The 72089-nt window shown below is 42.0% G+C and overlaps 1 long non-coding RNA gene across 1 annotated transcript; it reads right to left on the minus strand.

Annotated features, from left to right (window-relative positions):
• Positions 1-11679: 11679 nt before the first annotated feature.
• Positions 11680-40259, minus strand: LOC140699126 (uncharacterized). The gene is made up of 4 exons (XR_012077131.1): positions 40036-40259; positions 37368-37482; positions 32296-32426; positions 11680-11774 (listed from the first exon to the last, which is right to left on the minus strand). It is a non-coding gene; the product is annotated as an uncharacterized lncRNA (long non-coding RNA).
• Between the last annotated feature and the right edge of the window lie 31830 nt (positions 40260-72089).

Raw genomic sequence — 72089 nt, forward strand, 5'->3', positions numbered from 1 at the left:
GGAAAATGTAGAAAACATATAAAGTAAGAAAATTACAGCCATACATTATCTAAACACCAAAAGACAATGCTATGTCATTTTGGGCATTTAACTATTTTTCTTAATATTTTATCATAAAATTTCCCTAGGAAAGTTGCTTAACCCTGGAATTGTACTAGCCTTTTGTCCAGTACAGAATAACATTCCCAGAAATGACCCCAACATCCAAATGGTATGTGAGGCTGGGAAGGCCACAGGGCACTCAGCTTATCCTCTGAGTCCTACAAAGAATGCTGTTAATTCACTGATGTTACGCATTCGATGCCTGTGAGTCAGTCACTCACTCAGCTGGCTCGGACTGAGACCTACGTTATACCAGGTGCCGATCCAAGTGCTGGGGAGACCCCAGAGGGAGCCTGGATCACGGCATCACTGTCCTTCTTTATTTGCTCCCAGAATCCTACTCAAGAACCCTACATGGGATTGGGGGGATGGAGGCAGGTGAGATAGAGTGAAATTCATTTCACTATGTTCCTTTAGACATATTTAAATAGCATGAAAATTGTCGCTAATTTTGATAAGTTTTCTTTTCCCTTCCTATGTATTTTTGAGGATGGGTATAGTTTTGGTGCAGCAACAGTAATTGATAGATCTTTGGTATGTTAGGATTTTATATGAAAAATTAAGAAGGAAACTGCACTTATACAAAGAGAAGAGGCAGTGAGGAAAAAACAAGCCACCCTCGAACTTGGCTACAATTCAGAATTCCTGGTTTTCAAAAAAGGGAAACATAATTCAAAATATATTCTCTAAATATTTTAGCCCATAGTAGAAATACATGGAGGCAAAGTTCAGCTCACTGGAACCTAGAACAATGTGCTTACTTAAGCGAAGGTATAAACAGACCACAGATACTATAATGCATCCTTTATTTTAAACTAGTTCATGTGAGCAAGTTTCATTTCACATAAACTGCTAAGTAGCTGTTTTGGAAATATATCCTTCTTGATTGGTAAAAATAGCTCACGGATTACCAGATTCAACAAAATTTAATATTAAATAATTTACTTATTTCCTTCAGGAAATTCTTTTGAGTAATCTGAGTTAAGTATTTCCTCTATCTGATCTAGTACTTTTCACAGAGAAAAGTAGTATTATTTGCACATGACCTACTTTTACTCCTCTGGAAATATCTGACTGTGAGCTCAGGTTACGGGTTGTCTACTGCACAGTAGGGAAAAAAAAGTTTCATTTCACAGCGAAGATCAGAATCTTTTTTTTGAGGGGCGTGGTGAGCTGGGGGACAAGGGAAATGCCTTTGTTTCGAGACAGACCCCAGTAATCCATACTGAAGCTGAAAGATGGAGCCCATGTGAAGAAACTTGGAAGGACACACTGACACCCAAAGATGTTCACTCGGCAAAAACAGAAAGAAAGAAACAAAGAAAAAATAATTTAACTGCCCTATAAAGAGAATGGACAGAAACTTGGTAATAAGGGAGAGAGAAGGAAGGTTAGGGAAGGGAGGAGAAACAATGAAAAGAAACTTGGATGTGGTGGGCAGAATACCAGGTTTCTGGAGCCTACAATGAAGGATGATAAGAAAAAAAGTAAAGTTTAAAAAAAGTTACAAAGTTTAAAATAGTTTAAAAATTAAAAAACCAAGTTAAAAAAATTAATTTTTTTATAGTGGCATGGAAGATTTTAAAATGATGGAGGTTTTTTATTTCAAAATTCAAGTTGTTTGAGTTTCTCCCCCATGCTACAAACAACAATAAGACCTGCTTGTGTAAGTGGTTTTGGGGGACACCACAGAGAGGGGCGAGCTCTGCAGTTAGGTTGGCCAGGAGCAGAATGCTGGTGTGGAAGGCAAGACAGAAGAGAGATCAACAGTTTCATGAAAACAGAAACTCAAAGCCAGAAATTATCTTAAAAAAGTTAGTGTGGTAGGCAGAAAAATGTTCCCCGCCATTATGTCTATGTCCTTATCCCCAGAACATAGGAAGAGGTCAGATTCCCTGGCAAAGGGGCCTATGGTTGCAGATGTGGTTAAGGTTGCTAACCAGTCAACTCTAAGAGAGACCAGCTGGATTATAGATGTGGGCCCAGTGTAATCACCAGGGTCGTTAAAGGAGGAAGAAGGAGGCAGAAGAGGGGAGAGAGGACAGGAGATCTGACCACAGGATCAGAGTCAGAGGCACACAACCATGCTGACCTTGAGATAGAGAAAAGAGGTCACAGGCCAAGAGACGCAGGTGGCCTCTGGAAGACAGAAAAGTCAAAGATACAGGTTCCCCTGAGGCCTTCAGAAACAGCCGTGCCAACACTTTGACTTCAGCAGGCTTCTGTGTTCAAGAACCCTACAAGGTTAAATTTGTGTTGTTTAGTGGAGACTTTTTCTTTTTTCTTCCTACTACCATGATGTTTGGGGATACTAGTTACAACAGCAACAGAAAGCGAATACAGTAAGCTTCTTGAAATGTTCAGAAATTGCAGATAACACTGGACAGTCCACTTTGATGTGGGATTGTGCTTATGTGAAAATCAAAAGGACAGTGTGACCTTTGCTAACATCTGCTTTTCTCATTTTTAGGAAGAGAACAGTAAGTCAAAACCTCTGTTGTTATTATTTTAGACAAGTGTCTCTTAAAACATTATGTAACCCTGTGCCTTCGGACCCTAAGAGAGTCTCTGTTCTTAGAAGAACCTGGATTCAGAGAGATAGGGTCTTACATCTGAGTCCCACAGTGGTCTCTTATTGGCAATGAGAGCTTGGGCAAATCAGTTACCCTCTTTAAGCCACAGGATCTTCATTTACAAAAGGAAGATAAGAATAAGGATTCTTTGGGTGATTAAATTGTACACACACACACACGCACACATACATATTTGTACAACATTTAATACAGTGACTAGCACATACTAGGCACTCAACAAATTCCTGTTATGGATTTTTAAATGCATATATAAAAGGAGGAGAAATTTGCAGGAAGTTGTAGGAAAACTTAGTTCATGGCCCCAAAAAGGGCCATCTCTCAATGGGCTCTGATCAGTCAGTCCCCAGTGATGTGCTAATAAGCAGAGACTATAGCACTTGAGGATTTATGTTAAACATAAAAAGGAAGGTATTTAAACATAATTATTAAACAGCAGATACGTTTATAATGTTGGCTGGATCATCTTATCTGGAGAGCTTTAATAAGCAGAGAGTCTCCCCTGTTCTAGAGATGGGCACGCAGGAAAATGACGTGGGTGGGTGAGCCATTCTCACCCCAAGATCACATGACTGAGTACTCACGGAAGTAACACTTCTTTTATGTTATTCCAGATGGACTGTCCTCCCATGATTATTGTCAGCTGTGTCATCAGTTCAAGGAGACAGCCACTTGGGTCACACTGGAATATTAGAAAGAAAATCTCATCTAAATTTTAGATAGCTCTAACATGAAATAAAGTCATTATTTTATGCCTAAAAAAAATCTAAGGAACAGAGAGTAAAGACACTCCTCATTGGGCAACTAAGAGAAAACCTGAAACAGGTTAGACTGTCAGAACACAAAGCTGTATTCACACCTCTTCATTTCTGTATTGTTACAGGCAATACACCAGATCTCACGGATAAGTCACAAATCTGCCCTTAAAGAATGTGATGTAGAAACACGAGGAGTAGTAGTTGACAAAATGGAACAAGAACACCTTCATGGCTGGGTTGTTCTCATAGTCAGTCTGGTCCTTCGGAGCTCTGCAGCTAGAATAAAGAAAAGGTAAGTCTGTAAAACTGTGAACGGCTTTGAGACCCTAATCAAAGCCACGGACACATGAGTTAACACAATAAATATGTATATAAATATATATATTTATATACACACACAATTATATATTATATATTATATATATATTTATATACACACACAATTCACACTGTTTTCATATCAGCTGTTTTGAATTTCTTAACATATCCACTATGTTAAGTCCAACTGTACACATTGTTGTAAGAGTTTCTCCCACTAAGAACGCAATATCCCACAAGGCAAAAAAAAAAATCACCCGTTCCTTAAAATTTATAAGCACAACAGTATCCAATGGGCAAGAACTGTCCTCTGTCAGGTGTTATTTGAAAGAAAGCTACTTCTAAACATCCTGCTAAATAATATTCTCTTGTCTCCCTGAACGGCAGTAAGGTAGGACTATTGAAGAAGACAAACAAAACACGGGGCAACTTGCTAGAAGCATTTGGGGAACATAAAACGGGTCATCCTCCTAGTTCAGAATTTGAATTGGTCTTAGTATTTTCAGAATATGACCACTGAGCAGACCACTGGGAGAATCACCCAGCCACATGCAATGTGTGGGAAGCACTTAACTTAGGCTGCTAAGCTGCTGGGTGGGATACAAGCCAGAGAGAAGAAACATTTATTATAGAAGCCACAGCTGATGAGAATGGAGCTACACTAACAGGAAAAGCATGGGGGGAAGACACATAACAGTGTAATTACTTATCCTCTCCGTAACGCACAAGCAAATCTGCCACTGGAGCCACGACCCTCTTCCACTTATTTGCAATACAGAGACTATTTACTTTCAACAGTAGGGTACATTATCTAATGTAATTGAAATTATTATTAAGCACTGACATATTTACCCAGAGCTTGGACATTCTAAAGCTTCCTTTGTCCCTTTTACTAATGCAAAAATGGAGCTAATTCACTTCTCATATAGGCTAGAGAAAATAGGTTTGCACTTGAAGTTAACTAAAGACTATAATGTACTGCAATTGAAGTGCCTAAAAGATAGTCTCTCTTTTGACCTGGTTCTAAAACTGGTGTAGAAATTATCTCAGCTGCTGGAGGAGCTTACCAGAGTCAGTCATCATGATTGCCACTTTCTCATATATGGCGTTCAGGGTCACCATGATGATAAAACTGATGAGGGAAGCAGTGATGGGCATGGCCCACCTGCACAGTCAGGTACTTTTGGATTGGGTCTGTTCCATTCAGGTTCTTGGGAAGTTTTGCAGAAAATGCAATGAACACTGAAAGTCCGTAGACAATTATCCAAATAACTGAAGCAACGGTCAACAGGACCTGACAACCCAAAAACCCAGCAGCATGAGACTCACAAATGATCGTATTTTTACACAGAAAACTTGCCCCCAACCCAGCTTAAACAGAAAACATGCATGTGTTGTAAACTTCACATAAACGTGAGAAGTGATATAAATCGCACGTAAATGCCATAAGAGACGTGAATATCAGGCATGTTAAATTTTAGTGGAGGAGGGATGGAAGATGTCAAAAAGAATGAGTGCATCCACTAATGTAACACGCTGGCAGCAGGAGCAGCTGTGTGCAGGGCATAGGGAATATATGGGAACTCCACTTTCTGTGAATTTTTCTGTAAACCTAAAACTGCACTAAAGAAGGAAGCCTGTTAAGTATATTTTAATGGGTGAAAATGGGGTAACTGGTGGCATGTTCTTTTGGAGGGAAGTCTGTGATAGCAGAACCAATGAAAGTATCCCTTCTACATCTGTAGAATTACTTAGGTTATGAACTAGTTGTAACCCATGAAGGGGATATGCTTCCTTTCAAGGGAGAACCTATCACTGATTCAGGGGTCAGCAGGTGCTAGCTGTCGTCTTCATTCTGAATAGAACCAGTGAAGCTGTGGACATGCCCTGAGGGAAAGAGTGGAAGTGACAGCAGGTCTCTGCTGATGAAAGCTTCATATGCTTTTCATACTCCTTGAGATCTTAAAATGGCAGGTATTCCTACTCCCTGCATTTGCACAAGTTTCATGTCCCTGATCCACTGTAGTTCTGACTGTGTGGACCCAAGGGCAGCGGGGGTGTCTGAAGCCTAATTTGCACGTGGCTAATAGGGTTTCAGTTCCTCACTAGGCAGGTTTTTTTCTGGCCACTGAAGAATGCACATTAAAGATCCCATTTTTAAACAGTTTTCCTTCCATCTACGTTCTTGGTCATAGTCCAGAAGCATGTACTCAGTGTCCCTGGCTGCTCCTGCTGGCTGCCCCAGAGAGAAAGCTACAAAGAATGTGAATTTCAGGACTAAGTGAACCACATCATGTTATTTACAGTAACAGCGGGCGGCTGGCTTGCACCTGCAGGGGAGAGCAGTGGGAGTGTTTAAAAGCCCCTCCTGGAGCCACACTCCTGCATCTGGATCCCAGCTCCGATGCTAGCTGTCCGGCCTTGTGCAAACTTCTTAACCTCTAGGGGCTTCAATCTCCTCACCCATATAATGGGGGGATAAGAATAGCAATTTATAGGACTATTGTGATGAGTCAATTATTTACTAATTGTGAAAACAATTGGAACATTAACCGCAGGCATGTGAAAAACTCTACCTAAGTATAAGCTATGAATACGGTGACCAAAGTCTTAAAAAGGTGTTTTTCTTAGTTTTTAAGCCATCAGTTTGTAGAGAAAGCATTTTATTTTCTCCTCTACTCTCTTTCATCGTCCTTTTCTTCACAGTTAAGTCTTCATGCTTGTGAAAGGAATAACTTTTTGGTGTGTGTGTGATTAAATGTGAAAATTAGTTAAGGCTGAGAAAAATGTATTATAGAAGGTATATTAAGCCTTCCTCTCTTGTACAGCACATATAGGTCATTTAAATAGTAAGCATTTTTTAAAAGCTTGCATAATAATTTTTTAATTATGTATTAAGTAAACATAATATTTAAGAATGCTTAAATGCTTACTATTGCTTCAGCACACATCTATTTTTAAAAATCCTCACAATCACCCTGTGGGGAAGGTAATATTATATCTCTTTTACAGATGTGGAAATAGAGCCACGTGGAGATGTTGCAATTTGCCCCAAATGAAGCAGCTATTAAGTGAAAGTACTGAAATACTCAAACAGCCCAAAGACACACTAACTGTATATCACTGTCTCCTACATGGTCTGTAAAATCAATTCTAATTCATTTCAGAACTTTTACAAACTTGACACATTTCCATTTTTCTTCCAAGCACTTAATGGGTTCACTATTTCTTAAGAAACAGGAAAGCTTTCCATTCCCCTTCGTCAAGTTTCTTCTTACTTATCATCTTTTCTGATCATAAATTTAACATTTGCTCATTAAAGAAAATTTGAAAGTGCTCAGTAGTGGACAGAACTGCTGTCCTGGATCTGTCCCCAGTCTTAGAAGAGGACCCAGAACTGGCTTTAGGATAAATAACCTCCCTTTTGTTTTTAGTCCTGTGATTTAACCTCGATTGACCCACTCTTTCTGAAGCACCAGAAGTAGATCTCAGTTGGTTTAAGACAAATAATACCCCTCATTCTATTGGCCTCGCACATGATTGGAGAATTGACAAATAACTCAGGAAGAGCCACTATTATGTGAGGAGATACATGCTGATGCCCATGTGAATCATAAGCTTCCTCTATCAAGAGAGGAAGCTGCCAAAAGAGACCTGTCTTGGTTTGGATGGATGATCTGGGATGCTGCGTGCCTAGAAGCATCATGCTGAGACATCTTTGGACACAGAATGAAGACAGGACAAAAGCAGCCCTTGACATCATCTGGGCTAGGGTATCTCTCCTTGACTGAAGCCAGACCTCAGACCTGAGGTTTTCATTTACAGGAACCAATAAATCCCATGGATCCTCATTTTTTGGTTGTCGTTTAAACACATTGGAGATTGATTTTGTCACCTACAATCAAAAGACTCCAACTCTGAAAATGAATAAAAAATAATATAAGAATAATGCTTCGACCTATAGACATAATTCCTTCAGAACGGTGCATTGTTTGTATATTACAAATCATTTTATATATTAATTTAATTCTCCAATCTATCATAAGCATAACACTTTGACATGTCATAAAATATTTTCATGGACACACTTTTTCATGACTGCATACTATTCTACTTTGTGAAGAGTTGGAAGAATATTTTGGCTGAGATTTTATATATATATATATACACATATAAAAGTATGTCTGTGACTTGCAACCATACTGACTTTTCCCTGCCATTTTGAAATAATTCCTGATTAAAAGTTTTTCAAAGCTGAATTAGTGGATTAAAACATATGAATATTTTTGACTCGATATCAACTGCCAGACTGCTTTCTAAGAAGGCTTGAGAAGTACACCAGAAATTAACACAGCATTGTAAATCAACCATACTTCACAAAAATTATCCAGTAACCTAGGCATGGGATTGGTGATCACTGGCATTTCATCCCCATAAACAGAGCTGTGTCACTTGAGAGGTGGAAAACTATTTCATTTTGATGTGCACTGAGTGAATTACCATTGAAGTGTGCCATCAATTTTTTCTTTTGTGAATGTGTGTTCATCTTCTCTGCCTTCTACGCTTCTGAGATATTTTGATATTACCTTTGAAGTGTTCTGAACTTTCTATGTATTGAAGGAATTAGCCCCTTGTTGGATTTGTAAACAAATAACATTCTCTGGTGTTTTGTTTAAAATTAGGATGCTCTGATGCATGGAAATCTTTGTATACTTTCCTCTGAAACTTACTGTTCATCTAGAGGTTGTATACTCATCCATATTTATTTCTAGTTTTTTTTCTAATTGTGTTACTTTTTAAATGTTTCTGGAATTTATCACAATATATGGTTCACTGTATGATTTCAATCTTTTCTTTTCCCCCCAAGTAGCTAACAAGTGTTCCATTCACTGAATAACCTTTATTTATCTCCCTGATTTGTAATGCCTTCCATCTCTTATATTAAATTATTATTGATATCAGAGCCCATATCTGGACTTCCTGCCCTATTTTCTAATCTGGCTATTCTTGAACTAGTAAAACTCTCATTATCTTATTAATTATTATATTACTAATATGATTTTATTCACAATAAACCCAAATCAATTTTATAACTTCTGATATTTTGGAGATATGGTCTTTTAATCTAGAATCGTGTGATTAAAGCACCTTTTATATCTTTCAGTAGTTTTTACTTTTATTTTTTGATAGTTCCTACTATCCTTTTGTTAGGCTATTCTTAGACATTTTACCTTGGTTGTTACACTTGGAAAATTTTAGAAATCTTAATGCCTCCATCTGGTCTCTTAATCAGACCCTGGAGAATCCTAAACCACTGATCTGATTTGAACAAATGAGGTGAAAAGAATTGGGAAAGCACTGTGAGCAGAAGAGACTGTGGAACCTCCAGAGCGGTGCCCTGCGTTGGCTCAGATGTTCTCTGGAAAAAGTTTTCTCTATGAGACTACATAGTTCCCAGCTTGACTTTCAGTTTTCTCAGCATTTCACATTAGATTTTAAAAGTCTGTGGCAGGTTCTTACCCAGCAAAAGAGCACTTGCACAAAGGGTTATATGTATACACTATCCCCAGGTGGTAAAGGGAACACGCTCTTCTTCCTAATTAAAAAACAAGTTTAGTCAATCAAGGGATTACAACAATGAAATGATATTTCTCCTAACTGGTCACTAAATCCTAAAAATAATATAAAAAAAAATTTTAAGACATAGCCTCCTTGTTTGTGAATGCATGGGTTTTTTCCTGTTTTTTGTTCCTTTTCTTTCCTGTTAATGATGTCAAACACACAACAAAATATGTACAGTGTTCGTTTAAATACTAGTTTTTGAAAATGCACATGTGAACAGTAAACTGTTTCCCTGCCATGGTCTGAGCACCTGACGAGGCCAAGATTTAAAGCTCTATTCCTTAGCTTGCCTTTGATTTCAGAAGTGAAGGTAGTGACAGCTTAGAGTCTGTGCAGGACAGAAAGTATCACAGGTGTCTGCAGCTAACTGGTGTCCACTGTGTGTTTCTTGGTTGAGCTTTATGTGTTAATTAGCTACAAATATGAAGTTGAAGAGTTTCCATTTTAGAGTTTATATTTAGAATTTTTTAAGAGATGAAATCAGTAAGAATCAAGATTTAACTGGATTATAAAACCAGATATAGTATAATAATAGCTGTAACTAAGTACATGGCCCTTCCTCTGTGCCAGGAAGCCTTCCAAGTAGATTCTATACATTACTTCGACCCGTCCTTACCACTGTCATGAAGAAGCAACACTCTTATTCATATTTTATAGGAAACTATGGCACAGAGAAGTTAAGTTGTCCAAGATCACGCAGGAAGCAAGCTGCTGTGTTCAAATATGAATTTAGGCAACTTCATTCCCAAGATCTCACTACCACAACGCTGGCCTCTCTAAACAATGGAGCATGCTTTCACAAGTAAAGTAAAATACTTCAAATAAGAAACTAAAAAAAAAATAATAAGGCAATTTTTTAAATAAGGAAGAACGATAAAGTTAAATGAGTCTTCATCTTCAATTTTTCAACAAGCATGTTCCAATGAAAATTTAAACTTATTAGCTTGCAAATTTAAATTTAAACTTGGCAGTTTAAATGACCAAAAAACTTTTCTTCAGTATTTTTTGTATGCTGTCAATATGATAAGTTTTTGTTTTTCAGGACTCAAAAGCATTATGAACATCTAATTTTGTCTAAGATTCAGCTTTCATCTCTGAATGTACAGTCTTTCACCAACATATGCTTTTACACCCATCTTCAGTTGTAAACAATGGGAACTATTCATAATGGGGATTATTAGAAGCTTATTACATTGTAAAAGACAAATGTCACTTTCTATTGGTAGCTGAACCTCATTTTTTTCCATTTATAAAAAGAGGAGTTTGACTTGCTCCCTCCATATCTTTTCAGTGCCAACATTCTGTAGATCTGTGATTCAATTTATTAAATCTATATTTGGAGACATTTTCAGATACTCCTAGTAAAAGCATTTTTTCCCCAAGAGTTATTCATGCTCACAACCTACTCTCCTGCTGCTGCTGACTGCAAGCACCATCAGCTCTAAATTATCTCAGCTGATGGAAAGAAGCAATAATACAAATGACTCAAAAATCATCTTTTCATAGCTCTGGAATGTTGATACAAAGATATACAGTTTTACTTTTTTAATTTTGCAGCAGGAGTGGCAGCAATAAATTTACATTTCCAATTATGTAAAATGACTAGGTCAAACACTGCTCAAACACTGATGGCACCTCAACATATGTTTCCCTGCTTCCTCTACCCTTTCTCTGACTTTAGGATGAGAGCCATGCTTCTTTGTGCACATCCCAATAGGAAGGGGGAGCAGTGACCGGGACTTAGTTCAAGACAAAGGGGCACCTAGTCTACGATGAAAAGGAGGCCTCAATAATGAAGGCGCATGTAAAAAAATGGGAGTCAACTATAAAAACCAATTTGTCTTTCCTTCTACATCTATGTCATTGCAGCTAATTTATATTTTGCATTTTTTATTGGTGTTATGAAAGGATACAAATCAATGCCTCTTTTCATATACAGTTTTACCAGTCTTTTTCTTTTCCCCCTTTTTACAGTTAATATGAAGGAAGGACCTCATTTCTCTTCTGTGTCCACCATTCCAGGCAGTGCTTCTTCAACTTGGCTGCACATTAGAATAACCAGAGGAGCTTTAAAAACTTCCCTATGCCAGAATGCACCGGAGGCCACTAAGTACCATCAGAGTTTGCAGTGATGGAATCCAGGCACCAACATTTTTTAAGGTCCCCTGGTGATTCCAACATGCAGCCAAGGCTGACAAGTCCAGAAGTAAACAGACTCAAGTGCATCTAAACAGCGCCCGCTTTTCCTGGGTAATCTCATCTATATCCACATGGGGACACCGCGCCTCCTATTCTGGCCGGACTTGTTCTTCCTGCTCAACCGTGTCCCATTTGTACTCAAGTTCTGCCTGGCGCCGCTTCCAGAACTCCAAAAGTAAGGTGACTAACAGAGAGACAGAACAGCAGAATGTGGATCTTCAGTGATGACTGATGCTTCAGAAATCTGTACTTAATATTTATTACACTTAACACTTTGGTAAATGGTTAATAAAATCACATTTTATTTATAGGCGATACTAAAGAAAAAAATGAGTTAATACCTTTTTTAAGAAAAAAGAATATGTAGATAATTTATTGAACTTTTGGAAACAGACTAGCTCTCTAGCTCAAGGGAAAGGTATTAACGTGATGGTCAGAGGCAGGTGACTGTGTCTGACGCTAAAGTACCTGCTACCAGCACATTATGCCCTCTAAAAACACAAATATCGGGGGGAAGGGTGGGTATAACTCAGTGATAGAGCACGTGCTAAGCATGTACAAGGTCCTGGGTTCAAGCCCCATTACCTCCATTAAAAAAAGTAAAAAAAAGCACAAGTAACTGTCACAATTTAAAAGCACTGCACGGTGCACCCTCCAAGCCTTCTCCTCACATCCCTCTGTCTCTTCTGTCCAAAGGACCTGAGGGTGGGGAAGGGGATGAGAATGCTTTAGTAGCCCTTGCATTTCTATTTTCCACCACCCCAGTCACACAAACTTAAAATAATATTCTTAAGTATGGAAAACTGCCATTTTTCTCAATCATCGGTAAAGTAATTTTTAGAAATCGTCATTGTGTTTTAAGACTCGTAAGTTTAAATAGTAGACAAAAACAACATGAAATGTTAATTGAAAATGTGGCTTCAGGGTAAATCCCCTAAGCCCTTCTTCCCAACAGACTGTTACCCCTAGGCTCCAACTCTAGAGAAATTGCAGAATAACCACTGTGCCCTCCACCGTTATACCTGAGTCTCTACAATGCTCTGAGAATAAAGAGGAAAAAGACACAGTCCCTGCTTCCGGGAGCTCCTAGGTGCACAGGACTCATCATGAAGTGATGGCTGAGAAGGCGTGTAAAGAGGGCTTGGATAACAGTCAGCAGAGGGTGCTCGGGGCAGAGAGCCAGAACTGTAGCCAAGGCTCTCCCAGAGGAGGGAACCACAGTTGTGAGATCTGAGATGCCCTAGAAGTGATCAGGTGAACGTATAATGTTAAGGCCATTTCTCCCTGGGGAGTTGTGCATGCAAAGGAGGGAGGCCAAACAAAGCCAGGTCCCTTCCAGGAACTGCAAATAGTCTACAAGCGAGCACAGGGTGTGGGAGGCAGATGAGGCAACCAGGTGGAGAGATCACAGGTGCACATCACAAAGGACTCTGTGTGCCTCCAAGGTAGAGGAGACATGCAAAGTGATCTAGAAAGAGACAAGATAGTGTCAGGGAGGACTACTGGCAGGTTCATGTGAAGTCCTGCTGAGGCCCTGCCAGGAGGAGAGAGAAGAAAACATTTCAGCAGGTGGACGGATTGGCCACAGGTGTGATGGAAGGGCAGGAAGAGGTCAAAGATGCCGGCCAGCTTTCTGGCTTTGGCAGTGTCTAAATAATAGTGCCATTCTGTGAAATAAGAAGGGCAAGAACCTCCTAGAGGAAAACATAGGCAAAACATTATCTGACATACATTGCAAAAATTTTCTCCTAGAAGAAATAAAAGCAAGAATAAACAAATGGGACCTAATGAAACTTACAAGCTTCTGCAGAGCAAAGGAAACCAGAAATAAAACAAGAAGAAAACCTATGGAATGGGAGAAAATTTTTGCAAGAGAAACCGACAAAGGCTTGATCTCCAAAATTTATAGGCAGCTCATATGACTCAATAAGAGGAAAATAAACAACCCAATCCAAAAATGGGCAGAAGACCTAAACAAGCAATTCTCCAAGGAAGACATTCAAATGATCAAAAAGCACATGAAAAAATGTTCAATATCACTAATCATCAGAGAAATGCAAATCAAAACTACAATGAGGTATCACCTCACACCAGTCAGAATGGCCGTCATTCAAAAATCCAAAAATGACATATGCTGGAGAGGCTGTGGAGAAAGGGGAACCCTCCTGCACTGCTGGTGGGAATGCAGTTTGGTGCAGCCACTGTGGAAAACAGTGTGGAGATTCCTCAAAAGACTAGGAATAGACTTACCATATGGCCCAGGAATCCCACTCTTGGGCTTGAATCCAGAAGGAAATCTACTTCAGGATGACACCTGCACTCCAATGTTCATAGCAGCACTATTTACAATAGCCAAAACATGGAAACAGCCTAAATGTCCATCAACAGGTGACTGGATAAAGAAGATGTGGTATATTTATACAATGGAATACTACTCAGCCATAAAAACCGACAACATAATGTCATTTGCAGCAACATGGATGCTCCTGGAGAATGTCATTCTAAGTGAAGTAAGCCAGAAAGAGAAAGAAAAGTACCATATGAGATCGCTCATATGTGGAATCTAAAAAACAAAAACAAACAAACAAACAAAAACAAAGCATAAATACAGGACAGAAATAGACTCATGGACAGAGAATACAGACTTGTGGTTACCAGGGGGTTAGAGGGTGGGAAGGGATAGACCGGGATTTCAAAATTGTACAATAGATAAATGAGATTATACTGTATAGCACAGGGAAATATACACAAAATGTTATGATAAATCACAGAGAAAAATTGTGACAATGAGTGTGTATATGTCCATGAATGACTGAAAAATTGTGCTGAACACTGGAATTTGACACAACATTGTAAAATGATTATAAATGAATAAAAAATTAAAAAAAAAGAAGGGCAGGAAGAGGGGCAAGTCATGAGAGGAGACAACTGATTCAGTTCTGGCTGGGTGCCTGTGTGCTCCAGGAGAGATGTGCAGTAGGCAAATAAAAGTCTAGAAATCGGGAGAAAGTTCTAGGCTGAGCCAAGTAGTTTTTCTGTTTCAAGAGGCTAATGGGTGTGAGTGGACAAGCTCACAAGAGGTGTATAGGGATAGCTCTCACCCTCCTGCATATGGGAAGAATTTGGGAGCCTTTCAAAAATAGTGCACCACAGCCTGGAGTGGGGCCTTTGTACTGTTTATTATTTTTTAAATACTTCTTTCCTTTTTGTGGGGAGTATTGAGCTTTATTTATTTTAATGGAGGTACTGGGAATTGAACCCAGGACCTCTTGCATGCTAAGCACGTGCTCTACCACTGAGCCATACCGTCCCCACCTTTTTTTGTTTTTAGACATTAGCTCTACCGAGCAGTCAGGGTTGAGAATCAACCTGCAGAGAGCAGAGAGCCTTGGGGTTAGAGAACAAGGAGAAGCTGCCCAGAGCCCTGTAGACCCCACCAGGGGCAGCCGGAGACGCAGGGAGCCTCGGAAGTGCTGTGAGGAATGTGAACTCAAAACTCCCCAATAGCGAAGACGACAAACATATTTCAAGCACCCACTTCCCAGCAGTGTTTGTTCTGACTTTACTAGTTTTCCAGTAATACTCAGTGAGAATAGAAATTATCTGGACACAGGGATCAAATTCAAATGCTGATTATGACCATTCTTAGCTGCGTGATTACTGATTAAGTTACTCGTCTGCCACGTGTAAAACGGGGGACCTAGCACCGTGCTCGTGGGCTGCTGTGAGTGTAATGAAATGACATCTATAAAGGCGCTCCTGACTCTCAGAGGTAATTGCTACTATTGTCCCCATTTAGGACACCAAGAAACAGAGTCACAGAAAGCTTCAAACATTTGCCCAAGATGAGGGTTGGGATCAGGAATCAAGCCAATGACTTCTTGGATCCAGAGCCCAGGATCTTCTTACGAACAACACGGCACTGCCCAGGCTCCCTGCTCCAAAACCAGCCTCCCTTTGGCTCAGTTCCATGGCACCTGCGCTGCACAGATGCCCTCACTGCCTGCCCGCCTGCCCGGTGTCTGACCCCGGCACTCCTCCCTCCGTCCCACACAGCGCTTCCTTGGGCACACCATCGCTCACGAGGCCATTGCTGTGGCTACTCGGATGTTTACATGGAAACGCAGGTGGCAGCCCAGGTTTTTGCTATAGATGCTGCTGTCAGTGGAGGCAAAGAGCTCACAGTTGGTGGGGGAGGCCACTTGTGGTCTCCTCCTTGGCTGGAGAGCTGGATGAAATCCAGTTTCCCTTTGCGACTTAGACATCCAGCATGAGAGATATGTAAGGCCATCTGGCCTCTCAACATAGAAATGATGCCCCCGCAGTCATTCTTAACATTGTAATCTCCTGGCTCCACCAGGGAGCAGGGGCCATGGCCTGTTGTCCACCAAGTTTTGTTTCCTTGCACAACAGCTACAATGGGGTGAGTTAACACCGGACCAGAAAATCTACAAAGCCCTCGTGTACTATTTCCTGACACTTGCAGGTCACCAAAATACCCCAGATCCCCCAAGTAAACAACTAGTAAGAGGAACTGAGCTTGCTCGTCTGTCAGACCCCTGATGGCAGGACTGATTTGGCCTCTCCTGCTCTCCGGATGATCCGTTCTCCTTCTGTGTGCCCTTCCCCGAGTGAAAGGGACAGTTCTTTGTTTATGGGCTAGGGAGTATTTGTGGCTGTCTGACCAGAACCTTCAAAAGTAGAGCTCTTGGTGAGAGTGGAAGCATGGCACCCACGTCTCATGAGCTCAGCTACCCAACAGCCTCATCTAGCCAAGACTGTGGCCAACACCAGGGGTCCATGCTGTTGAGTGTTGGGTCTGGAGAGCAATGCCTCCACCACTGAGAAGCTGCCCCACCACTTGTGCCCTTGTCCCCTTCGAGGGGGAGGTGACACATCCATGGGATAAAAGCCGCGAGGGCACTAGGTGACTGTGGACCAAGCTGTGACTGGCCGGTCCTGCCCCCCATGTGACCCATGTTAGCCTCAAGTGCAGAAAATCCCCAAAGAGACCCCTGCTTGAGTGAATGGGTCACCTATAAGCCAACTGTCCTCGGGACGCCTAAGAAGCAACACAATATACACAGTGAGACACCCACTCACTGAAGTCCCCAAGGCTCACAGCTCCCTAATGTGACACCAGGTACCCCCAGCAAACAGAAGACCCTTACTTTATAATTGACTTGAGAATTCTACTACCAACACTGCCTTCCACCTTCCACTTATAAAGTTCTTTCCACTCTGTCCCCTGCTCTGCAATTGTGCAATCAGTCCAGAGCTCCTTCATGAGACAGGAGGGAAGGGGGCAGGGCACAGACATTAAAAGAATGGCACAGCCATTAGCACCGAGACGGTGGAAAAGTCAACTCCCAGTAGATCTTGAGCTTCAATACACACTCACTGAAATACAGCAGGATGCTAAATGGCACTCCTACAGGTGCCAGGACAGGTTCAAGGCTGACCATGAAAGGTCAAAGGGTGAGTGGTGGCCCAATTTCTGGTAATCGCAACACCTTCCCCAAAGCGGTTGGAATATTCCTCCCACTTATTAGCATATGAAGATACTGAGTGCATAAAAACTAACAACCACACCTCGTGGCTGCTCTCTCTGCTGAGGGAGACAGCCCACACTCTGTCTGTGGAGTGTGTATCTACTTTTACTTTAAACTGGAGCACCCAACCCTCACGCCTCATGGCCTTTCTCTTGCCTTCTGAAACAGCGCACTCTGTCTGTGGAGTATATATCTCTCTGAGTAAATCTACATTTACTGAATTGTGGCTCTCTCTTGGATTCGTTCCTGTGCAAACCAAGGACCCACACATCACGAGGTGCATCACAGGGACCCAAATAAGACCTGGGATACGGCCATCCTCTCCCCCACATTTTCCTGTATCATACATTCCTTCCCAAAGGATCTCACCTTGTGCACTCCAAAGTAGACAGCACTCATGTGTCCTGACCTGGATCTGCTTCTGCGTTTATCATTTCTTATGTCCACTAGAATGTCATCTTCATGAGGACAGGGATTTGGTTCTGTTCACAAAGAAGCACCAGCACATGACAGGTGCTGGAGAAGTATTAGCTGAATGAATGAGCTGTGGGAAGTCCTGGGAATTCAACCTGGAACTCCTAGCCACTTGGGCCCCAGCTGACTCCAGTTGCTTCCTGCTACTCATGGCTGACCTCTTGCCACCACTCTCTGCTCTGCCATCACCTGAGCCTGGATGAGCTGAGATGAGCACACACCACGGAGAGCATGGTGAATGGTTCACGTCGTTGCAAAACACTCGCCCTCTGACTGCCAGGGGTTACTTAGGATGGACAAACTGAAGGGAGCACCACGTGCACCGCCCTACCCTACAACTCACTTGAAGCACCAGAACTGCACACATGGGAAGTGCTGGCCCTTTCCAACCTAAGGAGAGGGACTATGGGTGAGAAGAGGGTCTCTGTCAACTAACAGTCTCTTTAAAAGCCCAGTCTTAGAAAAGCTCTTTAAAGACACTTTTGGTATCTTCCTTGTGTTTCGGTAATCCCTCTAGATTTTGTCATTTTAATCTATGCATCAGAAATACAGATGCTCTTGAAATCTCTATTGATTTTCAATGAAGAAAATCCTCAAATTCCTTCTCTGCTAGGAAAATTACTGCACTTTATATAAAAAAAAGCAGCTTCCCTTTTCAAACACCTAATTTCACAAGAATCAGTGAAGCAGGACATGAAAATCTCGCTGTGCTTTATCACCTACTGGTGGGCAGGAATGAAATGAATGAGAACTGATCTCATGAGACGGGAAGGCTGGGGCTGTCTTATTCCTGCTACAGATGGAAGGGTCCATATCTGTGAAGGGGAGGAAGGACCAAGGATGAGAAACCAACATTTACTAACCCATTTCTCTTTTTCAGAGTCTCAGACAAAACACTGTGATTTTATAAACAAAACAAGAACATCTGCACCCTTTTAAAAGCACGTTACAACTTTACTGCTACACACGGCACTCTGTCATTGACCTAAAGGCAAATGACAGACAAGAAATTTGCAGGGATCTTATTCTGTGCTCATCCCTTTTGGTCTTTGGAAACTCAGGAAGTTTGCCTCCTCTCCCTGAGTGTCGTTTTTCTCATCTTTCAAATGGGAGTGTAACAGTCATTCATTTGCTCAGTGTCCATTCGACAACAGGAGACGGCTTATGAAAACAATAATAAAAAAAAGCAAAACAGCAATTCTGATCTGTGCTTCTTCCTCCTCCTCCCTGAACATGAACTTACAGGCTAAAATGGCATCTTTCACTAAATCCCGAACGTAAGGAGCAGTTCTGATAAGGAAGTACAGGACTGCAGGTGTAACCGAGAAATGACCCAGTGAAAAAGAATGAGTTGCCAGCAAATCCTCAAAACCCGTAAGGGTGCAAACCCTGGGAGTTACAGCCATGGGTGGGAGTTCCTTAGTTCCCCATTTCACAAAGCCGAGAACTTTGCAGGGCCCATGAAAGACACAGATAGCCCAGTAAAACCACACCATGTTTTGGAGTACACCAGGGCCACATTGCTGCTGACCTGCACTGCTGTGTGTCCCAGAGCAAGAGCCCTGGGAGGGGGTGACTGTGTTTGAGGCTGGACAAGAACTTCCTGTTCTGTCTCTTTTACTCTCTCTCTTCCTGCAATAAAACAACTGGTAGGACTCTGGTGGGGACCACTGCACCCACATTCTCTGGGAAACCACACACCAGACAGCTCTAGCTGATCTGAGAGAGGACTATATATACTCCAAAGTCAGGCAGAAGGCTGCCTGTGGCCTTGGGAATCCAAACTAGCTTGTCCTGTTAATCAGGATATTACACATCTAAAGAAAGTGTGCACCAGATGAAGACGATGCCTTAGACAACATCGGTGGTTATGTCCAGCAGTGTCTAAGGACAAGTCATGCTCTGGTAGACGGGAGCATTTTGGTAGCTTTAAGAGTCTGCTACTGAAGGGCTGGGACATTTCATTGGGACTTGAAACTCCAGACCTCTTTACTCACAAAGGCAGACAAGTTAGGTGAGCCAGGTCAGCCTTTATTCCAACTTCCTAACCAAAAGTCTATGAGGTCGAAAATATATTTCTCAGACACTTCTGCAACAAGGGTTCCAGATGTGGCTTTAAAAATGCCCATCAGAGATTGAGATTTGCAAATATTAACTACTATATATAAAAATAGCTAAAAAACTAAATTTCTTCTGTATAGCACAGGAACAATATTTAATATCTTGTAATAAACTTTAGTAAAAAAATATGAAAAGGAATTCGTACATATATATGTGAATATGAAGGACTGGAACATTGTGCTGTACATCAGAAATTGACACATTGTAACTGACTATACTTCAATTAAAAATATATATAGATATAATGCCCATCAGCAGCATCTGAGTGTCACTGAAAGCAGAAACCCAGATGAATGGAGGCAGAGGTGGTTGGAGGAGCTACGTTATTTTGCTGGGGTGGATGCAGCCGGCATGGCAGAGATCTAGAAGGAATGCGCACAACAGCCACTCACTGATCTGAAAGTGAGTTAGTTTAACAGCTTTCTGAAATCCTCACCGCCCCTCCTGATGAGCCAAGTGTCTGGCGTTTCTCTGGAAATCACTAGGCGCAGCCTGGAACTCAAAGGTAAAAATTAAAAAGTGCAGTCAAGTAGCAAAGAGACTGGCAGGACACGCTGGACAAAAGTAGGTCAGAATCAACAAGGAATGGGGAGGGGATAGAACATGTGTTGAGGACCCTGAATTCAGGGGTGGATTGTCTATGTTGAGTACTCTGAGTCAGTATGAGTAGATGGATTGGTGTGGACTATGGACTAAAATGGTGGCCATCGTTCAGATAAGTGTGTGATTTGGAGTACATTTATTTGAGGAGGGTTTTTTTTTCCCCTTCAACATTGATCATTTCTAGGGAGCAGAAAAATACTCTGCCACACAACATCTAAGTGCAAAAGAGATGCTATGGGATGATGGTGGTATGAAAAATTTCAGTACTGCAGTTTCAAGCTTTCCTTAATGAGGTGCACAGCAGTAGGTACTTAAAATAAAATAAGGTACTTATAATAAAGACATCATCATATGTACATATCCTTTAAGATACACATATGGTGCTATAAGTGGGCCTGAAATGTGTTCTGCATTCTAAAATCCAATGAAATAAAATCAGTAGTTCAATATGCCTGTCGGCTCTAAAAACATGATGTAGCTCATGATCACAGAAAGCAAGATCAGCTAGGAAATTTGAGATTTGTCGTTTCCAGTGTCAAAGTTAATATTTTTTGCTTTACTTAAAAAGCATTTTTTAATTAGGTCTGTCAGCATCCATTGGTATATGGGGTTCAGTAGATGTGTTCAGATGTTCCAGACAGTGAATCAGAGCAAAGGCTGAGGTTTAGACAGTAGTTAAATGCCTCACCCGTGTGATCAGCATCCACAAACTGCTATACTGAAAATCCTTAAAAGTGAGAACTTCATTAAAGAAACGATAAGTGAGGGGAAAAAATAGCTACAGACTAGTGGAAGTTTTGTAACGTGTAAAAATGACAAAAGGCTATTCATGAGCATATTTTTAAATACCCCTACACTTTAATAAGAAAAACAACAGTCTGACAACAGGTTGTACACTGCTGTAGGAGAATCCATGCAGGTGGACTCTTATGTGAATGGGGCTGGAGCTGTAGAATTAGTTAGTCTTGCAAGTAACTCAGTTAAACACAAATGCAAATGGGATACACTTCTAGAATATCTGAGTAAATATCTTGGAAAACTTACTCCTCTATGAAGCAATGACAATGGCTTTGTAAAATTTGTCAAAATTAACCTCTGTAGAACTCTGGAAATTAAACCAACACTTCCAGCAATCCGGGGAGTCTTTATTTGAGAAAAAAAAACCCAGCTAAATCTCCATAAAGATAGTGAGTTTTGAGGCATTGTAACTTGATCTACCCCATCCCTGTATCCTCACCTAAATGGTGGCCTTTATAAGCAATAGTCTCACAATCAAGGTAGGGGCAGAAGTTATTTAAAGTTACCCAAAAAATCCGCCCCCAGAGAGCTGTCACTATGTGACCTGTCACAAACTCATGCTGTGCAAACAGCCTGTCCCCAGAGTGTGTGTGGGAAACAATCAGCAGTGAGTATCTAACATTACAACTGCCTGAGGCAGTGGGACCAGTAGAGGCTAACTACGTGCTGACTAGGAAACTTAGAAGGCAAAATTGAGTAATGAGACGTTCTGGGGGTGAAGGTAGGGTTAAAAAGCTCCAAAAAATTCTGAGAATTGTAGAAGGCAATATACATGTGTGGCACATGGCAAGGAAAGATCTGAGAAAATCCTAAGCCTTCAACTCTGGCTGAACTTGAGATTCTGCATAAGCAAGAACTAAAGGATACGGAAGAGCTGCTGACTGCATGCCGGTGCTGAGGGCATCCCTCAGCACGTGGACACACAGCCACCTGGCAACAGCTCAAATGATTGTCTCCAGGCATTGAAAGAAATCACTGTCCAATCATTACTACAGTGATGACAACTAGGCTTTCTTCACACACACTGATCTCATGGTCATGCATGATAAAGAAAACAGACTTTACAGAATTTGTTCAGGAAAGTAACTAAATAAATAGCAGCAGCAGCAATGACAATGAAAGCAATGATAAACCCTGGAGATGAGGAAAATCAGGCTTTCAGATCTGCCACATTGTAATATTTTAAATGTCCAGCTTTCAACAGAAAATTACAAGATGTACAAAGAAACAGAAAAGTTTGGTCATAACAGACGGGGAAAAAGTAGTCAACAGAAACTCCCTGAGGTAGCCCAGACACTGGACTTACTAGACAAAGACATAAATAAGCAATTACACATATGTTCAAAATACTAACAGAAACCATGCCTAAAGGATTAAATTATGTGCTCATCTCATTGTACAGAGAATAACAATAAATAAAATTTATAATAAAAACCAACTAGAAATTCTAGAGATACAAATATAATGACTAAAATAAAAACTTCAATAAGTGGTTTCTCTGTAGATATGAACTTGTTGAAGAAAAAGTCAGTTAAATTAAAACTACTGAGATTTCCCTGTCTGTGGAACAGAAAGAAAAAGGAATGAAAAAAAAATGAACACTGTGTCAGAGATAGGTGGGACACCATCAACAATACCAATACACACATAATGGGAGCGCCAGAAGGAGGGAGAGAATAAAGGGGCAGAAAGAATATATAAAGAAATAATGGCTGAAAACTTCCCAAATTTGATGAAAATATTAATTTGTACATCCCAGCAGCTCAACAAACTCCATGTGGTATAAACTTAGAGACATCTAAAATAGGCACATCAGATTCAGTGTGTCAAAAGACAAGAATAAAGTATCTTGACAGCCGAAAGAGAAAAGTGGCTCAACGTATAGAAAGGCTCCTCAGTAAGACAGTTGATTTCTCATCAAAAACCATGGAGACCAGAAGGCAGTGGATGGTATCGTCAAAGAGATAAAAGGAAAAGACTGTCACCAAGTATTTTATAGCCAGCAAAATGATTCTTTAAAAAAATTAAAGTAGAAATTAAGACACTCCTACAAAAACAAAATCTGAAAGAATCCATTGCTAGCAGGCCTGCCCTACAAGAAATACTAAGGATAGTCCAGCAGGTGTAAATGAAAGGACACTCGCCTGAAAAATAAAGAGCACTACTACATGAGTAAAAAAATAAAACAGTATAAATCGAGTATTACATGTAAATGTTTTGTTCTATTTGATGTAAAGGACAACTGCATAAAACAATACTTATGAAACTGTGTAGATGAGCTTATAAATGCATAAAGGTGCAATTTGTATGACAGTGACAGCATGAGGAGGGGGAGGGAAAAGACTGATACCAAAGCAAAGTTTTTGTGTACTGTTGAAATTAAGTTGGTATTCATGTGAACTAGATTGCTTTAAAACAAGATGTTAATTATAATCTCCAGGGCAATGGAAGAGAAGGAGGAGGAGGAAGAGTAGGAAGAGGAGAAGAAAAAGATAAAATAAACAAATTAAAATGGCACACTTGAAAATGCTTACTTTGTACAAAAATGTGTAGTAATTGAGGAATGGGAAAAAAAGACATATAGAAAGTAGACAGCAGTTGTAACTTCAATCTGATAAGAAATTACATTGATGTAAATGAATTAAACATTCTAATCAAAATACTAAAGGCAGAAATAAATGGAATAGACAATAGATGAACAACAGAGAATAATCAACAAAAGGAATAGTTGGTTCTTTGAAAAGATCAATAAAATTGACAAATTTTATCTAGTACTAAAAGAAAAGAAGATTCAAATTACTAAAATGAGAAATGAAAGGAAGGATGTCACTACTGCCCTTACAAAGATAACAAGGAATATAAGGGAATACCATGGATAATTATATAGCCAATAAATGAGATAATGTAAATGAAATGGATAAATTCCTAGAAGGACATAAATGACTGAAGCTAATTCAAGGAGAAATAGAAAACTCAAATAATCCTACAGTAAGTAGTGACTGAAATAGCAATCCAAAACATTCACACAAAGAAATGCTAGGCCCGTATGGCTTTGCTGGTGAATTCCATCAACTACTTAAAGAAAAAACAAAAACAAAAACAAACAAAAAATGCTTCACAAATTCGTCTGAAAATAAAGAGGTGGGCACACTTCCCAATTCATTCAATGAGACTAGTATCACACTGATACGAAAACCAGACAAAGGCATCACAAGAAAACTAAAGACTATCTCTTATGAATATAAATGCAAAAATCCTCAACAGAATAGAAGCAAATCCAAAACAGTAACATATAAAATAGACCACCATTAAGTGGGATGTATCCAGGTATGCAAAGGCAGTACAACATACAAAAGTCTATTCATTTAATACACCATATTAATAGAATAATGGATAAAAACTAGGAATAGAAGAGAACTTCCTCAACCTGACAGAGAACATCTATGAAAAACCTGAAGCAAAGATCATACATAATGCAGAAGCACTGAATTATTCCCTCCCAAAATCAACATTGTACTAGAAGTTCTAGTCAAACCAATCAAAGAAAATAAAGCCTCTAGATTAGAAAGAAAGAAATAAAACTGTTTTGATTCCAGATGACATGATATTATATATTGAAATCACAAGGAATCCACAAAGGAAAAATAGAAAAGAAAAAAAATCCTCTTAGAATTAATAACCCAGTCTGACAAAAATTTTAAGACACAAATGAATATATAAAAAGTAATTACATTTCTATTCAACAGCAGTGAATAATCTAAAAATAAAATGAAGGAAACCTTTTCATTTACTATAGCATCAAAAAGAATAAAATAATTAGTAATATTAAGAAAAATATGTGGAATACTGAGAAAAATATCTGAAACTTGTATATTGAAAACTAAAATACTAGTGATAGAAGTTAAAAATGACCTAAAATAAATGGAAAGCTCTTCCATGTTCATGGATCAGAAGTCTTATTATTTTTAGGATGGCCATTGTCCTCAAAATGACCTATACATTCAATGCAGCTCTGGCTTTTTGGCAGAAATGAACAAGCTGATCCTAAAACTAATATGGAAATGCAAGATACCCAAAATAGTCAAAACAATCTTGAAAAAGAACAAAGTTTTGAAATTTCCAAATTCAAAACTCACTAACAAAACTGTGATCCATACAGTGTGGTACTTGCAGAAAGGACAGAAAAATAGATTGAGAGAAAAGAACTAAGAGACCATAAACAAAGGCTTACACCCAGCCATTTAATTTTTGACAAAGGTGCCATGACAATCCAATGGGGAAAAATAATCTTTACAAAAATGATGTTGGGACACCTGTACATACACCTGGAAAGAAAGAAAACTGAACTTTTATCTTAACACCATTTATGGAAATTAACTCAAAATAAATCACAGACCTGAAACTATAAAACATATAGAAAATGAACAATGAGAAAATCTTCAGGACTTTGGATTATAAATACTTGTAATATATGACACCAAAAGCACAAACAACAAAAGAAAAAAAATCAAGTAAACTGGACTTCAGTAAAATTAAAAACTTCTGTGCTTCAAAGGACTTCATCAAGAAAGTAAGAAGACAATCCACAGGATGGATGAAAATATTTCCAAAATTTTCCCTGATAAGGGACTTTTATCCAGAATAGACAAAGAAGACTTAAAACATGACAATACAAAGACAAATATAATTAAAATGGGCAAAGAATTTAAATAGATGTTTCTCCAAAGAAGACATACGAATGGGAACTAAGCACATAAAAAGATGTTCAACATCAGTAGGCATTAGGGAAACAGAAATCAAAATCACAATGACATACCACTTCATACCAACTAGGATGACAAATATATATGATATATGATATATAAATATGAATCTATAAACCCAGTAATAAAAAGTGTAGATGAGGATGTGGAGAAACTGGACTCCTCATACATTACTTCTGGAAATATACAATGCTTCAGTCACTTTAAAAGCTATATTAGCAATTCCTCAAAATGTTAAAAGTAGAATACATCCCAGCAATTCCATTTTTTGATATATCCTGAAGAGAAGTGGAAATATGTGTTCACACAAAAACTTGTCCATGAGCATTTACAGCAGAATTATTCATCATCAACTGATGGATGGATAAGCAATGTGGTGTATTTATAACTATGGCATATTATTTGAATACAAAAAGGAATTTGGATATTGATATATGCTACACGATGGATGAGCCTTGACAATGTCACACTACATGAAAGACATTAATCAAAAAAGGCAGCATACTGTATGGTTCTACTTATATGAAATGCCTAGAACAGGCAAACCCTTAGAGGCAGAAAGTAGAGTGGTGGCTGTTGAGGGCTAAGGGAAAGGAAGGTTAGGGACTGACTTACTAAAGGGTACTGGTTCCTTTTGGGGGTGATGGCTACACAACCCTGAAATGTACATAAAACCCTAATGCACACTTTCAAAGGCTGCATTTTATGGTATGTGAATTATATCTCCATAAACCTGTTATTCTTGAAGCTTAGCCCACCTATGGAGCAACTTACACAGCACTGACTGTGGCATCCGGACGGGGAGTGACCCACCTGTCCACCGCGAAGGAGAGCAGCACCTGACCCAGTGTTGGAGGGGTGCAATCTTCTTGCCAATGGACACTGTGAGCAGCACAGACCAGGGGGCCAACAGAGCAAGCTGAGTTCATGAAACAGGGCGAAGACACAAAGACCTCTCAATAAAACCATTAAGAGCGTTCAGTCTCTAGGAGAACACATCTTTGTTTTTAAAATCTTTTTATACCTGTTTTATTTTCTATGAGCTTTTTAATCTTTACTTTTTAAACAGTTCTATATGTTTACAATTCTCATTTCATTTTTAATTCTCTTGGATTTGATCTGTTATTGATTATTCACAGGTTTTAAATACTGTGTTTTGATTTCTTTCTTCTTTTTGTTAAGGTTTTAAAAAGACATCTCAACTCGATTCCTATTCTTCTTCAACTTGCTCTTCTATTATTGATTATACACTGTCTTCAAACCTTCTTTTCCTCCATTCTTTTAAAATTCTATTTCTCTCTCTCATTTTTAAGTTTTATTCCAGCATAGGCCTTAGATAGATAAAAAAATAAACCCCTTTAAGGGCCACAATAGATAACTGATACTCCTTAAGCCACAGTGCCAGAGAGATATGAGCAGTTGAAGAAGCAGAGGAAGTATTCCCAATTAAAAGAGAAAGAGAAATCCCCTGAAAGAACCATCAATGAAATAGATATTAATGGCCTATTAGATCAAGATTTCTAAAAAGAAGTGATTGAATTACTGAAGGAATTAAAAGAGATAGTGTTTAGAGACATAAAATATGTCAAAAACAAAATAGTAGCTATAAAGAAGAGCCAAGTAGAATTGGTAAACTCATTGGCTGAAATGAGATCTGACCTAAAGGCAGTACAACGCAAGCTAGATAATGCAGAGGAACGAATAAGTGACCTAGAAGACAGGACAACAGAAAGCACACAATCAGAACAGTTGAGAGAAAAAAATAAAAAACAATAAAAACAATATAAGGAATCTATTTGATAATATAAAGCATGCCAATCTATGCATCATAAGAGTTCCAGAAGGGGAAGAAAGAACAAAGGGGATGGAGAAGGTATTTAAAGAAATTCTAACTGAAAAATTCCCAAACATAAAGAAAGAATCAGACACCCAAGTACAGGAGGCTCAGAGGTTCCCAAACAGGAAGAGCCTAAAGAGACTCACACCAAGACATAACAAAATCAAGATGGCCAGACTGAAGGATAAAGAAATGATCCTAAAGGCAGCAAGAGAAAAACAAAGAGTGAGTTACAAGAGATGGCTCTCAGCTGATTTCTCTACAGAAACACTACAGACCAGAAGGGAGTGGAAATATATATTCAAATTCCTGAATGAAAAAACAGATGCAGCCTAGGATACTTTCTGCAGCAAGGCTATCCTTTAGAACAGAGGGAGAGGTAATGAATTTCACAGAGAAGAAAAACTGAAAGACTTTAGCAACACTAAACCCATGCTAAAGGAAATATTGTAAGGTACACTCTAAATAAAAAAGAAGCAGGATGATACAGAAATGAGAGCTTATAACTGGAAAGGTGATAACTACCATGAATTACAAATAGAATAAACATGAAATTGTAAAAGAAGACATCTAAATCATTGAGTGGGAGAGGGAAGCAATTAAATATAGAGTATTTTTTCTTTCTTCTATTTTCTTAAATTTTTTGTTCTCGGTAGGATGGGTTTGAGATTGCATTACTATCTGTTTAGTACACACAGTTACAGTAATTGGTTAACAGACTTACAAAAAAGTATAACCACAAGCCAAAAACTTACAAGTGAGTAACAAAAACTAAATACAATCCAAGATAACACAAAGGAAAATTACCATACCACAAAAGGAAGAAGAAAGGAACAAAGAAGAAATATGAAATCAACTGCAAATATAAGTTCAAATAGCAATAAACACTCATTTATCATTAATTACTCTAAATGATAATGGACTAAATGCTCCAGTCAAAAGACAGAGTGGCAGACTGGATAATAAAGCAAGAAACTTCAATAAACTGCATACAAGAGACACACTTTAGGGAGAAGGACACATATAGATTGAGAGTGAATGGACGGAAAAGGATATTCCATGCAAATGGAAACTCCAAAAAAGCAGGTGTAGCAGTTCTGATTTCAGACAAAATAGACTTTAAAACAAGGGCCATAAAGAAAGATAAATAAAGGCATTTTATAATGATTAAAGGAGCAATACAAGATGAGGATATTACAATCATTAATATATATGCATCCAACATGAGCACCTAAGTACATAAAACAACTACTAACAGAGATAAACGGGGATATTGATGGGAATACAATCATTGTCAGAAGTTTTAACACCACATTAACATCACTAGACAGATCTTCCACACAAAAAATAAATACGGCAACAGAGAAATTAAATGATACAATAGAAAAATTAGATTTAGTGGATATTTTCAGAGCATTACAACCCCCCAAAATAGGATATATATTCTTTTCAAGTGTGCGTGGAACATTTTCTAGGATTCATCATGTACTTGGTCACAAAAGAAGCCTCAAAAAGTTTAAGAAGATAGAAATTATCTCAAGCATCCTTACTGACCACAATGCCATTGAAACTAGAAATCAAATTCAGAAAAACAAAGCATGAAAAAAGGAAAGCATAGAGATTATACAACATGCTATTAAAAAAAATGGGTCAATGATGAAATCAAAGATGAAAGTAAGGAATACCTTGAGACAAATGAAAATGAAAAAATCCACAAAAAACTTATGGGACAAAGCAAAAGCAGTGCTAAGAGGAAAGTTTAGAGTGATACAGGCCTTCCTCAAAAAAGAAGAACAATATCAAAAAAAACAATCTAACCCACCAGTTAAAAGAACTAGAAACTGAAGAGTAAAAACACCCAAAAGTCAGCAGAAGGAAGCAAATAATTAAGATCTGGGAGGAAATAAATAAAATAGAGATTAAAAGAAATAGAGAAAATAATCAATCAAACCAAAAGCAATTTTTTGAAAGAGTAAATAAAATCGAGAACCTCTGGCCAAACTCACAAAGAAGAAAAAAGAGAGAGCACAAATTTGCAAAATAAGAAAGGAAAATGGAGAAATTACAACAAATAACATAGAAATATAGAATATCATATGAGAATATCATGAAAAACTACATAAAAAAAGGGATAACCTAGAGGAGATGGACAAGTTTCTGGAAACACACAGTCCACTAAAACTGAATCAAGAAGAAACTGACCACTTGAACAAACCGATCACTAGGAATGAAATCGAATTAACAATAAAAAAAAATCCCTACAAATAAAATCCAGAACTGGACAGCTTCACCAGGGAATTGTACCACACATAAAAAGAAGTACTCATACCAGTCCTTCTCAAACTCTTCCAGAAGATTGAAAAGAAGGAATATTCCCAAACTCATTCTATGAAGCCACAAACACCCTGATACCAAAACCAGGCAAAGACACCACCAAAAAAGAGAATTACAGACCAATATCACTGATGAACACAGATGCAAAAGAGTCCTTACCAAAATACTAGCAAATAGAATTCTACAGCACATAAAAAAGATTATACAACATGCTCAAATTGGGTTCATCTCAGGGACACAAAGGTGGTTCAACATATGCAAATCAATCAATGTAATACTTCACATCAACAAGAGAAAGTACTAAAACCACATGATCATCTCAATAGATGCATAAAAGCTTTTGATAAAATTCAACACCCATTTATGATAAAAATTCTCACCAAAGTGGGTATTGAGGGAACATAACTCAACATCATGAAAGCTATATAAGACAAACCTACAGCCAGCATAGCACTAAACGGTGAAAACCTCAAAAGCTTCTCACTAAATTCTGGGACAAGACAAGGATGCCACTATCACCACTCCTATTCAACATAGTCTTGGAAGTCCTGACCATAGCAATCAGGCAAGTAAGAGAAGTAAAAGGGGTCTAAATTGGAAAAGAAGAGGTAAAAGTGTCACTACATGCAGATGACACGACACTATATATAGAAAACCCTAAAAGGTCCACACCAAAACTACTAGAGCTGATCGAAGTATTTAGCAAGGTAGCAGGTTACAAGATTAATGTTCAAAAATCAGTTGCATTTCTTTACACTAATGATGAATCAACAGAAAAAGGAAGTAAAGAAATAAAACACTTTAGAATAGCACCCAAAGTAATAAAATTTCTAGGAATAAATCTAACCACAGAGGTGAGAGAATTATACACAGAAAACTATAAACCATTGGTGAAGGTAATTGAAGAAGACTTTAAAAAATGGAAAGGTATCCCATGCTCTTGGATTGCAAGAATCAATATTGTTAAAATGGTCACACTGCCCAGGGCAATATACAGATTTAATGCAATCCCTGTAAAATTACCCAAGACATATTTCATAGAACTAGAACAAATCACAATAAAATTTATATGGAACCATCAAAGACATAGAAATTCCAGGGTATTACTGAAGAAAAAAAAGAAAGAGCCTGGAGGAATAACGCTCCCAGACTTCAGACAATACTATAGAGTTACAGTCATCAAGACAGCATGCTATTGGTACAAAAACATACATATAGACCAATGGAACAGAATAGAGAGCCCAGAAATGAACCCACAAACTTTTGGTCAACTAATCTTCGACAAAGGAGGCAAGAATATACAATGGAATAAAGACAGTCTCTTCAGCAAGATAAACATAAGACAAGATACAATAAACCTCCTAGAAGAAAATACAGGCAAAATATCTGACATACATCTCAGAAATGTTCCCTTAGGGCAGTCTACCCAAGCAATAGAAATAAAAGCAAGAATAAACAAATGGGACCTAAAGAAACTTACAAGCTTCTGCACAGCAAAGGACACCATAAGTAAAAAAAAAAGACAACCTACAGAATGGGAGAATATTTTTGCAAATGAAACTGACAAACTTGATCTCCAGAATATATAAGCAGCTCAAATGACTTAATAAGAAACAACCAAATAACCTAAACCAAAAATGGGCAGAAGACCTAAACAAGCAATTCTCCAAGGAAGACATACAAATGATCAATGGGCACATGAAAAAATGCTCAGTGTCACTAATTATCAGAGAAATGCAAATCAAAACTACAATGAGGTATCACCTCAAACCAGTCATAATGGCCATCATTCAAAAATCCACAAATCACAAATGCTAGAGAGGCTGTGGAGAAAGGGGAACCTCCTACACTTCTGGTGGGAATGCAGTTTGGTGCAGCCACTGTGGAAACAGTATTGAGTTCCCTCAAATGTCTAGGAATAGACTTGCCATATGACCCAGGAATCCTGCTCCTGGGCATGTATCCTGAAGGAACCCTACTTCAGGATGACACCTGCATCCCAATATTCATAGCAGCACTATTTACAGTAGCCAAGACATGGATACAGCCTAAATGTCCATCAGCGGATGACTGGCTAAAGAAGTGGTATATTTATACAATGGAATACTACTCGGCCATAAAAACTGACAATATAGGGCCATTTGCAGCAACATGGATGCTCCTGGAGAATGTCATTCTAAGTTAAGTAAGCACGGTAACAAGGAATAAAGACAAGTTACCCACATGTACAGCTATTTTGATTAAAATATCCACACAGAAAGCAAGTCACCCCCACGACTGCTGCCAGGAGGAGCATCTGAGTGTAATAGCCCAGCCAAGCAAAGTAGATTCCGAACTTCTCTCCTTAGAATTTCCTGCAGAAAGACAGAAGGAAGTTTCAGAAGACACAAATAATCACTCTGTAGCTTCATCCTCATGTTAATTTATTTTTTCTTTTTTGGGGGGCATAATTAGGTTTATTTATTTGTTTTTAAATGGAGGCATTGGGGATTGAACCCAGGACCTCATGCATGCTAGACATGCACTCTACCACTGAGCTATACGTCCCTCCATCATATTAATTTCTGATTCTAAATCAAGGGGGCCTTAAGTTTAAACCTCCGACTCAATTCACTCTTAAAACATATGCGTTTTCATAGCAGCCCCCAAATTCTACCGTGAAATAAGAAGTGTTTTATGTATCATAGAAATACAGATCACTGGCTCACCTGCTGAAGAGAGATAAATGAGAACAGAGCAAAGGAGGGGACGAGGCTGACTCCAGAGCAGATGCAGGGGATCATCACCACTCACTGGACAGTCTGGCACATTCAACAAATCCCCCCCAAAATCATTCTTAACAGGCTTGACACAAGTGGACATCAACAACTGGCTCAGTCATCTGCTCCTGCCTTATCTCGGGAAAGTCCCTGGAGCAAATGCATCGTAAACCACAGATAATAAGGAAATGGCTGATAATGATAACAACTGGGAGTGCAATGTCTGTCTGACAAAATATTTATAAAACTCATTGTGGGAATGGGAGAGGGCAGGAGGGATGTGACTGAGGAAGGCACTGCCCTGTATTCTTTGTATCTAGCACGTCTTTTGTTCCTAGGTTTTAAAACCTCTTCTCAGTTAATCTGGAGTAGATGGAACAGGCCAGGGAGGCAAGATTAGAAGAAAGGAGGCAGGGCATGAAGTGGTGCCAGGCTGATCCTAAAAGGGAGACCGACACAGACAGGCAGACACAGAGAGTTTAGGGATGAGGTGGAACAATGAGACGGCGGCTCAGGTGTTTCTTGCTTTTGCTGATAATTCCCTCAACTGGCTCACTGCTGACTCGGCAGTGCTGGGTAAAACCTGTGGATTTCCTCAGCTCTGAGTTCTCTCTGAGGCTTCCGGCTCAGTCTGGAGCTGAGATGAGTTCCGTGGGCTTAGCCTAAGGGGGACTCAGCTCTGAGAATAGCCTGGAATCCTGGAAAACTTCACGCAGGAATCCCTTGGGCTGGACCAGCACTCACAGGGCTGCTGTGAGACCAGCTCCATCATCAGAGACATGGGCGTGGACCATTCCATGGGGAAAAGGGCTGAGCCCGATGCCAAATCAGATAGGAGCGACAAAGTGTGTTCATTCTCATGTGACTGGGCTTTGTGGCCTGGATCACGGGTGGCAGGCTCAGGATGGTGTCTGGCAGAGAAAACCCTGGCAATGGGTTTGAGATGTCTTGGACTCTTTCTTGTTAAGCTTTTTGTAATACATTCTTATCAACTATCCATCCTGAAAATGCCAAATTCAAAACTGAAAGAATGTTAGAATTTGCCTGCTCTAACTGCCCAATGGTAAACACACCCTGCTACAGTTACAGAGCTGGTCAGGCAGCCTCTGCCTGGATATTTACAGTGACGGGGAGTTCATTACTTCCAAAGGTTACAAGTCGGCAGGAAGGTCAGACAGAATTTTTGAACCTTAAACAGTTGTCTGCCTCCTAGTCCTTGCTGAAAGGCAAAGAATAATGAGGATCCCTTCAAATGTAGTTTTGCTGATTGTTATCTCTCTCTGTCAAAAGCACCCCAATTCTTAACATAAATTTTTCAAAATTCAGCTTTGATTTCTTTTTAGCAAAGTAATGCCATACATTTAATAAAGAGTCAAACAGTTCTCGAACACCGATTGTAAAAAGGAGCAGTTCCCAACAACTGCCCCATTTCCTGGCCAGAAAAAACCACGTTCAGCTCCTACTGCTGACTCTTGGAATACTTACTCCCTTTCTCTGACTAATATCCTTGTAACACAGCCTACTGACTTTTTCAGCTTTATGTATCACCTATTTAACTTTCTATTTTGGAAAATGAGGATTCAGATCTCTTTCAAACCCCATCTCATCTACATACCCAAATCTTTTTTCTTCCAACCTTTTCATACAATTACATTATAATTTTCATCAGTTCAGTATCCTTGCTTTACATTATTATTACTCTGTACAGACTATTCAAAGCTGTAGCAATTTGTGCTAGTCTTACCTTTTCTTCCCTACTTTGTTTTCCTGGAGTTAATAATTGTCTTGGTGGTTCATAGCTTAGATTTCTGTGCACTTAACAATTCAACCTCAGACCTTCTCTTAATGAACAACTTTCACAATACTTTCCAATACATTGTCTACAAATTTCATCTCCTTGAATAAATCTCTTCAGATCTCCTTCCACATGGATTAACGACATGCTAGTCTTGTCACAGAGCTCAAGGGGCCACTAGTGGGAAGTAACAAGGGAATACATGGACCAGGAGCAGGGAAAAGATCAACATAATTGCCTTAGCAATGCATACTTAAAATAGTGGGAAAATTGTTTTCTTTACAAACACAAACACACACACAAACCCCAAAAGCCCATAAAGAATGATTAAAGAGCGGTCAAACCCATTGCCCTGCCTTCAAATTCTGTATAACATAAAACAAAAATAACAGAAGGAAGATATCATATAAATATGAATCTCAAGGGGGATTGGGTACACTCAGTGGCAGAGTGTGTGCTCAGCATGCATAAGGTCCTAGATTCAATCTTCAGTACCTCCATTAGAAAAAAAAATTAAAAAGAAAAAAAATTATCAATTTTAAATATTTACATATTAACAAATATCCTCCTTTAAAACTGTGTTCTAAAGGATAACCCGGGTTAAGGAGAAAGTGCCTCTTCGTGACTGATCCTGCTGATAATTGAGGGAGGAAATTAGAGTATGACCACATGAAATAAAATTCCTTATGAAATAATGATCCTGGGTGACAATCATTTTTGGCTGCTGTCATCACAAAAAAGAGAGTCAACTGTAATATTATGTACCTTATGACAGGAGTACAAAACTTCACATAACAAATATTTTTGCATAAAGCTGAACCTCAATCAGACCAAGCTTTTAGGGGAGGATTAAATCACTTAGCTAAAGCCAATACATAGGATGGAGAAACAAGTCTAACACCATAGGGGAGAATGAAATCAGCCAAACAGGAAACAGAGAAACCCCTCAGCAATTTCAAGGAAAATGAGAAACAGGAAAATTATAGATTAGAACGCACTTGAGAGATATGCTAGCTGCAATGCCTGAATCTTGTCTGGATCTTGATTTCAACCCCAAAACTACTTAAAAGTGTATTCTTGTGACAAGCAGGGAATTATTTTGTAACCCTAAAAAAAAGGAATATTCCAATTTTATTTGAAAGAGACCTTGTCATTTCACTAATGAAAGGTTAAGCTATGTAGGATTGTCTTCAAAATGACCCCGTAGTGGGGAAAGGGAGGAGATGGAGATGAAAGATGCAACAACAGTGACTCTGAGTTTATAATTCTGGAGCTGGGTGACTGATACAGGCAGGCTGGCTGTACTGTTCTCTCTATTTCTGTACATGTTTGAATCTTTCCATAAAATGTGAAACAACAAATAGACTTCAGTGTTTTTAAACCCTCACTATGAAGGTTAAGAGGTTTGCCCAAGTAGGTGGGCAACTGCATGGGGCACTGAGAAAAGAAAGAACAGACACCTGGCTCCAGACCGACCTGGGGCTACCTTGACCCTCCTCTTCTCCTAACCATCCACAGCCAGCCCATAACTGAATCCTGTCAGCCCCACTCCCCAAACGCATTCCTCATTGGCTCCCACCATCTCTCATCTGGCCCAATCCAAGAGCCTCCTACCTGGCATCCCTGCTTCCTGGGTCCCTGCCATACATTCTCCACATTATCTTTGCAAAATGTGAGTGAGAGAAAATTACTTTAGTGCTTAAGCTATCATGACTGCTTCTCAGTGCGCTTAGAGTCTACACTCCTTTCCGCGCTCCTGATGCCCTTCTAAACCTCGCGTCTCATCACTCTCACCAGCGCTGGCTCCAGTATCTCCTCAAACCTGCTGAGCACATTTGTGCCTCAGGGCCAATGGACAAGCTGCCTCTATTCCATGGGTGACTTTTCCCAGATCTTCAAATTCCAGCCGCCTTATCGCCATCTCAGCTCACATGTAACCTACTCAAAGATAGCTTTCTTAACTCACTTCCCCCCAAGTCTCCCATCTCAACACTGTGTTATTTCTTCATTTCAATCTGACATTGTTTCCTTATTTGCCCGATTATTTTTGTTTTCTCGGTTGTCCTTGGCCTCCATCCCCCCAGCAGCCTTGCCCAAACAGCATAAGCTCCCGGGGAGCAGCCGGCACTGGTGCTCTGAGAAGACACATGCTGAGAGCGACATTACAATCACGTGGTGTAGTGAAACGGTGTCGAACAGCAGATACAGAAAAGCAGTGAGAATTTCTCTCTTATTTTATAATTTAAATGAAATATAACATTTACTCCTATTTAATGAAGAATTTGGTAGGTCTTTTTTCCCAGTTCCTAGGCAGCAACCGCTAAAGCCTCGAAATTTCCCAAGATAGGAGTGTCTTTGCTATTCATGGTGGAACCTTGGATGGCTTGTGTTCATGAGATGACTCAGGATGGGGAGTGGCCAGCCAGAGACACCAACCATGTGATTAGAAGAGTGGGGCTTTAAGCTTTGTGACAAGTGAGTGGCCACCAGGAGAGGAAGGGGCTCAAAGTTTAGGACTAAGGAAAGGTTTGACTTACAGTTAGGGTTTGGGTTAGCCATGTAGGTAATGACCCAATAAATCATGGCTTTGAAATAAAGCCTGCAGTAAAAACTTGGGGCAACGAAGCTCAGAGCTCCTGTGAGCTTCCTGGTTGTTAACACTCTTGGAGGACTGTCACACTCACATGCCATGAGGACAACCCTGAGCCCTTCCCACTGGAGTGCTCTCCACAACAGCTCACCTGATGAGACCTAAGGGCTGCTGCTTGTCTGTGCTTCGAGGAGGAGCCCATTCCCTGTACAGAAGGCCCTGATCGCTGGGGCAGCTGACGTCCTCTGACGGAGGCTGAAGTGGCACTGGGAATCAGAAGCAAACAGGTGAGTGTCACTGTCACAAAATGCTCACATGTTCTGTTGATAAAATTTGGTTCTAACACTTCGTGGTCATTTGTAAATAAGGGGCCCTCACTTGCCAGGAGGGATGGCGGTACCATATAATTTTTCATAATTCTCACCCAGGATTAATATTAACCCCTTGAGGGTCATTTGCAAACGTGATTGGAAAGGAACGCTTGGATGTCACAGTCCTGGGACCACCGTGGGTACCTGGTGAGAGTCTTGCAGATGCTTAATGTACTACAACCGGGCTAGTCTTCCACAGCAAAAATCTAGGCCACCCAAGTGCCCAAACTGCTGCAGTGGAGGGACACCTGATGGTCCAGCCCCCTCTTTGGGCACCCAGAGGAACCTGGACTCTGGCAGGTTAGGAGCAGGGTCAATTCTAAAACCCAGGCATTTTTGTCCCCACAATTCAGTAGTTATTCGGTGACAGCACATGGAATATAAACAACAAAGTAACTTGACATGATGTTATATATTTAGCTTACTCAAGAAACAAAGTTTAAATCCAGTCATTCTCCTTCCCACCTGACCTACTTTCCTTTCTCTTGTACTAGCACCAGATTATTACCCACCCAGCCTTAACATGGGTCCTGACTCCACTTACCTCCCTCCCAAACACCACATGAGATGATTCCTCAGCCTGGATGTGGGACCAGCAATTACAAGAAGCTTTAGTGGAAAAGAACTGGTTATGCACAGATGCCAACTAAACACTGTAGAATCCTGGTGTCCCGCATTAGTAATCATGACAGCTGTTTGCAAGTGTCCCCAAAGTTCATTTAAGACTCTCACTGCTAATTATGCTGGAACATAAATATGAAACATGTGGACTGCTGGGCTGGACTGCTAAGCTGGGTCTCTAATCCAGGAAGCTCAGTGTCTGCTCCCTGCACCCAGCTCCCTGTTCTGTTCATGCATGTGCATCAAGAAGCTGTTTAGTGTCCATTTTAATATCTTAAACAGTGCATTTCAATATTATCTTCATCCATATATACGTGTACCACACAGTAGTAATGATCAATCTTAGTATTTGCTTTCTTTGGTCTTAGAGAGTCAGATAAACAGATAGCAAAGATAACAAAGTCATAGAGGGCTATAATATAGTATTTCCTTTATTTCAATGACAGGATTTATTTAAAGAGCTTAGATATAACATCCTTGCATTTATGGCATCATTAAGCGTCTGAAGCTGTTACATTATAAAAACTTCATTTCTAGCGAGATGTTATCAGTTAGAGAAGCGCTCCTAAATTTGAGGGGTTGCTGTCATCTCAGACGGAGTCCCTAAAAAATGTCAGCAATCTGCAGTATTGCCATCATGACAAGAACCCAGACAGATGAAATTTGGAAAGCCTTGTGGCTTTCTAGTGCACAGACAGAAAATGGTATTTCAGAGGGAAAAGCCTGAATTACAGAAAGTGATAAATGAAATGGTCTAACATGCATTTCCCTTTCAAAGAACTAATACGTCTTTGGTCGATAATAACATCTGTCAGAAATTATGAAAAGAGCTGACAGATGCATAGTACTTAATATAAGCCAGGGCTGTTGTATCACTGACACAGATTCATTAATCCCCATAGCATCTCTACGAGGTTGGTACTACAATTATCCCCATTTTATTGGTGAGGAACTTGATAGACACAGAGGGTAAATGACATTTACAAGGTCGACAGCGGGAAACCAACACAGGTGTTCCAGCTTGAGTCTACGCTCTTGGCCACTTCTCTTTTTTTTTTTTTGGTGGTGGGGAGATAATAAGGTAATTCTGGTGGGGGGTGGGGAGGTAATTAGGGTTATATGTCTATTTTAGAGGACGTGATGGGGGCTGAACCCAGGACCTTATGCTTGCTAAGCATGCGCCCCATCACTTGAGCTGTGCCCTCCCCTCTAGAGTCTATGCTCTTAGGTTCTAATCCTCACTGTCCCACATGGTAACTGTGGGGGAAGTACAGTTCATTCATTCGCTCGTTAAACTCAGCCTTCCCGGTGCCTGAGATTCAGCAGTGAACAAGACAACATGCTTCCTGCCTTAAATGAGCTTGTCGCCTCCTGATATATTATCTTCATTTTACCCAGGAAGAAACAAGGTCAAGAAGATTAGCCTTTTCCTCTTAACACCGGAGGATACATGAGGTGCTTTATTTCAATTCTGCCATTTGACTTACACCATGGGGAGGGAAAGCTGCCTTGCAAATCCTGGAGCTCACAAACCTGTTAATCCTGAATTTTTTTTAACACTGTCTCTTACTTGATACTTGATCTGAGAAAGGATGAAGCAAACCTAAAAATGTTCTAAGAGAGCTTGTGGTTTATACAAGGTAACTAACCAGCCACTGTTTACTATCCTAACAGGAATCTGTAGGCATATTTCTTTTCTTTCTCTTTTTTCCTTTTTATGGGCAGCTTTTAAAAACCAAATCAAACCAACCAAACCAAATCACTGATAATTCAACAGCAGGTTCTAAATCACCCCCAAGACAGCAGCTAAACTCGGTTTAGACTTACAATGCGGTTTCTGGTGGTTGGATTGGAGAATGTATCTCTATGCTGAATATAAAAGTCATTGACGGAGCTCTTCTCAAATAGGGCAAAGAAAAGCTCTTGTTCCGGTTGTTGATACTTTCATCCATTTGGAGGACTTTCATAAAACATCTGAAGTTATCAAAGGCTGAGGACCGGGTTTTCAGATCATTGGGCTTCAGAGGCAATATTATGTGCAGTATCTCAGCTTATGTACAGAACACCTCCCACAGGGGATGTACTTTTGCAAATACAAGCTTGTCATCCAAAACCTATATTGGGAGAATGAAAACACAAACCGGGAAAGTATTTTCACATTTTTAGTACACAGATTTTTCTTACGTTGCTGGTAGTTAAAGCACTTGTGCAAACACACACATATGTCACACTGGTAAAAGTGAAGATATAATAAAAATAGATTTGCAATCCATCATACATTTTTGCCTTAAAGATAATTTCTTTGTTGAAATTACTGAAAAGTTATTTAAAATCCTTACAGTTCCTTCATAAAATAACCAATGTTTTAGATGAAGAAAAGCAAACTTGTTAATTTTTAGTCCAAATTAGTAACTAAAAATAGAAACACCAAAATATTCTTTGCAGTGGTATTGTAATGACAATTTTTTAAATTTCTGAAACCTAGAACTATTTACATATCTGTTCAATATAGTGTTAAACAGCAATTAAAAGGGATTTAAAAGATTTATATTTATTGATATGGAATATATAATAAAAGGAGAAAGAAAAAAATGTGAAATAATAATTTTCCTTTTTGGATGGGAAAAATATCTACATTTGAACAAAAAAAAGTTTAGAAGGATTTTATGATTCTTTATGTATAATTAAGGTACAGATGATTTTTAATTCCACTGTTCTTTCATTTTCAATTTTGGGGGGTAACTTTTTATAATAAAAAAATCTTTAAAAAGTTTCTTGCACAAATACATTAATAGATATATTTATGACTATATTCTCTGGCTATTAAAAAAGATCTCCTAACTGTAGATCTGAAACATACATTCCATAATGCAGATTCTGAGTGACTCGCCTCCCAGCCCACAGCGAAGGCACGGCTAGTGTGACATGTTTCAAATACCATTCCAAGGAACATGCAGGCTCCCAGCCAATGGCTGCAAGGGGACTGACACTGATCCGGTTGCTCCCAGCTGCAGACCATCACAGATGAGTTTAGATCCACAGGCTCATATTTTCTCTGTCAAAAGAAATCAGAAAATGTTAGGCTTTTACTTTCACCAGGGAAAAGAAGTTTTTTTTTATGCAAAAAAATAACAACAAACCAATTTGAACCTGATGAAAAGACATTTACTCAAAACAGCACAGTAGCAATGAAGGTGCTCTGGCAGACAGGGACTTGTTGGATTCCTGTGAGTGCTGGACTCCTCACATGGAATTCCCTTGGCACTCCAGAAGGCCTGTGGTTTTCCTCATGGGTTTGTGGCCATAAGTGGCGCACAAAAGTCTCTGGCTTTGCCACAATTTCAAAGCCTTTTTGGCTTATGAAAGGTTTTGTCCTCAAATGGAGTTTTCTTGAGTCCAGTCACTGATGTCATTTACCAGAGTTACAGTCCAGATCTGATATTCTAGACTCTTAAAATCTTGCAGACATTCAAATGGTTCAGGTTTGGATGTGTATTCACCTCTGCAGGCCTGGACCAAGTCTGATAAAGACACCCGGACAAGTTCAGCAAAATAAAAAGAAATTTTCCTCTCTGCAAGACTGAAATGTCTGTGAAGCTATAAAAACATCTGCACCTACAAAAATAGGGAACCAACTCATCAATAACATATCTATCCATAATGCATGGACATTCAAAATAAATACTGTATTTACTCCTATTAAATTCTATCTGGTTTTTGCCAAACTGTGTCCTAAACTGAAAGGAAAGTATGTAAATGTAGAGAATTTTTTACCTTTTAAAAGAAAAAGGAACCCTCCTACTCGGTTGGTGGGAATGTAAATTGGTGCAGCCTCTATGGAGGACAGAAAAGAGGTTCCATAAAAAAAATGAAAATAGACTTCCGTGTGATCCAGCAATCCCATTCATGGGTATATGTTTGGAGAAAAATTTAATTCAAAAAGACACATGCACCCCAATGTTCACAGCAGCACTATTTAAAATAGCCAAGACACTGAAACAACCCAAATGTTCACTGACAGATGACTGGATAAAGAAGTTGTGGTATATTATATATATATATATATATATATGTATATATACATGTATACATATATATACACACACATATATACCATGAACACACACACAAATGGAATACTGTTCAGCCATTAAAAAATAAAATAATGCCATATTCAATAACATGGATGGACCTACAGGGTATTATGCTAAGTGAAATAAGTCAGAGAAAGATAAACAAATATTCTATATATTAACTTATATGTATATCTAAAAAATAAAACAAATTAATGACTATAATAAAACAGAAATAGTCTCACAGGTACACAGAACAGACTGGTGGTTACCAATGGGGAGAAGGAGAAGAGGGGAGGCAGGAAGGCGTTAGGGGATTGAGAGGTAAAAAGTACTACGTATAAAATGGATAGGTTACAGGGCTGTATCATACAGCACAGGGAAATATAGCCATTATTTTATGGTGACTTTACATGGAATATAATCTATGAAAATGTTGAGCCTCTATTTTGTACACCTGAAACTAATATGATGTAAATCAACTACTCAATTACAAAATTTTTAATCAAAGTTTCCTTTTCATATTATTTGCAATAAGTTAGAAACCAGCACTGTCAATAGAAACATAGTGCAAGTCACAATTTTCCAGTAATTCCATTTAGAAAATAAAAAGGAACAAGTGAAATTAATTCCAGTAATAATTACATTTATCCCAAAATATCCAATACACTATCATTTCAAAAGTGTGATTGACACTTTTAAAACTTATTAAGAATATTTTACATTATTTTTGTTGTACGAAGTCTTGAAAATCTATTATATATTTTCCACTTATAGAACATCTTAATTCACAATAGCCACATGTGGCTCGTGGCTACCATACTAGACAGACCAGATTACACAATTCACACTTCTGATAAATTAACTGCTCTTTCGTATTTAAAAAACTTGCAGAAAAGGGTTTAGATATGCCCTCTATCAAACAAAGCAACCTTGACGGGTGGGTATTATCTTCATTATAAAGTGAAAAATAAAGGTAAGAGAGCCATGCTTACATGTATGTTAATGTAACAATACCTTCTTAATTCATTCAGGACTTTACAATCTTTCTTCATATGCCAAGGATTCACTGTCACTGCGCAATGTTTTTCACTATTACCATCTTCGTGATTGAGAGGCGTCTGATGACCCTGCTTTGTGCATCTTTACATAAAGTAACAAAACAGAGAAAAAGACCTTATTTAAGATAATTTAGGGGGGAGGGTATAGCTCAAGTGGATGATCATGTTCTTAGCATGCACAAGGGCCTGGGTTCAATCCCCAGTACTTCTTCTAAAAATAAAATAAATAAATAAAAACCTAATTACCACCCCCCAGCAAAAAATTAATTTATTACTTTAATTAAAAGTTAAAAAAAGATAATTTAGTGCAGGCTTATCAGGCTACAAGAGCTACAATGAATGCCCCCACCCATTAATTTAGAAGAAGTCTCACAGTATTTCTCAACATAAAGGCTAAAATATAATTGAGAACACTTCCTGATGGTCAGCATCATTTTAAGAAAAATGTAGATAATTACGTCCCTGGTGTCAAATTTCTGTAAGAGTTGGGCATGGAACATTTAGTAAAAGTGATTTTGCAGCTATCTTTGAAAGAAATGCTGAGAAATGATCTTTTCTGTTGGAAATTAGCCTGCTTTTAAATTCTTCAGTAGGCATACGTGTTTACAAACCAGGCAGGAACTGGATTATATTTTACATATACTTTAGAAACTGATTTGAATTTTGCCCTCTACCTGCAAGGCTAGTTCTTAGATAATAACATAAGCAGGCCACTATACTAAATTTTGTTTCCCTGTTTGCTTAATCCTCACAACAACTCTGTAAGCTGCTATTATTACCCCCATATAACAGATAAAGAGCTTGAGGCAGAAAATAATTTGGGTAACTTGGTAAATGGTGGAGCTGAGTAAGACTGCAGCCAGTCTGACACTCAAGTCCATTCTTCTCACCAATGTCGGATACTGCTACCTACATTCAGCAATGACAGCTAATTTCATATTTAAGTGTGTCATTTCAAAAAGTGCAAAGCTATATTAGTACTGCTGTGTAAATTATCCGTTTGAGATGTGATTGCCAAAAAAAAAAAAAAGAAATAAAATCAGGGTGCCACTGAGGGGAGGGCAAACTGCATATGGACGGACACAAGGGGACTTTATGAGGACAAAGTTGCACAAATCTAGAAATAGATAAAATGGCTGACTTGTACAATTATAATGTGTGAATTTTATGGCCTGTAAATTACACCTTAATACAGCTATTAAATTAAGAAACTGGGATACCAAATTAAGACTAAAACACATATATATATCACACAAAGAACAGCAGGCAAATATCATTATTTACTGCACCATTTTCCTTCATGCAGCTTCCTATCCTCACCCGTTCCTGAAAGGATGATTCATTTTTAAAATAGTCTTTAAATTTATTCAGCAAATAATTTTTGACTGCCTACTATGTACCCAGGACTAGTCTAGGCACTTGGAATAGATCAATAAACAAAACAAAATTCCTGTCCTCACGGAGCTTGGTTGGAGTCTAGCTGGGATGGGGGTGGAGATGACAATTCACACAACAGAGCAGCAGAGAAGGTGGCATGTTAGGAAAGAGGAACCATGGAAAAATCAAAAAAGGGCAAGGTAAAGAGAGTTGAGGGTATGGGATGTGGGTGATGTTGTATTAAATACCAGAGCAGGGCACACTGAGGACTGAGGTTAGAACTAAGACTTGGAGGTGAGAAGTCCCAGGTGGACGGAATAACCATCACCAAGGGCAGCGCGCACCTCGCATGTTCCAGAATGGGGGCACGGCTGGAGCTGCGGTGAAGGGTCAGTGCAGGTCCTGTATGGCCTTGGAGGACATTGTAAGGACTGTGGCTTTTACCCAGAGTGAAATGGGGAGGCACTGCAGAAGGACGACACAATCTCACTTAGGTTTTCGAGGCTCACTTGACTGCCGGGTGAGAATAGTCGAAACGGGTCAGAGATGAAAGGTGGGAAGCCTCTGAAAAGGGCTGTGCAGGAGGAGAGGACAGTGGCTCAGGGCAGGGAAGCAGCAGTGGAGGCAGGAGCCATGGTGAGAAGTGGCTGGGTTCTGGATATGGTTTAAAGGCAGTGTTAAACCAGATCTATTGACAGAATTCATGTGGTATGTCAGTGAAAGTCAGAATAACTCCAAGTTTTTTAACCCAAGCAGCTGGATGGATTAAGTTTCCACTAACTGAATGGGGGAGGTTGCAGGAAGAACCAGTTTGGGGGGGAGGAGAACAAAGAGCTCAGTTTTTACACATGTTGCTTTTAAGATATCAGAGCTTCAATTGAAGATGTCAAATCAGTAGAAGATTGTAAGAGTCCAGAGTTGGAGAGAAAAATTCTAGCAGGAGACAGAAATGTGGGAATCATGGGTCACACAGGTGGCACAGGAAGACATGAAACCGAGGTAGTCAAACATTAAGATAACCTGGCATTAACCATGGAAGTTGTCCTTGAGGGCCTGCCTACTAGGTGTGGATATCAGTCCTATTTCCTGACCACTCGAGTTTTAAAAAGCAACTTACAAGTGAATTCGTGCAAGACATTGCCTCCAGTGGGTGGGTCCAGAGCTGGAGTGGGAGAATTAGATGGTGCACGCTACTCCCTACGGAAGAATGTGTGTGTGTGTACACATGTGTGTGTGCGCAGGGGGATGAGATACACCTGGCTTTAAGAAAAAGAGCAAGTAAGTCTAGAAGCTGAAAGATGAAAGAATATCCAGATATGGTAGAGGGAACAGGGGAAACACTGTGTACTGTAAGACATATCCCCATAACGCCATTTCCCACCATCCTTTCATAAGGAACACAGTTGAAAAGGGGGGAATTATGTAGATACGTGTGATGTACACAAACTTTCTGACTATGTAACACTGAATATCTACATATGTAGCAAGTTAATGATATTTATATCTGCTTCAAATTTAAAAACAAGTTCACAACAGAGGGAAAATAAAATACTGAGGACTGGTAGAAGTATCATAGAAGGCCTTTCAATGCTCAGATTGGAAGCAAAAGCAGCTTCACCCCACAAAGAATGTCAATAGGAGTCAAGAATGTTTATATTTGCTTAAGAAATTGAGAGTTACAACTTCCTGCTGTAAAGAATTCACATAAGACAGATACCACACTATAAGCAACGTCTATACTGGAGCTTTCTTAAAGCTATTTTAGTTCCTGCTTGTTCTGATGTACTCCAGACACTCTGCAAAGAAAACCTTCTATTCAAAGGCTTAAAGGAATAAAAAAAGAAATAACACTGCATTCTTTTCAGTGTTCTCTGTACTGAAAGTCAATTGCAAATGCAGCACCCTGCCACAGGTCTACATTTTTAACAATAAAGACCTTTGCGCAATTTTTGAATTGCTATGTGACTTTGGGTCAGTCTCTCACTAAGAAGCAGAATGGAGTACCAGAAAATGACACATCAGGTCTAAAACTACAGATGTGGGAGATGAACCTACACCAGGAAACAGCTAAGTGGGAGGGTAAGGTTTACCTTTTAAGTTACCGTAAGTGCAGTTACACCTGCTCCCTGCTTCCCCTGTGAAGTGAAGAGCTAGTCTTTTCCAGAAAAGCTCTCATTCTGAGAACTGTCTTCTTTAAAATATTCGGAGATTCTCTTTTAAGTTTCTTTCACTTTTAAGCCTTTCCCCAACTCTACATCCTATAACAAGTGTAAAAATTATCCTATAGCCTATTGTTACAGAACATAATCTACAAAAGTTGAGGTTTCCCAGGGTTTGGATCCCAGAACTCTGCTACCAGATAATCCTAAAGCTTTCCTTCCATAACAGACTCTTCCGCCAATTCCCAGCTGCGGGCAAATTCGGCTTCTCAGACCAGGTAACTTTCTAACTCTGCCTACGAACACTCTGCTGCCAGTAAAGGAACTCTCAGACAGAAAGCACACAATGCCTCTAGTGAGGGTTGCCTCCTTCAATCAATCAAGATGCCATCACCAAGCAAATATTTAAACCTACTGCAAAACCTCTGAAGACATCTTACAAACAATATAGTTTGTATAGATGCATACTATTTGCTCTGGAATAGTGATTTCCAATGGAAGGAACAAAGGACCACATGACCCAAGCAATTTTTTAAAACTGCACATAACCATACCTTTTCACGTGAGGATTCAGGCAAACCCGTCTTACAGGCCTAGGTGTAACAGAATGACAGCACCTCTAGGAGTAGGGTGAAAAGCAGCGAGGTAGACTTCTAGTGAAAGGGGGTGATGTAATAGGCCCCATCGCCCACTTACCTACCACCACAGGACAATCATCTCAGATCGAGAACAAACACTTTGGGAAACAGAAGTTGTTTATATTTTTATGGTATTCTGGTGGAAATAATGCCCTGAGTCATGTGAAGTTGTGGCTGCAAAATTGAACAGGGGACTGGACATTTTCACATTCAGGACAAAAATAGCCCCTGGATAGCCACCATATCTGCTCTCCCCTTTGCCTGTTCACCCCAAAAGCTGCAGGACTCTCCTGCTTGCAATGACACCCACCACTTCTCACAAATTCTTGCCAAGTTCACATCAGCAGCTGGTGGTGTCAAAGTCACCATTTGTACTGCTATGAAGTCCCTCCATTACTTTATATCCCTTCTATTTTCTCTGTTGTCTTCCTAGCTACACTTGCATTCACAAGATGGTTACTGCACTAACATTGCCTCTGTAATCAGTCCAGGATATAGGAAGTAGAGATTCAACTGTAACCAGTCCCAGAATACTTGTCATGCCACTCTAGTGTCACAAAAAATACTCTGGCATCCCTCATCTCACTTAAAGAACCACTGCATTACTTAGAGGTTGTAAAATTAGGGGGCTTTCTCTACTGGGAAACACTGTGGCTTGTGGTAGAGTTGTGATTTCAGTTTTTGCAACTACTTACAGGCAAAAAGACATGGCCCGCAAATTTTCTTCAAGAGTTTGGTATTTAAACTTTCATTAGATACAGAGCTGGTGGACTAACCGTAATCGATGAACATATGGTCATATTATCAAATAATGTTCATGTCTACCTTACAGACATGTAAGGACTTGGATTACACCTGCAGCCTCTAGGCCTTTAGAATTGGATGTGAAGCATCCTGTGAGATAAAAAAACCTCCTATCCAGTCACAGAACACAATTACAGACAACATGACACTAATGTCACTGAATACATTAGTATAGTCCATGTATGGTTAAGTTACATCTCCAATTTCTCAGAGCTGGAAAGGAGATGTCTAGAAAAGCTGGAAAAGCCCAATTACCAAAACAGCTCAAAAGTTAAAGCAGACTCCTGCACCTCCCAGAGCAGAGGGCGGAGGGGGCATTGCCCACCACTCTGTCCTCCCCCAGGACGTGGCATGTGGGGAAGCAGGCAGGAATGGGTGGCTGGGACTCGGAGGTGGAGAGGTGATGAAAGCAAGAGTGGAACTGCTCTGGTCCTAGAACAACAGAGCTGTAAAAAGCTCGGCTTCAGTTCAACCAACTCCCTCTCCCACTTTCCCTCCTACCTACGTGACATACAGAGCACAGCCAGGCACTTTCTGCCCATGACGGTGACTACTAGCAGGAAAGGGACCAGGATAAAAGCATGTCCTATAAAAGATCAGTCTGATTTTAAGGCTATGTTATAAACAATGAACAGCACTGTCAGAGTGGGATACTTGTGAGGCGCTCAAGTAGGGAGGAGGAGGTTGAGGATTCATTTCCAGCACTTCCATGTCTTTTATCACTCCTATTTCTGACCTTTCTTTTGCCACTTTTTGTAGCACTGCCATCACTGGCAGGTAAAGGGGCAGCAATGTGACTTGGCCGTTTGGCTGATGGGGCTACATTTCCCAGCAGTGGAATGAAAAGGCACTGGAAGAGGATCAGCTGGAAGATGTGAACTGCGGTCCTGGCCTGTGCCAAACACTAACCAGGTGACCCTGGGTTAGGCTCTTAGTCTCTCTGGGCTTCCGGCTGTTTACTTATAAAATAAGGTTTTGTCATTGCACAATTATATCCAATATGAAATGTAACGTGAAAGTCAAACATAATGACATCTCACCTGCTTGCCTCAGGGAACTGTACAAGCACTGAACACTATGTGAATGTAAACACAGTCTTAAGAAAACTATTGAGGTAAAGCACTAAACTGAACATGGAGATAAAGTTTTTTGGATTTTCTTGGCTTTCTTTTTTAACTGCAACACTGAATTAATAGTTATTAGCTATAATCCACACCACCACCACTGCGAATAAATAAAGAAGGCAAGCACTGCCTGGATGCCTGTTATTGCCCGATGCTAAGCAGGGTGAGGGTTATAAAGGAGGCTGAACAAGTGAGTCTTCTCCAGTTACCAGCTAAGTGAGGAGACACATTGGAAATCACCCAGGAATGGTACCAAGTCAGTACTCAAATCCAAGATTACAGGCTACTGATCATAAACAGTACAGGAATACAAAGAGGAGCTAGAAGTATTTGGAATAAATAGGGAAGACTCTATGAAGGGGATGGGGCTCCAACTAGTTCTCAGGGCAATTCTAAGCTGTTTTAACTGAGGACTGGATAGGAAAAGGCTGGTGACTCCTGGTTTTTAAGAAGGCACAGGTTACCCTAGGAGGCTAAGTTACATAATGATTGGAACAAATAAGGTAAGTCCAAAATGATGAAGGGTCGAGACTCCCTGGCTGAGATCTGGTTGTGTTAAGTCTTTGACTTGACTGTAGATGTTGGAGCACCAAAACTCTAGGTTGACTGAAAGGGGGGAAGAGAATATCCAAGAATTCAGCAGAAGGAAAAATTCATGTATCAGGGATGAAAGCTCTTCATCAGAGTATCAGCAATCAGAATAGACACTTGAAACCAACAACATACAGTTCAAGAAGCTGACAAAATGTGGAGGGTGGTGAGAGAAAGATAAATCAAAGACCACTCCAAGCCTTTGTGTATTCAAGACCGGAAGAATGATTATCCCACTGAATAAGTGGAGACGCTGCAAGAAAAAAGATTATGAAATCAGCTTTAGACATGTTGAATCTGACGTATGAGCTAAGAGTAGGTTTTCTCTAAGAAGCTCAAAATTCAAAACTGAAGCACAGATGTTGAGTACAGACTTAAGATGCAGATGGACAAGACATGATAAATCTCCTAAAAGAAAACATAGGCAAAACATTATCTGACATAAATCTTAGCAACATTCTCCTAGGGTAATCTACCCAGGCAATGGAAATAAGAGAAAAAAATAAACAAAAGGGACGTAATTAAACTCATAAATTTCTTCACAGCAAAGACAACCATAAGTAAAACAAAAGGAAACAACAACCTATGAATGGGAGAAAATATTTGCAAATGATACGACTAACAGAGGCTTAATTTTCAGAATATATAAACAGCTCATACAACTTAATAACAAAAAAAACAAACAACTCAATCTTAAAATAGGCAGAAGACCTAAAGAAGCATTTCTCCAATGAAGACACAAATGGCCAATAGGCACATGAAAGAATGCTCGATATCACTAATAAACTGAGAAATTCAAATCAAAACTATAATGAAGTATCAGCTCCCATCAGTCAGAATGGCCATCGCTCAGAAGTTCATGAATGATAAATGCTAGAGAGGCTGTAGAGTGAAGGGTACCCTCTTACACTGCTGGTGGGAATCTAGTTTGGGAAACTAGCCTGGAAGGCGGGTGCTGTGCTGTCAGGGAAAGGCGGCAGATGCGATGGCGGGATTGGGGCTGCCCTGTGAGAGCGCGGGGGTTGCAACAATTTCCCGCTGCTGCTGCAGCCATCCCAGCACACTGATCGCACCGAGCCCATCTCCCAGGAGCAGACTGACCTGTAACCTGAGTCCCACTAACCTGGGTCTTTAGAGGCCGCCCCCAAGGTCAGGCCGCGGGTAAGATGGGAGCAAATCCAGGGGCTCTCATGGGGCAGTCCCCATTCCATCCGAGGCCCCGCGACGGCACCGCACCCACCTGCCAGGAGCAGGCCATCGTCTGAGGGCCAGTCGGAGATGCTCTGGAACCGTCCGGCGCCCTCCCAACTCCCGGGGCTGTACCTGCTCTCCTAAACCCGGGTAGAAGCGGCGGCAAAAACGCGGTGTTCAGGAACTACTAATACCGGGGTTACCACGAACCACAGCGGCGGCTGGGACCCGCCTCAGGGTCCTAACGGGACGCGCGGCCGGGACCTCACCTCCGCACCCCTCCCTGGGCGCATCCTCAGCTGCACAGCCCAGGCGTCACCCGCCGGGTCCCCAAGAAGCGCGCCCCCACCAGCGCCCTCTTAACTTTCCGGCAGCGGCAGCCGAGCCGCGGGCAAGCGGCGGCCCAGGCCCCAGGCCGTGTTCCTCTTCCAGGAGCTGGTCCAGGAGCAACCGGCTGCCGCCAGCTTCCACGCGTTCTGGGTGGGTTCCGGCGTCCGCGCGTCTGTCCGTCTGCGCGTGCGCGCCTCTCCTCCTCCCGCTCGCAGCGCAAACTGCTCGGGTGGGTCTCCTGCTTTACCGGCCCTGGCCGCTGGGGCTGGGAGGAGCCAGGTGGGGCCCCTCCTGCTTGTCCCGCCGGGTCTCCATCCCCAGAGCCTTCACCCAGCCACCGACTGGGTCCTGGCACAGAACTAGAACCACGACTGCCCTAGGCCAGGCCTCACCCACCCAGCCCCACTTCCCCTGATCAACTTCCCCTCCCTGTTACTACCCTCCCACCACTGGCCAGGCCCAGTCTCCCACCAGACCTTGAAGACAGGGCTCCTTCTCCTCACACCATTGTCCCTGCCCTGACACTCCATCCTGCTAGGTCCTAAGCTATGGCCCCTACACCCACAAGCTTACCCCTCATGCCTCAACACAGGACACCCAACAACCTGAAATTATCCCCCTCACCTCTCAGCCAGGTCATTTCCACTCTGATCGGGCCCCACACCTCTCAACCTGTACCCCCACACCATGGGATCCCCTTCAATCTGAGTGCACCCCTACTCTGAGCTCACTCACTCACCCCTCACCCTGTGGTTGGGGTGGGGAAATCCGTGCTCCAGTAATGATGACTACTGCCACCAGTGGGGGATCGAGCCTAGTGTGCACCTTCATAGTTAATGTCTGAGACTACAGGGTGAGGCAGGCTGGGCTGAAGGTGGTTCCAATTCCCGCCTTGGCACCCTGATCCCCGCAGCCTGTGCCTCAACTGACCCGATGGGTCAGGTTGATCCCAGGCTGCCAGCCACTGGCCTTGGGCTTTGGGTGGTTGATGGTACTGATGGTGATCTGGACCCCTAGGGTGGAGGCACTGGGCACGCGGACCTTTGGTGTGGGGGAGTTCAGAGTTTGCACTTGATCCCAGGGTTACACAGCAGATGGTGGGCTGTGTGCATGGGGCTGTGTGCATGGCATGGACTCAGCACAGGTGGGTTCAGGGACCTTGTTCATTCACACCAGGCCAGAGGGAAGAGGAAAGGGAGTTTTTAAAGTGTCAAAGTGAGGAATCCAAAGCTTTAGAGCAAAGTAGGAAGGTGCACTGGCCAGGCCACCATGGATCTCGCCGCGACGCTTGTCTCTTGCATCAGGGGAGACTGGCAGTTGACTGGCCAATGAGACATCCCCTGCTGTGGTATAGTTTACAGGCAATTGAAGGGATTTTGAAAGGTAATTTTAATCCAATAATTGTCAGTTTCTCTGCGGTAGATTAGGTCCAAAATCATGGTGAATCTGGCAGGGATCCTGCCTGAAATCCAGCCTGGGACAGTGGAGGACCCACCCAGGAATCATCCACTTAGCTCTCACCAAAAGTCACTGTAATAGAGAACAACAAATCTGACTCCATATTGGATCTGTTCCTTTTCTTTAACCCTCTGCAGTGTTTTCTAGGCTTAGACTTGCTAGCTCTGCACTTTTTGTAAAACAGTGTTGCCTTTAGCCTGAAATAAACAGGAGAGCCTATTCTCAAAAGTCTGAGCTTTAAGGATATTAACACTTTGCACTCCTATAAAGATAACAAGTTGCAGAATAGAAAAAGTTAGTTTTGTTGCAGGTTTTGCAGGAACACCATGATCTGACCCACGTGGACAGCTGCAAAGGATTCCAAGAACAAGGAATTTCTACACCAACAAGTTTGCAACAACCAACCACAGCCCCTCCACTTTTTAGCAGAATAGGAGCCTGAAGTTGACATGTGGAAGATGGTTCTCCAAGATATTAGTCCGCCATTATCTTGGTTTACAGCTGTTTACGTAGACCAGGTCATAGTGCCTCTGTAAATCCTCTAACAAAACAAAAGTAGTTTACTATTCTACAACCTGTTGTCTTTATATAAGTGCAAAAGTGTTAATATCCTTAAAAATCAGAGCCTTGAAAGTAGGCTCTCCTGTATATTTAAGGCTAAAGGCAACATTGTTTTACAAAAGGTGCAGAGCTAGTAAAACTAAGCCTAGAAAAGAGGGCAAAGGGTTAAAGCCAAAAGGACAGATCTTCTATGGAGTCAGATTTTTTCTTTTCTATTTTACTATATTCTATTTTTGTTTTAAGTATATAAGAATAAAGTTTAGCCTTTTCCCATTTTAAATTGTGCAATTTTAAGGAGCATTAATTGCATTCACAGTGCTGTGAGACAAGCACCACTTGTTTCAGACTATTTCCTTCCTCAAAGTAAAAGCTTGTATACAAAGAGCACCCCACGTCCTACCTCGCCCAGCCCATGACAAGCCCTAATCCCCTTTCTCTCTCTATGTCTTTACCTATCCTGGAAGTTCCCTATCAATGAAATCATATAAAAGGTGGCTTTTTTTTGGTTTGTCTGCCCACATATCTTAAGTAGGGACGGGTGAATTATTTTTTTTCACGTGAATTAGCATTTTTGTATTTTGAGAGGAAAGTCCAGATGGATTAAAGATGAGACGTACCATATGAAGCCCTTTTAGTAACTCTGTGTATAATCTCGGGGTAGGCACTGCTGTTCTAAGTGTGAAATCAGAGCCAGAAGGGAGATGCTTAGCTCTTCTTGTGGCAAAATAAAACCAAACTAAAGCAGAAAACAAAGGCCAAGAAAGACAGCTGGAAAGGCAAACCACAGCCTGGAAAAACCTTTCCTCATGACCCAAGGTCGGAAAAAAGCTTCACATCCCTGTGGTCCAAAAAGCTCTTGAAGCCCAGTGTTCTGAAAAGAAACAAAACACACAGAGTCAGTTCCAACGAGAGGCAGTGCAGGTGGCAGGTTTGTGCTGGAGATGCTCGACCTCTCAGGTGAGGACACAGGCAGACAGACAGACTGCAGAGACAGCATTGGCCACCATCACCCTGGCAGGTCTTTAGCCCGGTGACAACCAGCCCTGGTGACAACGTGAGCAGGCAGAGGCCCCAGGAGGTACCCTGGAAGGAAGAGCAAATGGACGCTCCTCTCCAGCAGAACAAGGTGTAGGATACATCAAAGTGCCACAGGTGCATCCCTTCCCTAGCAGTGCTGAGCCTTAGAGAAGATCCCACCAAAGTGCTTGCACAATTTTCAAAGATAATGTTTCTTCAGTAACATGAATTCAAAATAATCAATATGTCATCAAGGGATTTTCAGAAGTGACCTGCCCTGGACCTGTACAATACACACACATAAATACACACATATACACATAAATATATACACACATACATACAGGAAAAGAGACAGACAGACTGAAACACAGAGAAGCAGGGGGAGACAGAGAAACAGAGAGAGAGACAACTCAGAGAGGCACTGAGAGACAGAGACTGAGAGAAAGAACACTGGAGCTGGTAATGAGTGGAACTCACATACATTTTCACAAGTCAGTCTATGTGTCAGAACCTGGTCCCAAAGTCGATCCACCCTCCAGGGGAGGGTGTGGGGATCTCCCACAAGGGTGTGGGAACAGAAGGCAAAAAATAGGAAGCCATTGTGGGGCCGCCCACCACAGAGGCCGAGATGGGACACTGGGCCTGTATGTCAACATGACAGAATGACCTAGGAGGTTGTATGCCAGAGCGGACGATGTCAGAGTTGTATTTAATTTCAGCCTCACGACTGGGAGCGGGGAAGCAAGCAGCAAGGAAAGTGACTTTCTCCAGACCCCAGGGCAGACCCTGGCCTGTGTGGGGTGTGCTTTGCACTCTGCCAGCCCTCTGTGGGGTCCTTCCTTTGCTGAGTCTGTGCACGATCTCCCTGTGATGCCAGCCCGTGGGGGTGACAGATGCAATAGGTGTTTCTAGGTCTAGAGACAGGATGGCTTCTCTAGGAAGCAGGGGACAGAATGATCCCCAATGTGCTGATGGGGGATTGGGGAGACCCTGAGAGGCACATGGCTTGTCCAGGATGATAACACTGCTGAGTAGGGGGAGCCAGGTCTGAACCCAGCTGTGTCTTCAGAGCTGCGGCACTGGTTGCATCCAGGCCTCCCCAGGGCTATGGGGGGGGGCTGAGTTGGTGTCACTGTGTGTGGACATGGCATGGAGTGAGAAATGAGAGATTGGAAGCCCAGAAAGGCCCTTGAGGAACTTTGTGTCAGGAGGAAGCTTGGAGAAGTGGACCCCAGGAAGTGACTTCACTTCCCTGGCAATAGAGCCCAACAGAACTTAGAACCGAAGTCACCAGGCACCCACTCTGTAGAGAAGTCCCTACTCAGCTCACCTGGTTGGAGACAGAGGCATGTTCTGCTGCATTCCATTATCCTGAGGCCGCAGGCCCCGGAAAGCCCGCAGCGAGGGTCTCTACCAACGCTGCCGGCACTGGGTCAGGTCTCACCCAAGGCACCTCTGGCCTTTTGGCCAGAGAGACCCAAAGGTAACACAGGGAGGCCCAGGGCAGGCCCCTCCAGGCTGGGCCACCACTCAGATCCCATCCAGGTAGCCACACGGCCCCATCCTGCCTGGTGGAGGTGGAGCAGTCATGTTGGGGATGGGTATCTGCCTCAAGAAAGAGCAGGACAGAGGCCTGGGGGGCCCGGTCACATAGACAGCCCAGGACAAAGCTGGCTGGCTGAGATGTGGAGAGCCCGGGAAGGGTCCTGCTGCCCGAGGTGGAGCCCATGCTCTCTGGGTATGTATTTTCCCTCCCGGATGTCTGAGCTGAACAAGGTTCTGGTCTGATCTAGCAGCAGAGGGTAGAGTCTACAGAATCAGGAGTGTTCCTGGCCAGGAAGGACTCTGAGACTTCCATGCTGGGTCAGCTGCTGGTCACTATCATTGCAGAGCCAGATACCACATATTGAAAAGAAGCTGATGAATAAGAACACCAACGCCCCCTCCCCAACTGAAGGGCTGGTGTGTCACTCTTCTGAGGGCCAGCGCAGACTCCTGGTGGGTCTGGATATGGAGGGGTCCCCACCACCATGGCCCACAAATCAGTGGGGCAGGCCTCCGACCCAGACATCACCCAGGGCTCTCCCAGGGACCTACCCGGGGCTGACGGGTAGCTCAGCACACCCTGGTCTGACCTGGAGCACCGTGCCCACCTCGCTGCAAGTCAGGTGGAGGACCAGGAGCCCCCGAAGCAGAGACCAAAGGTCAAAAAGGCAGGGCTGGTGTATGTGTGTAGGTGAGGGTGGGGCGAAGGCTGGGCCACACAGGGAGGTGTCCCTAGAGGCTACTGTTGGGACCAGAAAAAAGAATGGCCTCAGACCACCTGTCTGGAAAAATTCAGTCACAGAACACATCCTGTGGGCACTTTCTGGGTGGGAGCTGTCTGGAAAGCTCTGGGAAGATTTCTGTCCTTGTAGAGGCACATGGAAAGGGAGGCAGGTGCATAAATTTTTCCTCTCTCACAGCATGAGCTCTTCCACAAGACTTAAAACTCTCTCCACTTCCAATAGTTACAGAGGAGGCAGGGGCAGGGGAAGATGTCAGAGACCAAAAATGGGACGAACTGGATCCTGCAGGAGACCTCGAGCTACCTCCTGCCGCTCCTGCAGCTCTTCCTGAACCTGCATCTGCAGCTGGACTGCTGGGCAACGGAGAACCAGTTCAGGCATCACCACCACCTGGGGTAGAGCCCCCTCTGCACCCACCCACACCGTCTTCTCCAAAATGTTTTCCAAAATCCCACCGTCAGTCCCCCCACAAACTTGACGTCCCTTCCGCTGAAGATGTTTTTGTTTCATTTTCTTTAGTTTCCTTTGCTTGTTTCACATCATTTATGACATCCTTTATTTTTCTTTTTAGAGTTTCATGTAATAAAATATAGACTTTTCCCCTTTTAAATTGTGCAATTCAGGAGCATTAGGGGCATTCACAATGTTGTGCGTCCATCACTACCATCTAGTTTCACACTATTTCTTTCCTCAAAGTGAAACCTTGGATCCAGAGCATGCACTCCCCTCCCTCCTCACCCAGCCCCTGACAACCCCAAGTCCTCTTTCTCTTTGCGTGTCTTTACCTCTACTGGTTGTTCCCTGCCAATGAAATTTTAAAAAAGAATTTTTTCCTTCCTGCCCACATGTTTTCACCTGGGGCTGAGGATTTTTGTTTGTTTTCACTTGAAACAGCATTTTTATTATTTTCAGGGGATATCCAGGGGGATTAAAGATGTGATGCACAAAATGAAGCCCTTTTGGTAACTCTGTGCATAATCTCAGGGTAGACACTGCTGTTCCCCCTGTGACACCACAGCCAGAAGACACAAGGGAGATGCTTAGCTCTTCCTGTGGCAAAAACAAAACCAAACGAATCAAAAAAATTAGTAAAAGCCCAGAAAAATTGCTTGAAAGGCAAACCACAACCTGGAAAATTCATTCCTCATAACCCAAGGTTGGAGAAATTTTTCCCATCCCTGTAGTCCAAAATCCTTTTGAAACTCAGTGTTCTAAACAGAAACAGAACAGGCATGGGCAGTTCCAATGAGAGGCAATGCAGGTGGCCAGTGTGTGTTAGAGATGCTTGACCTCTCAGGTGAGAACAGAGGCAGAGAGAAACACTGCAGAGACAGCATTGGTCACCATCACACTGGCAGTTCTTTAGTCAGGTGACAACCAGCCCTGGTGACAATGTAAGCAGGCAGAGGCTCCAGCAGATCCCCTGGAGGGAAGAGTGAAGGGACGCTCCTCTTCAGGAGAACAGGGTGCAGGACGCATCAAAGGGCCACAGATACATCTCTTCCTCAGAAGATCTGATACTTACAGTTCATCCCATTAGAATCCTTACACACCTATTCAAAGATGCCTTTTCAAGGGTGTCCATCACAGCACTGGTTGAAACAGTCGGAATTAAGGCAACACTAATATTGATGGAGAGGGGATGGGGTCCATTCGTTCTGGTTCATGTGGATGAATGAATGCTGTTCAGTTGGAAAAGTGGGTGCCTGGTCTCAACCCAATGTCAAGGGAGGCCTCAGGGTGGAAGAATGCAGACCCACTCTCTGCATCCAGGGTCCCATCTGCACGACCACATGTGTGTGAAATCAATATAGATGGAAATTGATCTGATTGTGAGTGTGTGAGAGACAGAGATGGAGAGAGACATACTGAGAGACACAGAGACTGAGACATAAGCACCAAATCATTCGTGACAGACACCGCTGTGGGTGGGAATTACAAATCACTTCTTTTTTAGGCAATATTTCAATTTTTGTACTGTGTCTGTATTACTCTACTAATTCTAAAAGGATTAAAATCCTATGCTAATGTGACCCATTCATTACTCATCTATGGAGTAATTAAAGTACATTAATCCTATTTTTAAAAGAATTTAAAGCCTTCTCAGGACTCAGTTCCATGTCAGCTCAGTGGAAGAAGAGGTTCTCCAGGAGGTCGTGTCTCTTCTGAATCAGCATCCAATACAGGTGAGCAAGAAGTACCCGACTTGGACACTGAAGACTACAATAGATGAGAGAGTGTGTTGAGAGAAATTAAGACCTATATTCAAAGAGAATAATCCCATATTCATGGAGCAGAAGGCTTCATTCTACTAAGATGACAAAGGTCCACGAATAGATCTAAGGATTCAAAGAATGCTTACCCAAATCCCAGGTGGTATTTTGCAGGAATTGACAATCAATCTAAAATTCACGTGGAAAATCCAGGAGGTCAGAATACATGAGTGAATCTTGAAAAAGAAGAACAAAGTTCGAGGAATGGAAAGTCAGATGGAACCCACGGTTAATACAAAACCTCTTTAAGCTGAAGATAACTGAGATTCAAAAGATGCAGAAGAAAACCTGTCATGGAAGCCAATTCTCTCCTTTCCCTTTTCCCTATTAAGTTAGGTTGATAAAAAAAGCCTTTAACTTTCACCATTTAACATGGTAGTTACTTTTCTGGTTGGCTCCTGCGTGTGCATAAATAAAAAGTTTCTCTCGTTCATCTCCTCTTTACTTCTGTGGGCTCTTTGGGAGGGACTCTGGATTATGGGGACCTGCTCTTTTCTCACCTTCTTTAGTGACATCTTTTGTCCATGGTGAAGTTCTTAAAAAAAAGAAAAGTCTCATTGGTTTTGGGTCAGATTTGGAACATGTATACCTTTGGAGACCCCCTGGAGGAACAAGGGGGTTCAATACTGCCTGGAGAATTCACTTGTCAAAATGCCTAACAAGACGCTATTTGCAAGGGTTTTTTTTTTAAAGATTCTTACCCTAAAACAAATCCCCTATCTAAACCTCTTGGATGATCAAATATAAAGAAAAAAGGAGAATCATGTCTGGCCTAAGAACACTTGCTTAACAAAACGGAAGGACAGAATCAGTTTCAGAGCAAAAATTAAAATGCACTTATACCATCAACCCTCCCACCCTTTTGTACACTGTCCTCATGTAATCTGCCAGATGGCCCCCTGGAGAAGGCCCTTTGCCCGGAACTCGTTCTCATTTTCAGAGCTCGGCCAAGCGGGAGGTTGGTCCCCAGGGCCTGAGAGGGGCTATGTGTGAAATCTTCTCTACTGAGACCCAGCGGACTAAAGGTAACTGTGTTCTCTGAGGGAGAGAGAGCACACCGAGCCTCTGTGGAGGCATCTCTGAGACCCTCCCAAAGGCACAAATCTCTAACTCTGGACACGGGAATTTTTGATTGGCATCTTAGCTGGAAATCTCCTCCTGGATAGAAAGAAGCAGATTCAAGATGTTGCAATTGGATGGGCAGGTCGGCCTCTCGAATTAGTCGATGAGGAGGACATGCAATTCTCTGCAGAAGTAGGAACACCCATCCCTGCTCTGCTGACGTCATGTACAGAGAAACAGACGCGACTCTAGGGGGAATTCAAAACCCACCAACCTTTCTTACCGATGTCAACGTCCCCACTTTATTCTCCTGTCAGGTCTCTGCACAAAAACTGTGGCTCATCCCCAAATATCACATACCCATCACCCTGTACCACTCTGTGTCTGTGTCCAACTCGAGCATTAAGGCCTGTGACCGTTACTGTTAAATCGTGTCCCCCTTTCTGCCCGTCTCCCGCCATCATCCCAGTCCAACCTCGGTGTCTCTCTCCAGGTCAGCAGCACTCTTCCCACTGGCTTCCCATCAGCTTACCTTGCCCTGTTTCCATTGCTTATTCCCCATACGTTACCCACAACGGTCTTATTAAAGTATGAATCAGATCAAGTTGTTCCGCATTGCAAAATACTTTCGTGATTTTCCATTGTATTCAGAAGGATATCCAGAGTCCCTACCAAGGCCCTATGTGATCCGGGCCCTCACCGATCTCTGCAGCCTCAGCTCTCACCGTTCTGCTCCAGCCCCTCTTCACTGCCCCGATGGTCCCCACCAGGACAGCTGCGTTTCTAACTCCAAGTCTAGTACTTACACTTCTTCCGGCCTGGGAGGCTTTTCTTGTCTGTTACCTACGTGGCTTATTCTTTTGCTTTATTCAGGACTTTGTTCAAATTATTTACCCTCAGAGAGGACTTATCTGACCAGATTATTTAAAATAGCACACACATATTTCCTATTCAAACATTTTCTCTCCTAATATGCTTTATGTTTCTTTGTGGCAATTATTAGTACCTGGCAGTACATCATATATTTATTTGCTTACTGGTTTACTGTCTGTCTTTCTTACTAGACCTATATTCATGGAACCACAAATAACTGTTTTAATCAGTAACTTTCAAACCACCTTTAAATGAATTCTTTTATAAGATGAGAATTTCAGAGGCTTCCACGGGTTGCTTAGGGGAAAAAAGAAAAAGGATTCAGGTTGAAATAATTTATTAAGGACCTGAGAGTTGGTTATTTATTTTATACATAGTAGTGTGTACCTGTTAATCCCAAACTCCTAGTCTAGCAAAAGACCTAGCTGACTACTATTTTTAAAGGAATTTTTTCTTTTTAGACTGGGGTTGTTTGAGATCTCTTTTCTTCTTCGTTATTTTTCTTTTTTTAAAGATTTTTTTTATTATTTTTTTACATTGAGGTACCACAAATTGAATCCAGCATGTACTCTACCCCTTGAACTATACCATCCCCTCCAAAGACAATTATTTTTATACTTTGACAATACCATATTGAATTAAGATTTTTGTTCCATTTTCCCTTCATAGAGTTTATAACTGAGGGAGAGAGTCAGAGGAAGCCCTGGGCCAACCCTTCCTTCTCAGCGGGTCACTACACAGCAGAGGAGCTTGGCTGTCTCCAGGCCCAGCTCACCTTTCTGCTCTGAGGGCCGACTCAGGCCACTTCTCTTACAAGCGGCGTGTTAGAAGCAGCAGAAAGCCAACTAGCGAGCAACAATGACAAAACTGACCCACCTGCAGTTGGACATCATCTGGTCTGAAACGTACCTCTTAAATCTCTTCTTCTTATTAGTGGATGGTTTTCAAAAATATTCCCAAGGAGATGAATCTCACTCCATTTTTTCTGGATTTCTTGGGCCTTCTATGACTTTAACTGCAGGCTTCATTTTCTGCACAACATCTGCAGGGAAACCAGGCAGAAAACGTGAACAGACCCTGCAGGCCGCGGCTGAGGCCTCCCGTCAAACATCCTTGTTGTGCAGAGCCTACGTTCATGGGACCAGTTTCATTACTGCTGTAATTAGTTCTTGTCCAAGTGTCCCACCGGAAATGTTTCTAGATAGAACGTGGCCTGACGCAGATGAGCAGTGGGGATGTGGGGTGCAGATGACACACAGACTGGAAGGAGAAAAGGGAAATGTTACTTCAGGCTTCAGTTTGGAAGATTACTGATTTTTATATGGACATTAAACTTGGTCAGGCTGAAGCACCATTTGCTCTAAGACGGGGTGATGTACACGTATCCCTACAACTTCAAAAAATATGTTGAAGCTGGGCGTAACAGCCTAGGGGACAGACAGCTTTGAGTGACACCTCCGTTCCAGGATGCCTATGATCTCGGGCTCACAAAGAGGAAAAGAATACACATATTTTGCCTCTGTAGTTCTATGTGAAATTATTTTGACCCTTGCCGGATGGTGTAAGATCAGAGAGCATGTAGTCTTTCGTACATCGCAAAGACGACAAGTCTTCTTGATGAGTCAGCACACTGTTTCTGATGGCCCGGGGTCTATGCCAGACATTAGCTGTCTAGACAAATACCACACAGCCCCCCATCCCTCAAGGAGATCACAGTGTGTCGTGGAAGATACAAATTTAAATAGATTTTCAATACAATGTGGTAAGAGTCACTTTGCATCATATATACTATATGTTCAGAGGGGCTCTTGCACTGCCTGGGGCTGTGTTCTAGAAGATAGGGAAGGTGTCAGAGAGGAAATGCTTTCTGCACTGACATCTGGCGGATTCCAGCAAATCTCTAGACCAGGAGAGTGCATGGTGGGGACGGGATTCTCAGCAGCTTGCGTGTCTCGTGCAGACCCCTGGTCATGTCTAAGAGCACTTTGCACTTAGGGAAGGAACGTCAGTGAGGCTAGAGGCTGTGAGGAACTAACGGAAGCTGAGGCTGAAAAAAAGCAGCAACTAGGTGATGAGAAGGTGTGACGTTAAATCAGGGAGCGTGGACTTCCTCACACACGCAGCGTGGAATTCTTTGGGGTTATAAGAGGAGAGTGACACAGATTAGTCATTAAAAGTGAGCAAAGTGGATTGTTCACTCTAAAGTACAGCACTGGGGAGACTAGCAAGGGGGGGAATTAATGCAGTGGGGAGCGAGGAGCAGGGACTTAGTTGGGGGACATTAAGGAATAGAATTATAGTACTGACAGGGGTGAGGGAGTGGAAAAGTAAAGGAAAACTCCCAGATGTTTGGCACAGAAAAGAGATGGGATAGTGATGCCATTGTTTGAAAAAGTAAAACTAGTTCTGAGCGAGTGTAAATCCAGACAAACAGAGCTTGAGATTTTTATGGGCTAATCAAATGTGAATGTCTACTTGTCAATTAGAAGTATATTTCTGGGACTGAACTGAGATGTCCATGCTGGAAAAGATTTGACAGTTAATCATTGGACAGAGAGCAGTTGAAGCCACGGGAATAAATGCCACCCACTGACAGTTTACCAAAGAAAAGGGAAGGAGGGCACTTCTGGTTCAGAAAATATGGCAGACCAGAATCTTGAAGACCCACTCACTTAAGACACATAAAAACGTAGGACAAAATGCTGCCAGTGTTTTCCTGGTTTTTTTAAGGGCACCTTTATTGTGGTATGATACCTGTACAATAAAATACACATATTTCACATGTACTTCTTGGTGAATTTGATAAATGTCTACACCCAGAAAACCATAACCACGATCAAGATAGCTAACATTTCCATCACTCCCCAAGAGGGGCACTTTTCGAATCCCCATATTTATCCCTTCCCATCCCCTTCTCTCCCTGTGAACCGTAAGTTTGTTTCTCTATGTCTGTGGGTCTGTTTCTCTTCTGTATTTAAGTTCATTTGTGTCTTTTTTTGATTCCACATATAAGTGATATCATATGGCATTTTTCTCTTTTTCTGGTTTACTTCACTTAGAATGACTATCTCTACGTCCATCCATGTTGCTGCAAATGACATTATTTGTTTTTTCATGGCTCAGTAGTATTCCATTGTATAAATATACTACTACTTCTTTATCCAGTCACCTGTCAATGGACATTTGGGTTGTTGCATGTCCTGGCTATTATAAATACTGCTTCTGTGAGCATTGAGGTGCATGTGACTTTTTGAATTAGAGTTTTCTTCTGACATATGCCCGGGAGTGGGAAGGCTGGATCATGAGTTAAGTCCATTTTCAGTTTTTAAAGGAACCTCCACACTGACTTCTCTAGTGACAATGCAGCCCATCTTGTGAAAGCAGAGCCATGCTCAGAAAGTAACGGGTATTTCTAAAGGCCAGACATGATACGCAGTGAGTGTGGCCTGTTCAAGAATCAGAGGGCAGTCTGCCAGGGCTGGAGGAGAGTGACAAGGGAAGTGTGGTACAGGTAGGAGTCAGACCATGTGGGGACATGGCAGGCTGGGATAAGGAGCCTGGACTTCCAGTAATCCCTTGGTAACCATGGGGCACTGGTTCCAGGACTCACCCTGAAGTCAACATCCATGGATGCTGACGCCTCTTGTATAAAATGACATAGGACTTGCATGGGACTCATGTACATCCTCCCATCTACTTTTATATATATATACAAGCTTTTTTTATTGAGTTATAGTCATTTTGCAAAGTTGTATCAAATTCCAGCATACAGCACAAGTTTTCAGTTATACATGAATATACACATATATTTGTTGTCACTTTCTCTTTCACTGTGTCCTCCTGTGTACTTTAAATTATCTCTAGATTACTCATGGTATCTAATACAACATGAATGCTATGTAAGTAGTTGCCAGTGTATGGCAAATTCAAGTGTTGCTTTTTGAAACTTTCTGTTTTTTCAACAATATTTTCAATCCACCGTTAGTTGAATCTGCTGGATAGGGAGCCCCTAGATACGGAGAAGCCCCAAGCTCCTCCTTCCCACATCCTATATTTTCACTGCAAGCACTGAAGGGGTCCAAACATAGAAGAGACCCATCTACCTGCTGGAAACCCTGAGGAATTCCGTCAGCGTATGTAGCGCAGGAGAGAAGGCTTAGGGCCAACTAGTGGGAAAGGAGGGCCTGCCTGGAGAGGATGGAGGAAGGACAGTAGTGGAAGCCATCACGTACACTTACTGGAACTAGCTGATAGCAGTGAGGAACGCCAAGGAACTGGGTACACGTCACGTGTGGGGCGATCCTGGCCACCAGGTGCAGGGATCACATAGCTGGGACCCAGTTTGCAAGATCAAAATAACAAGGAGGGAAAGGGGCTGCCTCAGTCCCAGGATCCTGACAACGGCCACAGCGACGTGACCCCAGCTAATGCGGTTCCCCTAGTAAGCCAGAAAAAGGAAACTCTGAGCCAAGATATTGCAGATTCCACCGCAGCCACACGGATAACTAGATCTCTAACCTGACAAAATGTAACCACCAGAAACAGGAATCTTTCCTTTTCTCTTCCTTTGGAACTTTGGACAGGGAGTCACACATCTTTGACGGGAACCACCTATAAACCAATAGAGAGCTCACTTTTTCAGGAATAAGCATGGAGAAAAAGAGTGGGGTGATGGTTTAAAGCAGAAGTCAAAGTTGAAGCCCATCTGAGAAATGGTAAAAACATGCTTCTCAATGAATTCGAGTTATGGCAAAAAGAAGGAGGAAGGTTAAGGAAATCTCTATTAATATCCATTCACCATAAAAGACTAGCCAGCCATAAAAAGACAGCACCTTAAATTAATAATTTTTTTTTTTGGTGATGAAAAACAATGCCTTAATTTAAAACAAGGCTTGGGCCATCAACAACACTCTGAGAGTTGTTGATGAGGAGAACATAAATCTGCATATATAGATATGTAAGTGTTCCAAGTCCACCACTCAAAAACAATTAGTCAATCATGTGTCCAGTTGATTGGGAAATCCCAATAAGTAAATAACTCAAAAGTGGGAAAGACATGGGATTAAATAGTGGTAGTGAGCAATGAAATCCATGATGTATATACCTATATTTTCTTTGTTAATGTAACAAACTTAAAACAACTGCCTAAAAAGTAGTAACTGGAGCACACAAACACACACACACACAATTTAGAACAACAGAGAGGTAAAATATGCTAAGTTTATCGTTATTGAGGGAACAGGATCTAATAGATTATTTCATTTTTGAGACACTTAAAGGAATACTGATCCAATTGCATATAAATATATGAACTTAGAGATGATTTATAAAGATTTAGAGAGAATTTTCTTTAAGAGGCAATATAGCTTCCAAATCACTGAAGAGAAAATTAACAATAAAAAAATTAATTAATCTAGGTAATATGGAGTAACACTGACCATATTTACCACCCTAAAATAAACCACAAAATGGATAAAATATATGAAGCAATGATTTTTAAGACACGTGGAAACGATCATCCACTAGGACCTTGCCTTGCCACCTCGATACCAAGGCTCCTAGGCCTCCTACTGCCATCACAAAGGATGTCCACCAGGAGGCAACATTTCCTTCCTCTGCTCCTACTGCAGAGCCAGTCCTGAGCAGTCATTTTCCAGGTGTTGGCAGGCAGCTCCCAGAAGTGCTCTCGTGGGCCTTGGTCCCTTTTGGCCACCAGCAAAGGGATCAAGGATGAGCAGTGAGCCTCCTTCCTCATCCAAGACCTAGGAAACTATCTGACTTCTGAGCAGCCCTTCACTCTTGTCTGCTGTCTGGTACTCTCCACTCGGCTTCCCGAGTCCCCGGCACGGGCAGCCTGCACGCTGGCCACAGCCCATCAGAATCTGTTCCCCCGCCAAGAGGCCACGCATGATCGTGAGCAGGGCTCCAGGCCTCTGGAGCAGTGCGGCTTGGACTGGGTCCTGGCCCTGGGCGTGCGAGCTCCATGCCCTTGGTTGAGTCAGTTAACATCTCTAAGCTACAGTTTCCTCATCAGTAAAATGAGGACATAATCAATATGGAAAAAAAACAGAATCTGAGGGGGACTAAATTTCTGGTGATTGAAGATAATTTTAATTTTGATTTATACAGCAAAGGACATCATACAATTTTTACTACATCGTATTTCTAAAGGACAGCTTCTACTATTAAAAGTAATGCATGCACATACACACAAACACACGTGCAGACACACTTGCTCTGGTCCACATACATCCCCACGGGCACACACACATGGAGTCATGTACCACCCACACACCCATAACATACACACAACCACACACGTCCTCAGGCGCACACACACACATAACATACAGAACCACATACATCCCCAGGTGCACGTGAGAACACACAAACACACAGTCATGTACAACACACGTCCCCAGGTGCGCGTGTGCACACACACACGTCTTACACACTTTGGCGTTATTCTAAATCAATTTACAATTGAGGGTCCAGTGTCCATTGTTTTATCCACTCAGAAGATCCTGACTTTGGAGCGTGAAGCAGGAGCCCTCCTCTCTGGAGATGGTCTTTACCAATTACAGTCTCAGTAGAGCCAACATAACTGCTCTGGACCTTTGGAAGTGCAGGGCCAGAGCATACCTGGGAACTCACATCCTATACATGTAAACATGTTAAGTGCAGTAGGTTCTAAAGTCCTGCCTTTACAAATATACATTCATTATAAGGGGGAAGGCAAGGTTCAAATTTAGAATTCCAAGACAAAGGGAGTCCGGCAAAGAAAGTGAGCGTGTGGGGAGAGCTGATTCCCAGTCTCTGACCACTAGCCTGATCCTTTTCTTCCCAATGCTGGGTCCATCCCTTGCCACAAGGGGCCTTGGATGTGCACAGGGGAACACTCAAAACTCACATCCGGGATCTGCTCATACCCTCCATACATACAGCTGCCCTTTGGCCTCTCTGTGAGTCCTGGGAATCTGAGCTTCCGGGAGAGCCGGTGCAGGCACTAGGAATGGGTCAGGGGCTGCTGAGACAGCGCATCTGGGGTCCTGGGTTTCTAGAGCACGGGATGAAGCCAATGACCCTGTCCCCTTGGCCCTGCTGACTCCACCCCATGGAGGGCGTGGCCAGAGGAAGTGTCAGGGCCAGAGGGACCCTCTGCAGTGCAGGACCCAGGGCAGCGGGCCCTCTTGCTGGGGTCTAAGAGCAGAAGGCCTAAGGAAAGGTCTGAAGAGGCTGTAAGGTATCTTCATTCCCATTAATTAAACAAAAATAAAAGCATACCACAGGCGTGAGTGGAAAGGGATTTGTTAGAACAAGGGAAGGCACTTGCCAAGGTCTGGCCATAGAGGGCTGGTGGGTTTGTCAGGTTGATGAGGAACCAAGAGGCCGTTAGTCCCCTCTGGGTCTAAACACCTCCTGAATTCCTCCGGGTGACACTGAAATGCAGTGAGACACGGAACTCTCTTAAGTTGTTAAAATCTTCATGGTGAGCCACTCAACTCTCTCCTCATTCTTGGCTGCGAAACCACGGTAAACACAGGCCAGAAACTCATCAGCCTGTTGGTTGGTTCACTATCCGTCTGGCGCCTCCTCTTGTAGGAGCCTTTATCACATCACCCAGGGCTGACCCGGCTCAGGATTATAGCTGAATTTCCGCAGGTGGCATCACTTGCTAGTGACATGAAGCAGGCACGTTAGCCACCTCCCAAACACTGAGGCTCCTCCTGGGAGGAGCCTGCAGACCCCCAGTCCAGCCTCTGCACCACGATGTTCCTTAGTGTCACTACCGGTTTGCTGCCTTGGCCTCTAGCTTTGACCAGATCCTCGCCAGATTGTCGATAAATATCACCCATATACCACATCTAAGCTTGCGGTCCAGATGTGACCATGGTTCTTATTTTCTTCCCATCGATGGATTGTTTGATCTTTGTGTAATTGTGTCGGCAGCAAGGCCAGTACAGCCCTCTTGAGGCCTCCCCGAGCCGCCTCTGTGTATAACTGTCCTAGCGCCTCAGGGGATCGGGTCTGAAACCTGGCACTCAGACACGAGGATGTCAGCTGGAGAGACAGGAATCCACTCCTGCTGTGGCTCAATGTGGCCATAAAAATGGATCCCACAGGCCCTGACGTCACTTGACTCACTGCAGGGATGCTCCCACACTGCCGCGTTCCCCCAGAGACTGAGGGCTTTCTGCTTGTTCCGGAAGGTCCCACCCCCGAGGGGACACTGGGTCCATTGGAGCATCCAGCCTGCTTCCCCGCCAGCCCTTAGGGCCTTGGTGGGGCCTGGAACATCAACTAACCTCCCCTTAGAGAACCCTTTGTCCTTTGCAACCAACAGACCTAGGTCATAAGCACTTTAACTCACCTGAGGGTGTTTTCCTCACTTCAGGGGCAGTGAGGACTGGGCTTCTTCACACTCCAAGTGCCCCCGGTCTGGATGCAGACAGTCTGGCTCTCCCCCAGTCCTGCAGGTCCCGGCCACACCTCCTGCTGGTCACGGAGTCTGTGCTGCATTCTCTTCCAGGACAACAGGTGCACTCTGCCCCCCGACCCATCCCCACCAGCGGTGGCAGAGGCGGAGGACAGGCTGGTGAGATTGGGCCTGAGACACTGCCTGGAAATCAGTGCCCCAGAGGCCGCTGGTGACTAGAGGGACCACGGGGAAAAAGGCAGCATGGGATGGGAGGGGGAGGAAGGTTCAGGATAACGAGATGAAAAGGGGAACAGATAGCACCGTGAGGACCTCGACCATGAAAGGGAAGAAGATAGACTGTGACAGCTGGAGTGATGTTGGCGTTAAAAGCTGAGGGCATTTTCATTTAATTTTATTAATTACCATTACATATAGTGACATTTTTATTCGATTAAAGATTAGGTGCCATGTCATATAACAGGATATAGTATATTATTTATTAAATAATACATAATAGCAGATATACTAGCATGTTATGTTCTGTTTATTATCAGATAGTATATAATACATATGTAGTTATTTATATACATAATATATAATTCATGCATCTATATAATATATAACACATAACAATGTAGGATTATGATTAATATATTTTATAACAAGATTACATAACAATAATGATGTAATATTATCCATTGTATATCTTGGCTCATGTCACATTCTCACCTTAGGTGCCTGTCAGAAGTATTTATGTATTAAAATTAATATTATAAGAAACAGTTGTGAACCTATCACCCAGCACCAGAACAGGACTATTGACAGTGACATCCTGTGTCCTATCCTGCCCTAGGCCTCTTCTCACAGGAAGTAACCAGCATCCTGAATCCTGGCTTACACTTGCCTTGTGTTACTTTCACACACACAACATTTAAGATCAGTTAAAACAAATGAACTGCAGGTACATGCAACGAAGTGGATGCATCATACACTCTATGTTAAATTGAAAAAGTAAGCCCAAGAAGGTAGCCTATAGTGTGCTAAGCTTTTAACTGTGTATATATATGTCAAGTAAACTCACTAAATTAAGAACAACTACAGCTAGAGTCCAGGTGGGAGAGGGACAGATAAAAGGTGAGGTGAGCAGATTTGCTGCAGGTGAGCGAGTTCCTTTCCAGTAACATGTCATTCTCTCTGAAGCAGGAGGCAAGGCCATCTGCTGGGAGTCAGGGAAGAGACAGAGGGAAGCTTAGAGGTGTGCAGAGAGCATAGAATGTTGACACCACTGTGTGGCAAGTGGGGAAATGTGCTCACTAGAGAAATCCTGGAGGATTGCCTGGCAGTGGCAACATGCTGGGCATTGATTTGTAGTCTTAGAAATCTGTGCTGGGAGAGCCTGCTGCCGTCAGGCTCAGAACAATTAGAGCTGGGTGAACCGAGATGGAAGTCGTCCTGGTGAGGAAATGAAAAGATCAAGGGTCAAGGGAGTTTTGTTTGTCATAAAGAGAGTGCTGACTGTGGATGCAGAGCTGGAAGGTGGGGAAGTGGAAGTAAGAGGAACATGGACAGGTAGGAAAGCAGAGGAGTCAGTGCATGATGCCCCAGTGAGGGTGAAGGAGGGCCAAGGAGGCTGGTGGAGAAGCAGCTGGATGGCTATAGTTGGGCACATAAAGGAGAGAGGCTGGACCTGGGGTGGAGACACGCCCGGGTATGAGCCCGGGGGTAGGGTGAATGGGAGGTGTCTGGCTCAGTCTGACGGAGAAGAAGACCCTACAATGACCATACTGGGTGGTGGAGGGAGAATCAACATTGAGGTCTTGATGGTAGGTGGTGAGGCAATACAGAGTTGGTGGTCCAGCTGCTCCTGACTGAGGCAGATGAGCAGGGAGGCCAGGGTGGCAGGCACAGATAGGAATGGACTGGGTTTTCCAGGTGTTTCCAAGAGAGGAGGAGAAATCACCTCATGGGGGAAAGTGAGCATAAGAAGGTCAACCCAGGCTCCTGATCAAACGGAGGGTGTGAGGGGGCAAATCGTCAACTCCAGAGATGGTGGCCCAGGAAGCAGGGACCATGGGTGAAGTGAGGGGACACTCAGAGAAGAGAGGGAGAAGAGTCTTCTGGGTGTAGGGGGAAGAGAGGCCCCAGGACAAAGGCGCACAGGGGCACAGTGATGAGGATGGACTGGCTCTGTTGTGACACTGCAGGAATGGCTGGATCTTTGTCCTGAGGGCTTAGTTTGGGGGGGCTACTGGCCTCATGAGGGCCCCCCTCTCAGCAGCCTGGGCAGATGCTCCCGCTCCTGATAGCTCTGTGGCCACCACTGTTCCCGGAGGGGCTCTGCCTCCATCTTCTATCAGACATTCCTGCCCAGTCCCCGACTGCCAGCGAGGGAGCCTGGGCCTCACAGCCGTTTGCCGTGGAGGGACACAGGCTCCTCGGAGAAGCAGGCTGATCTTATTTTTCTCCGTAACCCACGGCCTAGCAAAGCGCCAGCCTATGGGTGGGCCATTCAGGGGCTCGGATACTTCTTAAATTAACTCAAAGCAGTAGAATAGCCGAGCTGGAGGAAGTGACCACTG

This window comes from Vicugna pacos, chromosome 11 (assembly GCF_048564905.1).
Source record: "Vicugna pacos chromosome 11, VicPac4, whole genome shotgun sequence".
Taxonomy (NCBI): domain Eukaryota; kingdom Metazoa; phylum Chordata; class Mammalia; order Artiodactyla; family Camelidae; genus Vicugna; species Vicugna pacos.